The sequence below is a fragment of the Cryptomeria japonica genome, chromosome 2 (assembly GCF_030272615.1).
Source record: "Cryptomeria japonica chromosome 2, Sugi_1.0, whole genome shotgun sequence".
In the NCBI taxonomy this organism is placed as follows: domain Eukaryota; kingdom Viridiplantae; phylum Streptophyta; class Pinopsida; order Cupressales; family Cupressaceae; genus Cryptomeria; species Cryptomeria japonica.
The window spans coordinates 186,340,244-186,412,332 of NC_081406.1; the positions used below are offsets into that span (position 1 = coordinate 186,340,244).

The window sequence follows — 72,089 nt, forward strand, 5'->3', positions numbered from 1 at the left end:
AGTGTAATAGAATTTTTTGTAAAAATTAAATCTGTGGATACTTCATTGGAAGATGTAAGGGTTTCACCTTCAACAGATGATCATGGCTTTTGGGTACCTAAGAGTGCTCTTTCTTCTGAAGAAAAGTTACCTGTAGAGAAGACTATGTTATGGCACCAAAGACTTGACCACATTGGACAAAAGGGTCTAAGGGCCATGAAAAACAAAAACCTTGTTCAAGGTTTGAATGATTGTAATCTTGACTTTGATTTCTACGAGCATTGCATTTATGGAAAACAAAACCACATTCAATTTTACTTGAGTTCTCATAAATCTTGTGGTCTATTGGATCTTATTCATTCTGGTGTGTTTGGTCTTGTAGATGTTCCTTCCATTGAAAAATCTATATATTGTCTAATTTATTGATGATTTTAGTAGGACATGGGTATATTTTCTAAAGAGTAAATCTAAAGTTTTCAATCAATTTAAAGAATTTAAAGCAATTGTTGAGTTGCAAACTAGGAAGAAGATAAAATGTTTGAGGACTGATAGTGATTTTTCTCTAATTATTTTAATAGATTTTGTAAAGAATGTGGCACATATATGGAAGACAACTCTGTATTCTCTACAATGGAATGGAATTGCAAAAAGAATGAATAGGACACTAATGGAGAAGGCTAGGAGTATGTTGAGTGGTGTTGGTATAGAACAAATATTTTTAGCTAAAGTTGTTGCCACTATTTTCTACTTGATTAAGAGGTCTCCTACATCATCTCTTGTTGACAAAAACATGTGGAGGCATGGTAAGGTCATAAGCCTTCATTAAGACATATTAGAGTTTTTGGTTGCAACACCTATACACATGTGTCAAAGGAGAAGCAAACAAAATTAGAGAACAAAGTTGTGAAATCTATCTTCATTAGATACAATTATGGTGTGAAAGGCTACAAGCTTTGGGACCCCGCTCCACAAAATGTAATACATAGTAGAAGTGTTAAGACACCATTAGTGCCAGTTTGATGTTGTCAAAAATGGAAGAGTATGCATTCTAGGATTTTAGATTTTAGATAGTTTACACTCTTCCTTGATTAGCTTTCTCTTTCATAAGACCTTTAATATGTCTTCCTACCTTTTTATGCCTTAGCTACTACTTGCCCATTGCCTGGGCTGAATCAAGTGCAAGAATTTGATGATAACATTCAAATATATGATTATTATCCATAGTTTAAATTGGAAAGGAGCTACCAGAAATTCAAGAGGGTAAACGATGTGTTTACCATGAGAATGGTGAGGGAATTGCAGAGAGATATTGGTCAAAGAATCTCTTATGAGGCCAAGACTTTAGTTAACACATATGGCAGCTATTTTATTCAATATCAAAGATTCACATACATTCGAATAGTTGGCTATGATGGGTTACCTCCTAAATTGCCTAAGTACCTTGAGGATAAATTTATTTTAATGAAGTGTGTAGACATATAACTAAAGTGAATAAAATTTGTTCTCAGAGAAAGAAAGTAGGTTATTCTTTTCCTATTATGTGGGGATTATATTCTTTTGATTCATAGACTGATGCTCTAAATTTGGAGAGAGCAATTGTTAAGTATAATTGTTCAATGTATGAGAGGAGATTTCCCTTTGTCAATCAAGATTATATCAAGAACAACTTGTGTTTGAGCTCATCATTCCATCATGTTCCTCACCTAGAAGATTTATGGGCTGACTATACAAGTGAGTATGAAATAAGAATGGGGAATTGGATGAGACTCAGTGTTAAATAGATTGTATTGTATCGAGTCAATTGGGATGTCTCTTGACATTAATGATGATGAATCTGATCTAGTTGATCTAATTTATTACTCACAACTTTATAGTTCACCAATTGTTTTCTTAGATTCAAATTTAAGAGAACATAGTGATTCACAAACTAGGACTATTGTTGTCTCGAGGAGAACACAAGAATGGCTAGCTGAGAAAAAGGGAGAGAATGCAAAAACAAGCACTAAAGGAGCTGCATTGACAAGTACACTACCTTCCCAAATAATGTAACCTCAACAGCTAGTGCGAGTCCATCTTCATAACAAAAAGTAGTACTAGGAGACATTGGTGGAAGAAACAAAGAAGATCCAAATAAAAATAAAACACCTGAGAAAACATGTGCAAGTGGTCCTTTACCAGATTCGGGTGATTCATAGGATAAGGAACAAAATGTTGAAGTGGATATTCTAGATGCAAATCCTCTAGAAGAAGATGAGTTGTTGGTAGGAGCTCATGGAGACAAACCCTCCCAAGTTTCCCATTTAGTTAACAAAAGACTAATAAGGTTCCCCCCTTAAGAAGAGCTCTTTATTTTTCCACCCCTATTATGTCTTCTCAAACAGATTCCATAAGAAGTATGTCCTCATTAGAATCTTCATTAACAAAGAAGATAAAAATGGTACCATTCAGGTTGCCTAATAACAATATAGTGGGCAAATTACTTTAGAGAACTCCAAAAGCTAAAAAGTTGAAAACAACATCTAGACTAATGGAAGATGAGGATACTAGCAATGCCTATTTAGAAATTGCTCAATCCATAACGAATAAGGATCCTAATTAAGCTACTCCAAATAATTTTAATATTTCAAGAGTAGACTTAGGGCCACCGAGCATGGAAGGAGACAATCATAATTTCAAGGTGATTGCCAATAGAATATCGAAAAGATGTGAAAGAGATAAGATGGACAAAGAGGAGCTTAAGGGACATACATGTGTCTTGACAAACTACTTGAAGAATTTTATTGATCCTTTTATATTGTCAACCTCACAAACTCAATACAATCTAGATATTTTTTCTATGTGCTCAAGCAATGTTCAGCAAGGTACAAGAAAACAACTCTCTTGGCAAAATAACTAGAGAATGGATTGAAAAAAAATTATCAAGTGCCCTCCATTCCTAGAAAAGATCAAAAGAGTATATGATAATATCCTTCAATTGAAGAAATTTATTCATCTAATTTTTGTGGATTGAAGCAAGGTGAAGCTGCATGGGGTAAGGTACTTATTGACTTAAATGAAACACCCACAACGGATGCTCAAAGTGTTAATAAAGAAAATATTTTTACATATCTAAATGATGAAAGATGCACAATATGGTCTAAAGATCTAAAATGGAGAAGTCATCTTGTTAAGCAGTGTACTGATGGGTTAGATAAAGTGATGAAGCAATGCAACAAGGTTCATGCATAAATTGCCAATTTGACTAACAATGTTGCTTATAGGCTGAGGAAACAGACTGGCAATGAGGGGACATCAATAGAAAAAATCAAAGAAGAATTTCATAATGCCATTAACTCTCTCTGATAAACAAAAATTGGGAAGAGACAACTTTCAAAAAATTGTAAATATGAATGCTCGTCTTAATTGCAATGTTGACCAACCTACAAATATTCAAGACAGGATAGATAAGATCAAAATAGGAAAGGTAGTCTAGTACATTATATTGAAATCCATTGTCATTCACAGGCATGTAGAATTGGCCCTATTCTTGAAGACGTATAGAGATTTCAAGGAATGGCTTGCAACTTTACAGCTACCTCCACTTGTTTAGACAACTATCGCTCCACCAGCGCAATCGTGATTGGTCCTATTAATCTTTCAATGCTTTAATTTTTCTTGTGTTAAAAAAAGGCAATTTTAATAGTTTATTATTTAAAAGGTTTTTATGTTTAAGTGGATGTTAATTGTTCAAAGGACTCATTTTAGAAAAATGATTATTTTAAATAATCCATTACTCAAAGGACAGTAGTTACATTTTGTAGTCTATAAATGGGTTTTTTGTGGACAGTTGAAGGGTCCAAATTTTGGAGAAATTTAGTACTATGTTGTCATTTTTCAAAGTTCTTACAATTTAATGAAAAATATATATTGAGTTTGGTGTTTCTAAATTATCTTCTTTTCATTTTTGTACAGATAATGAGATACTTTCTCTTATGATAGTATATTATGTGCTAAATTTGTAAGGAGAATATCTTGATTTAGAAATTGTCAAATTTGTGATTTTATTCTTGTTATCAACTGTTAATTTGTTTTCATTAAGAAAGCAGCAAAAACAAGGGTGTTGACCCTTAATACAATAGCCCAAAGGTAGTAAGAGAGACAACTAAACAAGGGAGCAATCCCCAAAAAAACATGGTCAGACAGGCCAAAAGAAAAAAACCTGTCAAACCAACAACCCAAAACCCCACTCAAGGAAGGGGAGAGACACCTGAACCTTGACAAGGAGGGGTTTGGGGGAGGGGAGAAAACTTCCCCTTCTACCTGCGATAAACCACAGTCTAGGCAATATTGTCATTAAGACCATCATTTGAAAGAAAGATCAAGTGGGGAGGACCCCGTCAAGGCACCATTAGAGGCACCAACAAATTGTTGTTGCGGAATAGCAGCAGGTTGTTGTAGAGGAACAACATCAAGAGTAGAATCGGTAGGAGTAGAATGGAGCTACAAAACAGGAGCAATGGGAGTTGAATCCTCGGGGACAGTAATAGCGGCATCAACAGCAGTAAGAGGCACAACATCATCCCAGGAGGTCTCATCCTCTTGAGAGGAGTCAACATGGTCAAAAGCATAGAACATCAAATGATCAGTTGTAGCATTCTTACACCAAGTAACAGCACCTTTGTGATGCAGAAGTGAGCAATCTAAAGCTAAATGACCCATAGAGAAGCATTTCTGATAGCGAAAGGGGAGGCCCTCAAAATCCAACAGTTGAGTCCAAGGCCTATCCCCAACCATAAGAACCACATCCCTAAGGAGAGGCGAGGAGATGTCAATATCGATCAAGATCCAGGCAAAGGTGGAGTGGCCCATGGAAGACGTGGCATCACCAACCTTCAAGAATCGGCAAATAGAGTTGATGATGGCCTCATAACAAGAATGCTCCTCAAAATGAAGATAAAGGTTCGAAAGGCGAACCCAAACCAAATGCACATTAAGTGGTTCAATAAGAGAGTTAAAGGAAGTTGTCTAGAGCTTAACAAAGAGGGAGTGAACTCCCCAATCCCACAACTTGTCCAAAATCAAGTCACAATTAGACGAAGAAGCAAAGGCAGCAATGAAAAATCATTTAGCACAGGGGAAAAGCTCAATACTATGAACAATCAGAGGCTTCCATAAATCACTCACCTAGCAATGAAGGTCCGATAACAAAGGCCAAAGCCCAGAGAATTTGTACACCAATGCACAACATTGGTAGAAGCCAATGTTGTCCACAAACCACCACAGGGGAGGACTTGGCACAGGGAAGAGGATGAAACCCCTTAAGGGGTTGGGAAACAGATCTAGCCACATGAGCAAAACTACGCTTACTAGCGAAAGAAGGTCTAGGCAAGACATTAGCACCCACAACAGGGTCACCATCAGGAGCAAGGTAAAAGAACAATGTTGTGACATACTTTATTAAAGGAAGTGGCCAACACAACTAAAACTGTTTAACTTTGACCGCATAAAAGTGACATTTCTAAATTGAATTTCAAAATGATGTAAACTAATCAAATATAGAAATATTAATAAAATTTATGTGTTATTTTTTTTTAAATTGGTGTTTGTTTTAAATATTTAAAGACAGATTTTTTATTGCTGAAAATCAGAGGTTATACTCGGCATCACCAAACAAAATGAAAACGAACTTATTTTTTGTTGATTTTAATTTTCCAAATAGAGGACATATTTATGTAGTGTTTAAAAAAAAAAAAAATTGATGCATATTTTCTCATAATAATATTTTTAAGTCCAACATAGCTGAATTTGGTAGTTTTCATTCAGCATCACCTTTTGTCTACTAAATTTATTATTATCAAAAAATATATATATCCTTTTGGAGAATATTCTCTCATCTAGTGAAAATTATTTTTTTTTAATTTTTTTAATATCATTTAATATTTGTTTAAATTTCTAATCAGCTTCTTTTTTAACTTCAAAAACCTACTCGTAATGTTTAATTAATAAAAAATATTAAAATTAATCAAAATACTAAAAAAAATTATATGTCTAGATTCATGACTTCAAGCTCTACAAAAGGGTGTTTTCTTATTTTTGTAAAAAAATATCCTACCTGAAAAAAAAATTGAACAGAAGTGAAAAGTTTCAGAAACACAAACAAAATAGGTGATTTGGCTACCACATCACCTGCCACATAGGTGAGTCCGGCCGAACTCAATCCGACCAAACTTAATCTAGCCGAACTAATTTCAGCCGAACTATTTTGAATTTTTTTGAAAAATTCTAAGCTCAAACGCTCACAAAAAGCACCTAAATGGTGCCAAGAGTCCAGTCGAACTGAGTTCGGCCGAACTCTTGGCACCATTTAAGCGCCACATGGTAGGGTGGTAGTTTGGCAGGACTACCCCCAATTAGCCCCAAGTGCGACACAGCTTCATGCTTTTTCCCAATAGCATCACGAGACAGCGGAGCAACACCATTAGCTCGAGCATCCATAGCAGCAACAATCCTAGGAAGGGCATCCATGGGGGGGCAAGGGCATGAACCACCCACAGTCAGGGCAGAAGCACAGACGACAGCCACTATGGCACCAACACAAGAGGGAGGGGGGCATCCACCCAACGCAGAGGGCATGGATGCAGGAGGAATGGCGAACAGGGCCTGAGAAGTGGGAGCAGTGTCCAAAATTGAGCCAGCAGGAAAAGCACTCGAGCGAGGAGGGGGGGTGGGGGGTGAACCCCCCAATGCGGAGGCTAAGGCTCCAACGGGAGTTGCAAACAAAGCAACGGCGTTCAAAATCTTTTGGGTGAGAATCATTAGCCATGCTCCAGCGGGAGTTCTTCGTTGTTCAACAAATGAAGTCTTGACTATTAATCTGTTGATTAAAAATTGATGAGTCTTTTGTTTAAAGGTTTCAAGTTTTCTGAGTCTATGTTAAGATAAAATTAAAAGACTTGTTCAAGACAGATTTTCCATATTTTGTGTTTTCCTCGTTTTTAATTTCTTGTGTGCTTGTTCATGGTGATGAACAAGCAATAGATGCCTTTTCTCTGCTTTTAGGTTAAAAGCATACCAAAATCTTTACATTTAAAATAAAAAAATGAATTTAGTTTAGTCCTAAGTGGGAGCTATACCACATTAAAAATTTAGAGGGAAGCTAGTATAAGAAAGATATATAGTTTACCCAACAATTGGTTTATATGGGTTTCTCTGTTGGGCAGTAGGAGTCATTTACTTGTGTTATTTGGAGAACACCAACAAATTTTTGGCAACTCTACTGAAGAGTGCAACAAACAATTTAAGGTTGGTAGTCTAATGAATTAAAATGATTCTTCCACATGAAAATGTGTTAGAAGGTACATTGTTGAATATATGATAGTGAATTTGGTATTAGAAGAAGAACAACAAAGAAAAACACAAAATCCAGTAATAATCTTTGAAAGAGTAATTAAAATGTTCCATGTAGTTATTGTAGAAATGAACCCAATTCTCCAAGAAAGAAATTCAAGACAACAGCCAAAAAACTAAATTTAAAATAAACTAGTCCTAAAGAGACACAAGAAGTGAAAGAACCAAGTGAGTAAAATACCCATTTTTTGAAGCACTTCAAAGAGATAATTTTTTTGTCACTTTATTACTAGCCAAAAGGTCAAAAAGTAGACCTCCTCAACCATTGAGAAGTACATTTCAAATCTCTGTTTTTCAAGCCCTTACTTTACACGGCACAGTCCCTCCTCCTGTCATAAATTTAACTCCCCTAGTATTACAAATGGCTCTTGGGAAGTAAATATAATGTCCCCTTTGGAATTTACGGTAATTTAGTCCTGAGATAAAAATTCCAATTTAATATGAGAGATGTACTACATTAATAAATATAATTTTATCTAAATTGGATATATTTCATTATAACATTTAACTTGAAGTTCTAAGAATAGATTAGAGGGTAGAACTTATCTTGATAACATTCTCTGTTTTGACATTGGAAGGAATGCTATAACTGATAGGATCCACAATGTCTGCGATCTGAAAGTGCTGCTCCTGATTTATGATTCTAAAATCCTACAATATAATTAAATATATGCAAACTACTTTTAAGAAGCCATATCTGATGTAGTATCAACTTCCCTATGATCGTATTCATAAGCAAGCGCTATGTGCCACAGGCAACTGCTCCATATGAACCATCCAAATTCCGTCAAAAAGACTTATATCCCCTGATACTAACCCACGTATTCATACGATCAAGGTCACTGATTCTGCTCATGTAGAACCGTCTAAACTGGGCAAAGATGGTGCTGTACTTCCGGATTACTATCCATAAGTATATACAACCGCCCTAATGTCCAAGGTGAATGATCAACTAATCGATCCTAAGGTCCAATGGGAAGTTCAATAATCGATGATGATTAGAATGATGTTTTCAATCTCCTTGTTTATATCTCCTTAGAGATATTTCCTTTCAAATAGTCACACCCTTTCAAGTAGTACTTCTCTTTGCTTTAGATATAATCACCTAATTTTAAATGATGACTGGTCGGTCAACATAAATCCTTCAAAAATGATTTACTTATTAGTTCTATATTTATCTTTTAGTGAATTCTCGATCATATTGAGCACTATTGGTTATCTGTATCTCCTTTAGTTGCTGATTGTTCTTTAATAACCAAAGACGTTGTCTTCATTGGTCAAACTTAACTTCATGCGCTGCCTTTACAAATACAGTTGCAATCTTTTGTTTCTTAGATCGCTGCTTAATAAACAAACTGTAGAGTCGGCAGCATCATTAGGGACATCGTTGTATGACAAACTTAATTTAGGGATCGATGCATATTTAATTTATTCTTTTCTTTTTAATATCGTTCATTTACTAAAGAGAGTGTAGCATATATGTTTCATGTTTGGAAGGATTTTATATTGTTGCAAGGGAGACCACTCTGACATGTGTCAGATCTGATCTGCCACCAAGTTTACCATTTGATATGCTGGCAGCAGCAATCGTTCATTTACTAAAGAGAGCGTAGCATATATGTTTCATGTTTGGAAGGATTTTATATTGTTGCAAGGCAGACCATTCTGACATGTGTCAGATTTGATCTGCCACCAAGTTTACCATTTATATGCTAGCAGCAGCAATCAAGCTCAAAGAACTGTTGAGTTGAGAACTTTTTTATTTGTGTTTTGTCTAATAATATTGTAAAATTTATATTATTATTTGATAAATATGAAATTAATATTAATATTTAATAAATAAAAATTATATATTAAATCTTGTTTATTATTATTATTAAGATTTAGTTCATTCTATTCATTTGTTTGGTTATATATTTATATTTTATATTTTAATTGTATTATTATTTATTATTAAATTCTATTTTAGAACAGGTATTATCATGTTTTGATTGTTTAGATGGGGACATCACAGTAAAATACCCAGTTTTTGAAGCACTTCAGAGAGTTAATTTTTCTGTTGCTTTATTACCTGCCAGAAGGTCAAAAAGTAGGCCTCCTCAACCATTGAGAAGTACGTTTCAAACCCCTGTTTTTCAAGCCCTTACTTCCCTCCTGTCATAAATTTAACTCCCCTTGTAAGGTGCCACAATATCCACCATAACATAATTTGACTTCTGTGTTCCCTTGTGATACCAACTTGTAGCAATTCTCAGGGTGATTGCTTCATGGCCCACTTAGAACTTCCAGTCTATTCATTAGGCATACCTCCTAAAACCCAGCATATTTGGGGTACGTTGTGATCTTTATTGCATGGAGATTTCTTAAATTTGTTTGAATATAATATATGATCCACTGGGCACAATAATTCATTCTCTATAGTCTTCGACAACTTCAAATTCAGTTTACCCTCATTGAGTGGTTTTAATTTGTTTGGTGAGAACTGATTTTATTTTCATGGTTGTTTCGTTCATGAATCATAGTCCTTCTTGCTACTACTGCAATTGCGGACATGAATTTGACATCTATAATATTCAAAAAAACATATAAAGAACTTCCCCAGCATAGATTTCAAACCCATAAAATTGTCATCAAGTGAGCATAATAGAAAAAACCAGGAGCTATTACATTATTAAGCTACATGGCTTCAACTAAGGAACTAAATTAAACACGCAGAGCATTAAGATATGTTAATTTTTTATTCACAATCAAGTTTCCAAATATTAAAAGTATGTAGCCTTGAATCTATTATGACCGGTTTATTCCACTTCCACAATTACAAAAAGTGCATCTATCCATTTCAAGAAATAGGGATAAGAATATTTCATTAAAGTCAAGAAATCAAGTCTCTGTAATAAAGATGGAACAGAAATCAAAGAAAATTATGACATCAAAACCCAAAGAGTAGTATTTTTCTTTCCTTTGGCCTCATAAGAAATTTCTGACTCGTGTACATATTACTGGGATCAGTTATTCTTATAGTATACAAGGTTAATTAATGTGAACATATTTCAGGAAGGAGTCTGTCTCCAGAAGAATAAAGATTTAATATTTGTTTGGTTATATTTTCCAATATAATTTATTATTTAATGAGGAAATTTTCCATATTTATGTCTTCATAACCAACATTCACTAGGCACAGCCCAGCAGGAGGAGCGGGAGGAGCAGAGGCCCTTCTACATGTTGCTTCCATGAGTTTCAAAAGAATATCAGGAGCTGCACCAGCAGCTGCCTCTCTCACAGCAGTTGCAACAAGAACACGAACCATCTGCAAAACCACATTCATTCAATGCAATTTTCAAGTTCTTGAACCAAGAGTTGATGATACACAAAAGCCAAATAGGAATCTTTTAGCAGCTACAATATACTGTCTTTTGACATTTGAGATACCTTACGCAAAAACCTATTGGCAACCAGTTCTACACACATGACGTTCCTTCCTCTACTTGATTTATCCTAGAAACACACAAATGGAATCCATCAATCACGGATGTCAGCATTATTTTTCAACAGGTGAGATTAATTGATTTAATATTCACTTCTTATTTTCACCAGAAGACAAATTAAGGCACTAAAAGCACATTTGTGAAATGGAAAACCAACTTTAAGATTGTTCCAAAATCAAACCTGTTCCAATTGAGGCAAAGTAGCAGTTGCAGCCCGAGCATGATACATAAAGCAATCTGTTGCCGGGCCACTAGAAATAATTTGGCATTCAGAATAAAATAAATAAACCTACAATATCCTTCAATATAACTCAAGTCATGAAATCAAAATAAGTAAAATTTGCAATAGGTACCTGCTTCTTGATGCTTTTGTGTCACGTGCAAATATAGCATAAGATAAGGATTTGCCTTCTAGCTGTTGCAAAAGCTGATTGACATTATCAACATTGAAGTTACAGGGCTTCTTAAAAGCCTGAAGTTTTCTATCACTGGCATCCGATAACCCCAGATTTATACCTTCTGTATCCATCCTCTGATTATCACTTCTATAAGCCAAGTTGTCCTCACCATTATCCCCAAGATTAACATCACTCTGAAACATTTTATCTCCTTCCCCATCATTAAGAGGCAACACATACAGATAACGCCTCCATTTGGCTGAGAAATTAGGGTGGAATTCACGTGAGACCTACAATATTCTGGATAAATTAGGTGTTATTTTTAGTGACTATGATCACATACAGGCAATCAATCTTGGAAGACATACCAAAAATACAAAAGGTGTTTATTCTGAATTTGAGTTGGAAGCCCTTATCAGGAGCCAATATAGCTAATCAACAGGCTGTAAGCACTAATTCAAAATATTATAATATGATCAGCAGGATTTGTCCTTGTGAACCATCTGCAAAAACATATGAAAACTTGCCTAGGCCCTAATAAACTAGCAACTAGCAAAGCAGATGTTCTCACCTCAGAGACACTCACAACTCTAAGTTGTCCGGGTGCTGCAGCACATATCTTTCTTTCCACTTCTTCTGGACTGATATCTGTCCTCCACGTATCTTGGATACAAAATTTCAAGAAAAAAGAGTGTCAAATATACAAGAAGATGCTGAGATATATGAATGCTCACAGTTTGATGGGTAGCTGCAACATATATGAAAGACGAGTCCTTTGATAATTGGAGAATGATAATTATTCTATAGAAAAGTATTCAAAGAAATAGTAAGGAGAACTCCACAAAACCTACTGAGCATGTTTGTGTCACGTCGGGTTAAATACACAACCAAAACCATAGTTACAGTTTACAGAAAGTGCACAAAACAATGATGAAAACTGAAAAGTAAATAACTTTAAGTATTCAGCCGAGTACATGAAATGAAGCATGTCCATAGAAATCTCTTAACAGCTCAAGCCAACCTAAAGTGATGTTTTACATGAAGCAATCTTTCTGAAGGGGAAAATGATAAACAAGGACTCTAAAGAGCATATAAAATATACGAAGAGTCAAACATGGTTACATAATTATGATAGAAGTTATAAAGACTGAAGAAATATAAAGTAATATTATCACCACCCATAAAGAACCACAGAAAGCATGGTGAAAATGGTCATTCCACACAAGTAAATACTGCTGAAAGAGTGAAGATAGTATCTCCTCTAAATTTATACTAAATGGAATTTATGATCTTCAACAAAGCAACATCCATGGGACTGAAAATAAGATTCCAAATATGCCTTCAGACCAATTGTTCAACAATTTCACAGTATAACTTGCAGGAAAAAATAAAAAATCATACTTTAGGGTACTCAATAAATCAATAGAAAGATGCAGGTATTAACTCAGCAACTCATAGCGGAAACAAGTTAGAGAAAGCAAAAAATGAAATAAGCCAGGGGAGAAGACCCAGTAGCTGTACCTACTAGCTTCAAACCGCTCAGGCTCCTAGACAGTAAGTTGGATTTCTATGCAAATTTTAGCACACCTCCATAGGCGAGTTAAGAGCTTAAAGGTATTGTTTGGGGTTCTAGGTATCAATGATGTAGCCACATCAGCTACATCTTCACTGAATTGTCCACAAACACCCCAAAGAAACTTTGGACTGAAACATAGGCATCAAAGCATGTATTACCAATCACCTTATATGTCACCATATGATTGATTGTTTATTTGATGTGAATTGTGAAAAAGGATACTTTTTGTCCAATTTTTAGGTACAAACATAACTGCTACTGGTGCTTAACTTTACAAGTAATGGATAAAAGTCAAAACAAAGGCCATTGCTGTGCACAGCAATATGGCTATTGGAGCCTTCTCATCTACTGGATCCTCTCCTACGCACATGTTTACAAAACTAACAACCAGTTTCTTAAAGTATTTTTGAGAGAATCAATAAAGTAAACAAAAATAGCTGCTCTGATCCTGTTGCAAGGTTTTTCTATTTATCACTAGGTATTTTGTACACAATAAAATTGATTGAGCAACTAATTTTGTAGGCCCGTTCTAATTGAATTAAAAAAGAACTGCAATTATCACTGCTGGGCAAGGGTATTCATGCTTGTACTGCCTCATCAATAGTGCCAAGCAGCACTTGATGATCATTGATCATTAATTATTGCTCTCCTTGCCATAAAAGCAAATGATAGTGGATGTGGAGTGTATGGATTGACAGATTCTTGTCATTCCTCCCAAGCCACTTCACCCCTTTCTATCTCTAATCCTCCTCCATGAATAATGAAAAAAAATTCAAAATCTCTGCATTTCATTTTCAAATGTATTAAAGCTGTATGGATTTTTATTTTATAAGCTTCAATACCATCGTCTAAGAAAACACTGAGGGACTCCCCAATGCAGGCACTGTCACAGATAGAAGGCTAATGAGATGTAATGACCCATTTTAGAACAGAATACCATTCAATACTCCTATACCCAGCAATTCTCATCTGCATCATAATCAATGCATTCAAGGAGGCTATGTTGCAATCCTTGTGGTAGCTTTGGGATGGTTTGGATGACTGAGCAGCAATAAATCCCATTCTCTAATGTTTGAAAGCAGCAGCTGTACGGCTCGGAATTACAATATGAAGCACACTTCACAAGGACAAAGACTGCTGGTGTCAGAGATTGCTTCCCCAGCGATAGACAATGATAATCCACCTAAATTAACAAATAAGGAAATCGCTTGAAGTGGCACCAATATCATTTAAGTCTATGGAGATACTACTTAAGGAAAAAGTGATGCTAGTTTCATACTTATTACTAGCGATTGGGAACAAAGAAGAATTAAATTAAAATTAAACTATAAGTTACCAAAGGTCAGCGGTTGTGTAAGATAGGTTGTGACTCTTTCAAAAATAAGATACATATGGGAGATCATTCAATAAGAAGAAGAAATCAATCAAATTGGAAGAAATTATAATGTGGCTTTGCAAGTAAATATTACAGCCAAAGAGGATACAAACCCTCCAAAGAAAAATTAAGAGATTTAAGGACGAAAACCCTTAATTTCTCCTATCAAATTATTGGACGAATACCCATTATTTTCTAGATACCAAGGAAAAACATTTAAGGAAAAATAGCTGCAAATTGGAAGAAGAAACATAACAGAAAATCAAGATAAGATTATTTTCAGAATAATGTCAAAGTGAAAAATTTGAATGTTATAATAAAATTCATCATTTTGATGTAAGTTACATTTAAAAATGTAAATATAATTACCATTTTAGAATTAGAAATATAATATCCATGCTCCTCAGGGATGCATCCCCTATGATTTTTGCCTCATCCCCTATAGGGGACGTTTCGGGGACTCCAAGACACCTCGGAAATGCCCTTTTTCTTGCATGCCTATACACCCATCAGCTCCCTTTTCTTGCCTATGGCTCCTCACCAGCTCTTCCATATGCCTATACACCCAGCACGTCCTCTATTGCACTACCCAACAAAATCTCCCTTGCATCTTTCCAAGGTATCTCATTTAATTAGTTTACACCTTGCGATGAATGTCTCCTTCCACCTATGTTGGTCATTCCTATAGCATAGAGAGAATAATATCTCCCAAAAAGACCACCCTTGCAGCAAAGGACAAAAGAAAAATTCAAATGCTCTTATCTAGAAACTCACTCCTCTTCCTCCAAAATGTTCTTTCCTGTCTCGTTATTGAGTGGCTCATTTCTCTTTTCCTTGTGCCTACTTGTAGCACCTTCTATCCTGGCATACAAAATGAATAATTCTTCTCAAATCTGCTCCATATTATTCTAAGCACCAAATTTTGTACTCCAAACTATTTAACTGCCAAAATGGGCTTCTTAAATGCCAATGCCATCCCCTTCAAAACTTGCCCAAAATACTGCCTAGTTTCTGTTTTAGCACCAAAATGAAATGCATTTGCTTAAGGAAAAAACTTAGTCTGAATTTGAACTCACCAACCTGTGTACTCTCTCTTTGGTTGATCAAAATTATGGCTGGTAATAGATTGAATGGCCCCAAAATAAGACTAGTGGCAAGTTTCAAATTTGAAAATTGTTGGTAGGAAGCTTTAATGTGATTGGGTAGTGTAATGGTTGGAAAATGATTAGTGATAGATCAAGAGGAAAACTAACCGTTTCCCTCAAAGAGAGATGAGAGTTTCACTATTGGTTATCCTTCAAGCACTTTTCACCATTACATTAGGAAGATAAGGGATGATTCACTAGATTCAATCTGCACACAAAGATGATAGATTGAATTCTGAATGAATTAAGAATGTTAGGATGATCCCTTCTTCCTTTGTTTGATTTGGAAAGAAATTGATTGAATTATGTAGTGCGAAAGTGACAAAGAATCGATTATAACTTGAGATCTGAATATGGGATGAAGTTGTGGACTTGGATTTGGCAGTAAAATGTCAAGACGAAGTCACCCTGCAAATTTGACGAAAAGTTGTCCAGACCATGGCGGGAATGTACACGGTCCTCCGAAAAAATCCACGAAACTACTTTCTTCTGCTTCCGGCCTAGGAACATCCCAAAAGAAAAAATTTCCTTGCGTTGCCGGTTCTATCCTTGATAAGCATTTCAAGCAATGCATTTCATCATGTTCATTTGTCTCATGGACTTGACACTGCCCTAGCCTTGCAAACTCGGACAATCTGTGTGGATAAAGTTGTATGTCTAATCTCCACCAAAGTTGAGGAAAATCAACTTGTTGCTCGTCATGAAATTGTTGTCGCTCCATTGAGAAATCTTTCTTTTTTTATTTTTTGATTTTTTTGATTTTTTTGATTTTCTGTTTTTTCACTTTTTTTGGATTTTTTGTTTTTTTACTTTTTTGGATTTTCTGGAATAAGAGAGATCTTGAAATCTCAAATTTAGCTTCGAAAGCTCAACTGGTTCCAACTGCAAAAAGAGCTTCCTTTCTTCGCAAGTCCAATTGACAACTCAGCGATCTCATTCCTTCTACGAAACCCGAGGACGCGTCCCCTACATGAAAACCCCCGTCGCAGTCCCAAGGATGTTTCGGGGACTTGTGGACGGCCAGGGGACGTCCCCCCCCCCCGCCCCCAAATTGTCAGAATTTTGAGGGGACGTCCCCGAAATGGGGGGACAGCTTCCCTAGCTGTGGGGGACGTCCGTACGTCCCGGGGATGACTAGGGACGTATTGGGGACATCCCAGGGACGGCTAGACGTCCCCCACATCGAGGGCTAGGGAAAAATCTTAAAATAAAAAAAAGTCGTATTTTCAAATTTTTTTTAATGATGTTTTTTGCGTAATTGAGGGAGTGAAATATCTTATGAAGGGTTTTTGGCCAATAGAAAAATAACACCCGACGCCTATATAAAATAATAAAAGTATTTTTGGGTCGTAAATTGCTAGGGTCGCAATTTTATGACACTACAGGTAGGTCATGGACTTGATGCCTATTGATGGTGTTTTTACGTACTATGCAACACAGAATAAAATACAAAACATTCTATCCTCTCTTGAACAAAGACTCCCCAAATGTTAAGTTGTGAGATCAAATGGGACGACTCCAAGGTTCCAGATGTCAGGTCTTGACGTGCTCTTGGATAGACTCAGTTGTTTGATGCGATATTGCTAGAATTTCACTTAATTGAAAAGAAAAGGAAAAAGGATGAGGGTTTAGGAAGCTAATCTAACTCTAAGAATGCAAGAGCAAAGGACAATCTTTGATGAAATTCAACTAAGCTTTGCTTTGACATGCAGCGAACATCTCCACAAGGCTAGTGCGATCTTCTAGGGATAACTTTATGATTTTCAAATCACCACTACAAGCATACATACCAGTTAAACATTATTATGGCCAGTTGAACAGCCACAAAATAAGACTGGCAGAAAGTTTCAAATGTGAAAATTGTTGGTAGAAAGCTTTAATTGAGTTGGGCAGGATGTAGACTCAATGCCCCTACATCATCTCTCTCCATTGTTGTTGTCTTCACTATCCTTGACCACTCTCTTGACTTGATTTCAAGCTCAAAAGTCACTAAACTTCATCTCCCACTTGATTTCATGGATGGCATACACTTGCACCCTCTACAATCAAGCAAATAAGCAAAAACCCAAAGGATTTGACTGCTCTTATACGAACTGATGTGTAAATAGATAAATAAGCAAAGAATTTCCTACAAAACCATTAATATGCACCAAACCCTTAACAATGGATGTCATAGCCAATTCAAGAAATGTGCAAATCAACTAAACAAAGATACTCATACACAAATGTGGAAAACAAATAAGAGACAACCACAAACTAAACCAACTCAAATTGCCTGGGAGAAAACCTACTGAGGGTGAAAAACTCCAACCTGGAGAGCAATTACTCTCCATTCCACTATGTACAAGATCGTTCCAGCTGTTTTATAATGCTAACAAACCATCAACGGGCTCTAACTAAACCTTCACTAAACACTCAATTACCTCAAATGTGCATTTCCACTTGGATAGTCCTCTATAATGGCTTTCTCACCACCAAACATGAGAGCTAACCCTCTACCAGATGTGGAGAAGCAACTTAACAACTTCCAACTGCTCCCCAAAGGCAAGAAGATGAAAGATCAAACATCCAACTGAAGATGAAATGCCAAATGTTCCCAATTCCAACTTACTTCCTGCACAAAGATATGTTTGCCACTTTACTGATATATTGCTCATCACTTCAAAACAAGTTCATGGCCTACTGCAACCAGCAAAGTCATCAAACTTGGTTTTCCAGGTCTTTTCTGGGTCTACAACTTTGAACAGATGCTTCTCAAAAGGTGCTCCATAGCATTCCTAATCAACACCATTTTTTCCACATCCCCATTACATCGGTTTGACAATTACTTCTTCCTTTAGGCTTCTTAGCATCAATCCAATCAGCTAGGACAACAAAGACCCCAATGGTCTTCTTGTGACCCAGTTTTTTGGATCATTTTTTTAGGATATAAACATAATCTAGATTTGGCACACAACACTCTGACCCACAGAATGCATTCCCTTAAAATTTCACAAGAAAACATAACACAACTTCTATAATGCATAAAAACATAAACAGATTATCTTTATGATATTGCAATCACCCTTGTACTTTATGATATTTATTATCTTTGCTTGGTTGGCTCAAGGGATATGGGGAGCTTAAAATGAGAAGCATGCCACCAAAAGGACTAACATCAAAAACAAAATAGTTACCAGGAGATCAAAATGGCATATCTCCACATATTAGGAGACTTAAGATGAAGTTTCTTTGCATCCCTACATGTCTCCTAGAAGCATCCCTTGAAAACTGCAAAACTTTCCATAGAGATTTCTTAGATATATGATATAATTATATTAGGTTTTTCCTAGAGTGCTGATAGTCTTGTAATTTTTTACTTTTTCACAATAATTTATTAAGTTTTTTAACTTAATAAATAGAAGCAGATTTTTTTATCAAATCCCAACGAGGTAACAGTACATAGAGAAACAATAATAAGGTTTAAGATGTGTACATGCATTGAATGTTAAGCAACTGATTGAAAATGTGGTCATCTGCAACAACTACCTGCCATATTTTAAAATGATGGCATCTCCTCCCAGCCTCTGTCTACCATCTCCAAGTGATTATGTTTTAAAGCAACTTGTTATATCATTCTTTAAAGTTGCATATCTATTGTATGATCCAGTCCCTGTCTCTTGGTAACTATGTTAAACTATTAATTAATCAATCATGTTATACACGATGACCATTTTGTCTTACAATTTTGTGGTTGGTTGCCAAAGGGCATGCAATACAAACTTAAAGAATATAACATAGTTGTTTCAAGATAAAGGTACAAACACTTACAGAATGAACAAACTTGTTGGAAGGCACTCACTCCCTTATCTGTACGGCCAGCAACAGACACAGTTGCTTCAACTGAGCCATTTTTTGCTTCCATTTCTTGAGCCTTTCTTTCATCAACAAATTCTCCAAGAGTTTTCTCAACCAATCTAAATGAATAAATAGACATCAGAGATGTGTTAGCTGTTGAATTATTGTGATATATGTGTTGCATTCACTTACATACAAATGGTATGCATCATGGCCTTAAAATTCTTTTTAAAAACTCTCTAATTCATATAGCTTGAATTGAAATTATTAAGTTAAAACTTTAAAACTGATTGGCAGCATCAGGTATAAGACATGTTTTGATTTGCTCAATCACCCTTGTACTGTATTCAAGCCCGGTTGCTTTTGCCAGCCATCAAATGAACTTCCATCATAAGACAAATGTATCTTGAAAGTTCTCCTTGCCCACTTTCCTATTTTAGCATCCTCTTTGTTGTTTTCCAAGTGAACATGTACTCGTAATGAATCAAGGGTTGTCTGTCTTGAGGATTCAACAGAAAGTTCCTAGAAACAAGAACACCATCCAGAGTTAAATTTGGAATAAAACGGAGAAAAGCAGGTACTCACTTCTTCATGATTAATAGATAATTTAAAAAGTTAAAAGAAACTTCAAAAACTTCTATTCTGCATAAGCACACATTATATTTCTTTCTATTCCCCCACCATCCCCCTCAAAGCCTCAAGGAAACACACTCACAAGGTCATTTAATTTTTTTGCATGGGAAGCTAATGACAAATACACTTTGGATATCTTGCAACGTTTCATTAATCTTCTTGATCACAGTTGTTGCTTTAATCTAATAAACTAATAATATAAACTTATAAAGCTAGTACTAAGGAGTTCATTTTCTAGACGAAAATTTATGGCTACACTTCTACAAAATGAGATTCCAACAAATCTTAAAGAGTTTCGCAAAGGTCTTTCCTATGGGTGTTGACACATCCTGCTACTTACTACAATTCCACGCTCATTCAAGGTAGACAGTCAAGTATATAGACTTCTCCACTCCTATTAATCTTCAAACAGGAATCCACACCATCCAATTTATCTCGGTATTTTATTTCTTTGCCTAAGTCCTTCCAAAGATTAAATAATCCAAAATAAATAAATAAAATTAACAACAAAAATTAAACATTCCTGCATAGACTCTTCCTTGCCGATATGGAAATCTGACCCAATAACTTAGTTGTGAGACAAATTTCCAACTAGGTTGTGCAGCCAAATCCCATGCATCCTCATGTTCCCAGTGTAATCACAAAAGAATCAGCTACCACATTTGTATTCCTCTAAGAACAGCTAAAGTTCCTAACCTGAACAACTCATATTCCAACTAATATCACACAAATTGAAGGAGGCTTAACCCATTATGTCTGAGCTTGCATTGATATAATTCCTAATGATATATCTTCTGAGTGATTTACCCCTTTGCTACTCAAACAAACTATTTGCTTGCTACGACTGCTCTCTGAGCTTTGGTATTGTTACCAAATCGCCAAATTCTCCTTTTCCTCTGGGCAAAGTGCACCTTATTTTTTTATATAATTTTTCAATAAGAAATTTCTCGGCATGACTTTGAACATGACAAACCTTTCCATGGAGGAGGCCAAACAGGCTAAGTTCAAAGACATCCCATGCTGCAATGATCCTGCCAACCTGATGTAATCTCCAACTTTGAACCTCCTTCTCAAACCTGTTGAATCCCAAATATTATTGATAGTTATGTGAGAGACCAAGCACATGGTACCAGGTAAGCACCTATTGCCATTGATCATCAAAGATTAAAATCCAAAGGGTATATTCATAATATCAATAATCTGAACCAGAGTGATATTCTAATGACTACTTAATCAATCATGCATAATGTCCTGACTCCTGACCAATAATGACATATTCTGTTTTTTCTTCAATAACCCTTCAACTGGCTGCTTCAGCAATATGTCTAAGCACAGTATTGTCCACTTGACAAATTCTTGAGTAGATTCTGAAATCTGTGCAAAGTTGTCAGCAAAATGCACATTGAGAAGCCAACTTCTTTCTAGAAAGGGATTCCTCTAATTTTTCAATTGTCCCCAAATCCATGTAGCTTCTGACATATATTCTAAAGCACCCAGTGCAAAGACATATACTACAATAACAAGGAACAGCATTGTCTATTATATCTCTGCAATTAGAATGCATCTGAAAATATAGTCTGGACAAAGCCAGACTTCTATGGAGTGCTCTCTCAAACACAAACAAATGAGCATATCCAGAATGAAGCCCTATTCTGTACTGTTATATGCTTTATCAAGTATGATATTTTAAAGATAAGGCCTTGTTATCTGTTTCATGTGCCCTGGGACCATCCAATGCCTTTCCAAGATAAGAAGGTTATGATAAATCTTTTTTAAATAAAGTATATCTACTCAGGCACTATAAACTTAATTACCATCAACTTTATCCTTGTAGCAATTACTTTGGTTTGCCATTTTAACGTCTTTTCTGTTTGAAATAAAGTATTCAATAAATCATCAGCCATAAAAAAACACATTGCAAATAAAGCATTAACCATACAAAAAAAAATCATTGCCAAAAAATGGGTGGTATAAAAGCAAACTGCTGCCAAGCCTGAAAGGACACCACAACCAAAAGGCAGCAGAAACATTATATCCCACAACCCAAAATTGTTGATACGAAAAGCAGATATATAGCAAAATCAAAAAAATGGAGCAGTCACTGTGGCATGCTATCCAAAATCCCTAGATAAATTAATGACACCAATTCCAAGTATGCTCATTCTGTGAAAGCAGTCAAGACAACTCTATAACATAAGAAGCCACATGGTCCACAAAGCTCCAAACACTACAGGTCCATGATGAGCAAATCATGAGCATGTTTTAATTCTAATCCAAACATTAGCTTGAGTTTCAAGATCCGGGGATTTGTTTGCCCTCTCGGGTGAATAACTTAAGGCATAAAGAACATAATGCAGAATGATGCCATAAATATCAGACAAAGTATATCAGATGTTCTATTCATAATAAGTGTATGTTACAAGTTACATTCCGAAGTATAAAAGGGTACCGAGGGGGTGCGAGCTCCAACCGTCGCACCGCAACTACCACCCCTCGATTGCCAACTAACCAAAACAATTACACATAATTAACTAATCTTATTCCCGTGTACAATAATGCCGCCAACATCATCCCCCCAAAAAAGAAAAGTCGTCTCCAGGCGACTTACAAAAATGGAGATAATGCAACCTATACAATATACATATCTGAAAAACTAGGGAGGGGGCTGAGGAAGCGTCCCTGAAGCAAAAGGGTGAGATGTCGGTGTCTGGGCCGCCAAGCAGGCGCGGAGCTCATACACCTGCTGAGTGCGTGCAGTCACATCCCGCTCTGCCACCAATACTTTCTCCAAAGCTGTCTTCACCATGTGTGCGGCTTCTAGCAACTCCTTCTCTTTTGTATCCACTGCCTCCGTCACGCAGACCAACCGAGTCTGCTCGGTCGCCAGACGAGTCTCTACCTTGGCCTTAGCTGCCCGAGTCTCAGCCGTCTCTATGCGGGCCATCTCTAGCTGTGCCAACAACTGCGCCCTCTCGGCTGCCCATGAGGCCTGCTGGCTAGCCACATCTCTCTCCAACGCAACGCGTGCAGCCTCGCGGGGCAGAGACTCCTGCTGTGTATGCCTCAATGTATAATAGGCATCCCGGTAAACCTGCTCGATCTCGCGAACAACTGCCGTCACCCGACTCTCTACAACGGACTGACGCAGCCTCCAAGCCTGGAGCATCCCCTCTATCTTAGCAATCGGCCACCCCTGAGACTCAAAGCAAGTAGCAAAGGCTGTCAGGAAACCCACCCGCATAAACTGTAAGACCTACTCTAGCTCCACCACCACCTGCTGCAATGCTTGCGTCTGGGCAGCGGCCACCACCCGCCTACCCCTCGTCACCATATCAGCCATGTCAGCTAGATAGGTCTCAATATCCTCCCCCGCCTGCGCCGAAGGTTGTGAAGTCCCTGGTGGAACGGGCACAACTGTATCCTGCTGTGAAGGTACCTCCTCCGCCACCGAAGGTGTATCATCTCTTGGTGCTTGCCCAGCAAAGGCGACCTCCCCTGCCTCGTTCCCAACCGTGAGTCCATGTGCCTCCCCTGATGAGTCATCCAAGTCGACTACCTCTGCTGTAGTCTCTCGACACGGTGAGAATACAACAACTCCCTCCAGTTGTGCCAATGTCATCTGAAACCGCTGTGTGAGCCAGCTCTGCATAGCCTCGAGGTCGGCACGCATCTCCGTGACTGGGGGATGGTTCGCTGTCGTCGGCTCCTCCAACAAGGAAGCAGAAACAGTCACTACTGCGTCGCTACCCACGACGTCCAACCGCACCTGAGGCTCGGTATCCACCACCTCCACCTCCGTCAGCCCCTGCTCCTTAGCGACCACTACCCGATGCAGCGACTCCTCCATCCCTGACTCTGCCATGTCCTCGGTAAGTGCCGCCATGGTTGGGCCTGGTGATGCTCCCTGGTGCTCGTGCTGGAGGGGACCAAGTGTAACAGGCGTATGGCTCTGCCCGAAGGCCGGAATACAGGTGCCGCCCACTCCAGATGATGGCACAGGCGTGCCCATCGGTAACAGGGGTGGGGCAAACAAGACTCGTACAGGCTCCTCCATCACCTGGCTGCTATCGTCCTCTTCATCTTCCGCCTCTGAATCCTCTGCGCTGCTGGAACCCCTCCCGCTGTCTGGCTCCCCTGAGGCCGAGGCCATCTCTACCGCCCGTTTCCGCTTCGCGAAAGAGTGCCCAATGTCCAAGTGCCTCCAATAATGTATTGGAGGCTCTCCTGCTGCCAACGGTCCCTGCGGCCGTACCTCCAACTCGTCCTCCGGCACTGCTTCCCGCGTGGCCTCCAAGAACAACCCTATAGCGCAGTGAGGCATATAGAATGTGCGATGCTGGAGCATCAAAAACTCATACATGCGCTCTACCAGTAACGCGGCCCAATCATACACGATGCTATTCATCAACCCATTCATCAGCATAATCTGAGGGAGGGCAATGTCCGACGCCCTACCCGACCCTGTCAATCTGCTCTTGATGACATCCATAATGCATCTCCAGTGGCCCTCCGCAACAAAAGTCTTACAGATTCCGCGACCCTTCGTGGCACTAGCCACGCTATCCAACTCTGTTGTCGTCAAGTTCCGGGAGATTAATTTAATCCACCGCTGCTCCTCCCCCCGCGTCATCTTTTTGGCCTTCAAGTCTATTTTCTTGCCCTGGCTGCCTGGAATGCCGAATACCCTCAAGAAATCCCCTGCTTTGAAGGATATAGTAACATCCCTCTCGAGGTATTCAAACGTGTTGGTGCATGTGTGCTTGTCGAAGGTGTCCACCATGAAGCGTAGGGCACCCTCATACTCCCGGATAGGGAACACGGGCATCCGAACAGCCCACTCTACTTGTGCCTTACGGAGGTTTTGCTTCACCAGGTCATTGTCGGGGGTGTCCTGCCACCATTTCCGGCATTCCGATCCATTCAGGCCTTCAAAAGTGATATTCTGTGGTGTCACTATGTTTTTCGCACTTATGGCAGCCTGTGGTGCCTTCTGTTTTTGCTTTTGTCGGTCGCTAGCATCCATGGTGCCGCCTGCAACACGTACGCCTGACGCTAAAACCCTGATATTGCTATCCCTATCCCTTTGGCTGCTACTGGAAGAAGCGTGCCGCTGTTTTTTCCAACTTCTTTTCCCTGCTGAATCCATTAATCGCTATATAACTGATTGCCTGTTAAAATAAAAATCATACACCTTTGTAACGGCCTTCTTCTTTTGTGTATGGTTGTTGCTGTGCGGCTGGGCTGTCTTCGTGCGTGACTGCTATGGCTTTCTTTTCCCTTGCCTTCCTTCGCCTTGTTTTTTTTTTTTTTTTTTTTTTTTTCGTTTGCTCCTCTTGCGTGGCTGCGTGGTGTTTGCGGGGGTTTTATTTTTTTCCCGTTCGCCTCTTTTTCCCTTTTGCGTGTTGCGTGGTGGTCGGGTTGTGCGGCGTGTGCGGCTGTGCTTCTTCTTCCCTTGCGTGTCGCGTGGTGCTCGGCTGTGCAGCGTGTGCGGACTGTGCTGCTTTTTATTTTGCTAGTGCACGGGGGTTTTAATGTTGTGCGGAGCGGTGTGCGGGCGACCACCTTCGGTGGCATCCACCGCCGATGGCCCCACTGTTGGTGTGACCACCACACGGTGGTGCCACCTTCGGTGGTCCCACCGTACGGTGGCCACTTTCTTCTTCTTTTTTTCTTTTTTTTTTAATCCAATTTTTAGCGGACTGACTGATTGGAGGGTCCCGGTTCCCTCCGTTCCTGATAGACCTTTAATTTTGACCCATTGACGGCGTCTGGTATCTCCTTCCCGTCCAGCGTCCACAACTTAATCGCCCCATTCGTATTGACCTCGCATATCCGGAAGGGCCCTAACCATCGGACTTTGAATTTCCTAGGTTTAATTTCATTCTTCCCGTTGAATTTCAACACTAGCTATCCGGGAGTAAACTTCAATCGCCGGAGATGCTTGTCGTGCCAAACCTTCCGTCTTTGCTAGACTGTCTCTGTTGCCCACTAAGCCATCATCCTTCGTTTGTCCAATTTGTTCAAAGCGTACAGTCTCTCCCTCAGGCTTTCCATGTCGCCAAGTCGATTATCGATGGCGATCCAGAGACTTGGCACCATGAATTCAACTGGCACCACGGCTTTTTGTCCATACATTAGCTGGAAGGGAGTCTGTCCAGTAGTTACCTTGTAAGTTGTTCGGTATGCCCAGAGTACTGACGATAGGCACTCCTCCCAGTCATCCTTCTCCACTCCGCAAGACTTATATATCACCGACATTATTATTTTATTGGTCGCCTCGGCCTGCCTATTCGCCCGTGGATAGTAGGGGCTTGATAAGGAGTGGAAGATTTTAAACTCCGTTGTCAACAATCGGATTATGTGATTTACAAAATGGCCTCCTCTGTCACTCGTCAGTTGGATTGGAATCCCGTACCGTGTAATGATGTGTTCATAGATGAATTTTGCTGTATTGACCGCCGAATTGTCGGGTAAGGCCAGTGCCTCCACCCACTTGGTCAAGTATTCTATTGCCACTACAATGTATCTGCATCGTGGGGCTCTACTTGGTTTTAATGATCCGACGAAATCCAATCCCCATCTCTCAAACAGTTCCTGGGCATTCAATGGGTTGAGGGGCATAAAATCCCTTTTTAATGGTCGTCTGGCCCATTGGCATGTATCACAGCTTGTTACCCACTCCCTGGCGTCATTATGTAGTGTCGGCCACCACAGTCTTGCCAACAGAACTTTCCTCGCCGTGGTGTCGGGCCCCATGTGTCCACCTGCGGGCCCTTCATGTGCTTCCCTTAGGACGCCCAGAATTTTCCTCTTCTAGGACGCATCGCCGTAGGATCTGATCGGGCCCCATTTTATACAATAGGCCATTAATGAGTTGGAATGACCTGCTCCTCAGTACCAGTTTCCTTCTTTCTCCTGGTGGCATCTCCCTCGGGAACCGTGATGTCAACAAATATTCCCCCACGCTTGCGTACCAGGCGGGGAGAACCGCAATGCGAAATAAGTGAGCGTCTGGAAAATCTTCATTCACTCTTTCGGTTGGTTCTCCTGACTGGATTCTCGACAACTGGTCAGCTATCACATGGCTCTTCCCAAGTCTTACTATAATGTTGAATGTAAATTCCTACAGCAATAGCAGCCATCAGCTGATTCGTCCTAGGATAATTGGCTTGTTTACCAGATACATTAAAGCCTGGTGGTCCACATAAAATGTGAACGGGGTGGCAAGCAAGTAATGTCGAAATTTCTGGACGGAGTACACCATCCCGAGGGCTTCCCTTTCTGTGGTGCTATAATTTTTCTCTGCCTTCGACAGGAGTCTGCTTGCAAAGTAGACCGGGTGATCTAGCCAGTGGTCGCCAACCTGCGCCAATGTGGCCCCTATGGCAAAGTTGGATGCGTCAACGTGTACGTGGAACTCTTTGTCCCAGTCAGGATATGTTAGGATTGGTGCACCCACCAACCGTGGCTTCAGTTCTTGGAAGGCCTCCTCTTGAGCCATCCCCCATATATACCGTTCACCTTTCCTTGTCAGCGTGTCCAAAGGGCAGGATACTCGAGCAAAATTTTTGATAAATCGTCTGTAATACCCTATGTGTCCTAGGAAGGATTTGACTCCCGTGACATCTGTGGGTGCCTCCATTTCCACTATCACCCGAATCTTGTCTGGGTCAATCTTGAGTCCAGCCTTTACACACACTGTGTCCTAACAGCTTCCCTTGAGGCACCATGAATCTGCATTTTGGGGGGTTGAGTGCTAGGCGAGCTCGCCCGCATCTCTCCATGCATTCGCCAAGTGCGGCCAAATGTGTATCTTGGTTACTGTAGATGGACCAATCGTCCAGGAATGCCCTGAAGTTCCCTACTGACATCTTTTCAAATATGTGAAGGATTATCCGTTGAAAGGTCGCTGGTGCGTTGCATAATCCGAACGGCATTCGATTATACACGTACACGCCATCCTCCACTATGAAGGTGGTTTTTAATTTGTCTTCTTCGGCGATGGATATCTGGTTATACCCAGAAACTCCATCCATGAATGAATAAATTTCATGACCGGCCACTTCCTCCAAGATGCTATCCGTAAATGGTATTGGAAACGGGTCTTTTATGGTGACCGCGTTAAGGCATCTGAAATCCACGCAGATTCGTATCTAGTTCGCCTCCTTTTTAAGGGATATCACTATGGGTGATACCCACTCGTTGGTCTGCACTTTAAAAATAATCCCGGCTTCGAGCATACGTTCAATTTCATCATTCACTCTTGCTGCATAGTTTTTATTCATTCTGTATGGCCTCTTCCGTACAGGTACGACCCCAGGTACGAGTGAAATTTGGTGTACGCACAATTCTAGCGGCACCTCTTTGAGGTCCTTATACGTCCAAGCGAATACATCCTTGTATTCCATGAACATTTTAAACGTGGCGGCTTTCAGGACTGGGTTCCAGTCGTCGCCAACCAGGATGTTTCTTGGCTCTGCTTCCGTGTCGAGGTTTGTCGGTTTTACGGACTCTTCGTACCGGATTGGTTTTGTCATGTCAAACCTGTGTGCTGGTACTTCGTTGACCGGGGCATCCCCTTCGGTGTATTCCCCATACGCTGGTGGAAATTCGTTCTCGTCCCAATCCTCGTCAACCTGCAACATGTTACACCCATACAGCAGCTCGTAGTCCTCCATTTGCCAGTGGAAGAGCCCATTAAGGGAATCGGTCTCATCCTCAGAACATCCTTGGATTCCGAGAACGCCTTCCTCGTTCGGTTCCCTTCCATACTTTCCTCCGTCAACTCCACCTTCGCCGTCTAATTCCGACTCTGACGTGAGTTCTTCACTCACAAGTTGTGTTTTCAGGTCGATAATAAATTTTCTCCCGGCTTTCTCCATTGACAACGTGTTACGCTTCCAGTTGTGATTCACTCTAGCTGCCACCAACCACCCTCTGCCCAGAATGGCGTCCTATCCTTTCTTGGCTAGCGGAATCACCACGAAGTTGAGGACAAATGGTTGTGTCCCGATGGTCACTTGTTGCGCCATGAGCATTCCAAGGGGTTTGATACCATGTTGATCCGCTCCTAGTAAGTTGAAGGTTGACGGCCATAGTGTCGGTTTGCCAAGCTGCTTCCAAGTTTCTTCCGGAAGCACATTCACTCCGGACCCACCGTCGACGATAGTGTCAGTCAGAATGGTGCCCAGTATTCCCTACCACCGCCGGGTGCCGGCCACTGTATAGTGTCAGGACCAATGGGTCTGTAGGTGTTCTGTCGGAACCATCCGTATTCCGGGTAGCCTGACTGTGCGGGGTTACTTGGACCGTACGTAGGAGTGTTGTACATAATTGCGGCATCATTTCTAGGAGGTCCTTCATTTTCACCGGCACTTCAATATGTAGCATTTGCTTCAAGATATTTTCCTCCGCCTCAGATCAAGAAGTACTTACCGCTTCCTAGGTGCTCCTTTGTGCCAACATTTCCTTCGCCACTTCAGCCTTGGCCTCCAGCGCCCACTGCTTCTCCGTGCGAGGGTCCGAGTATGTGGCCTTCTTTGCCTGTGACCGTGTGATTGCCAATACCCGTTCCTTCGTCATGTCGATGTTGAGCAGGTTCACTCCAGACTTTGGGCAAGTTCCATCATCGTTTTCTCCAGGCCCACACCATTTGCATAGTTTTTGTGGAGTTTCTTCTGAGGTGCATTCTCTCGCAAAGTGGCCCCATTGATTGTAGGCTCGACACTGGATCATTGGCCGTCCCTTTGCATCATATTGGATTCGGCTCCTATTATTATTATTGGTCCTCCCCCCTCCCCGGTTGTTCCGGTATCCGCCAGATGATGCATTATTGTTGGCGGTTTGCGAAGTTCCGACGACCGGCTGCTCTTGTGTGAAGAGAACTTGTTGGTTCCTAGTTTTCATATTGTAGGGACATTCCTTTGTCAAATGTCCCGCAATCTGAAAAATGTCTCAGAAAGCCTTCTTGGGGCAGGACCCCTTGGTGTGTCCGTCACTCGTACAGTCGGTACACCACACGTCATTTTCTTCCGTCTTACTTGTACTCCCTTTCATGGCTTTGAATTCTTTCAACATTCGTTCCATGTCCTTTTGGAGAGCGTGCACCTTTTTACTCGATTCGCCACCACTGCTGCTTTCCCCGTCAGAATCTTCATCATCGTCAGATGAATATTTATTACTTTTCTTCTTCCTTGATGTTTTGTATTCGCTCTCTAGGTCCATCGCCCTATTATAGGCGTCGTCATATGACGTCGGGGGTACAATTTTCATTTTTTTCCGTAGGGAGGATTTCAATCCTTCAACAAACCATCGTTTTTTCAAGCCCTTAGCCGGTTGGCTTTCCATTTTACCCAACAATTCCTTCAGTCTCCTACTGTATGCCCGTACTGTCTCCTTGGTACCTTGTTTGGTACTGTATATCTCTGTTACAATTTCGTTGTCATCACGGAGCAACCGAAACTCCTCCATGAATTCCTTCTGTAGGTTGGCCCACGTGGCCACTTTTTGCTTATCTACATCGGAGTACCAATCTATGGCAACTCCACGTAACGTGGCTGGGAACTGTTGTACCCAGTCATTCTGGTCTGTCACTCCGTTGGCAAACCAAATGGTTTCACATGTACGGCAGTGTCGTAAGGGGTCTTCCTTGCCGTCCCCTGTGAACTTTGGCAATTTTTGTTTACTCGCCATCCCTGGTCGTCTTCCTGGGGGCGGTTGTGTCTGTGTCTGTGGCCCTGCGCTGCTTCCTCCGGTGGTGTTGGTGGTGTGTCCTGCGTGGACAACTGGAGGTATGGTGTTTTGCCTGTCGTGTGTGGCACCTACACCCGTACGGTTGCCCTCCCCTTCGCTCTCACACGCGCCCACTCCTGCTTCTCGTTGGTGATCTTCACTTCGTGGCGTAAGGGATAAGTTTCTAAACTGATCCCGAGTCTCCTCGACTAGATTTCGCCGTAACCTTGTTTCTTCCATAAACTCTTCGTGGCTCCGCGTCCTACGATGATCTGGCGACGCATAGAAATTTCCGTCGGCCTCTGCACCCTCCGTGACACCTCCTTGGTTCCCCTTGGGCCCCCCTTCGACAGGTTGTCCTTCGGCAAGTTGCCTCAGCCTCCGTCTATGTTCTACTTGCTGCTCCAGAATCAAGGCCCTCTGCACAGCCTCCCACTCGTTCGTTTCTGGTTTTTTATTTCTATCTTTATTCAATAGGTTTGGCATTAATTGTCGCACATTCCCATAACTCACAATACATAAATCAAAACATGTCTTTATTAATTCATCTGCTCAAATACAACTCGTGTCAATGACACTTTTATTTGAAAATAAGAAGTTCAAGGTTCAATTCCCTCCTGGCCTGGTGCCATCTCGTTTTGTTTCCCGTCGGCTGTTCTCTTCGTAGCGTTGTAGGATTTGTTGTCGTCGCTCTTCCTGGGCAATCTCCTCCAGGCGGGCCTGTTGTGCCAGCAATGCCTGTGCAAGCAACCGAGGGAGGTGGTTCATCAACCGGTTTACTGTCGGGCTAACCTCCAGCGCTGTCCACACGGCACTTGGTGGGATTTTTGCCCCCGCTGCCTCTCGTCGGACGTAGGTCTGAATGGCTACCTGGAGCAAAATTGAAAATTCTCGCGTTGCCGTGTCTTCTCCTGTGTAAAGTTCTGTTCGCGCGTCGTCGGCCTCTGGGTTTATTTCACCAACGGGTAGGCCCATTGTGTCTATGCACCATCTGTGTCTTTCGTTCCCGAGTACGTCTAGGCAACGGCACCAAATGTTTGCCCTCTCGGGTGAATAACTTAAGGCATAAAGAACATAATGCAGAATAATGTCGTAAATATCAGACAAAGTATATCAGATGTTTTATTTATAATAAGTGTATGTTACAAGTTACATTCCGAAGTATAAAAGGGTACCGAGGGGGTGCGAGCGCCAACCGTCGCACCGCAACTACCACCCCTCGGTTGCCAACTAACCAAAACAATTACACATAATTAACTAATCTTATTCCCGTGTACAATAATGCCGCCAACAGGATTTTCGTTTCCATCTATCCATCCTATAACTCGAACACATGGACAGATGTTGTAACCATGTCCAACCTTGAAAGTTTGAAGGCTCAATTCAGAAGTCTTTTGTAATGGAAGCTTTATGGCAGCAAGATTGGCCATCTCAAGGTCTGAGTCTTTGAGAACCACTACAGCCAAGAAGATTTGGAGATCTAGCAAGCCAATTCTGCTGCCAGCAAGTCCTCTACAATTACTAGAAGCCCAACAAGGAATATTCTAGTGAGGCACCAGTTGGAGATGCTTGAGCATCATGACCACTTTTAAAATCTAGGATTTGTCAAGACAAATTGGCAACCAATGTGATTGTCACCCCAAAAAAAGTAGAAAATACAGCGGATTGACAATTTATGAGAGGAGCTACCAGAAGCAATTTAACAAGCCAATCACCAATTCCCTTGATCTACAAACATAGTCCAGACTCCAATCCAACTATTGTGGAATTCCCATATTGTTGACAAAAATAACACCAAATGCCCCAGACATTGGGAAGATCCTTTTTGCAAACATAATTAGGATCACTTGCTAGCACACCTCCACAATGCATGCAGCTCTTCCTTGTCACCCAGCTTATCTATATGGAAGTCTCATAAAACAAACTGATGAACTTCATTTAACTTTATGCATAAATGAAAGGGCTTTGTATTATTTATGGACTTTTCAAATTTAGGCAGATCAGCACACAGCCCATGATGCCCGAGGCTAATGTCCTTTTTTTCAAAATCAAGCCAAGTTGAAATCCAAAACGCCCATCATACATTTTCAGTGATTTTCGGAATTTTGCACTAAGTAAATGGAATTAAAATTATAATAAAGCGAGCCCCAATGTAAAAAAATATAAAATAAGGTCTTATAATAAAACTTTATTTTGAAATAATTCCTCCCAAATATTAATCAAGGGTCCTTAAAGAAATTTGAAGAGTTAACTTTTGGAGGAAAATTTTGTTTTAGAGAGGCCAAGCAAAGAGAGGAGGCATATTGATAGACCATTCTATTTTCTGGTTTCTACTCCTTAGAGCATTGAACTTTAGTTCAATCAAACTGAGGATAAAACCCTCTAGGTCTGGAATTGGAGGATGAAAATCCACAATTCCTTGGAGTGATTTCATATAAGAATCACCATTGGGATAAACCGTTGAAATTTCAAATTGATATTAATATTACACTTGTGCTGAATGGGCAATGTGACTGGCAGAGTAGTTCTGCATTCTTTTTGGGCAGAAATTTATCAAGTCTATGGCTGTGATCTGCATAAAAGTTTACAACAAGTGCGCTAACAGCTGAATACCATCCGCCATATAAATCACTACCATTAGAACATGATAATGGTTTCCATGTGATCCTTGGTTGCTACTGATACATTATATCATAGGTGCTGCAGTGAAAAAGGTTTCATACAAATAGTCACTAGGTTCCACATAAATAAATTACATCATTATTTCCAGGGTAGCACTTGTACTTGGAGCATAATTCAGATGGACACGGGATCCATATGGTATATGCAGCTTTTGTACCGCAATCATAATAACAATCTGAGTCTGGATTATACTGTGCAGCCCTTTGAAATCGCTGTCACAGCCAGGGCATTGATCATTAACATTGATCCTTGTGGCAATTTTATTATTGGTCCAGACTTGCACTTCCAATATGAGCAAGAGTTATGAGGGATATTTATATTCAGGTGCAACGTTGCATCACCTTCCTAGAGCTTCCAGTTGTGGCACCTATAAAATCACTGTCACAGCCAGGACATAGATCATTGTGGCGATTCCATCATTGGTCCAGACTTGTGCCTTCTAATATGGGCAAGGGTTACAAGGGATATTTATATTCAGATGCAACATTTCATCACCTACTTAGTGCTTCCAATTGTGGGAGAGTTATAATTCAAATCTGCATTTCACAATTTGTTTAAGAATCTAAACAAGTTGAAGGTTTCATGGTGGACCTCATAATTGTCTCATAATATTCCAAAGATATTTTCAGTGACTGGCGCAAATTTATTTCAGAATCTAGTAATTTAGAGACGTAGATTCAACCCCAACAGAATGGTATAATCAGTAATTTTGTGTTGATAATTATATGTAAATCAAATAATATAAATTTAAAATATTCCATCCAAGATATTACACTGAGATTCTTGAAATCTGTCTTAGGATGTTTACAACTTATCTGAAATAGTGGCAATGTAACTTGTAAAAGGATAAGCACCATGTCGTTGAAGCATTGCACTAACAAGGATACATAATAGGACCAAAAGCCGTTATAGAAAACAGATTGTTAGTATTTGCCAACCATTATGATAAAACAAACCAAACTGAGGATAAATGCCTCAATACACAATCAGAGAATAAAAAATGGAAGCTGAAAGTCGCACCCATATGTTAAGCGACAAACACAGTTATGAAAAGTCCCTGTAGAAGATCACTGCAAATCAGGAAGTGATTAATTAGTAATGACGAATGCTAGTGTATGAGTTTCCCACACTGGAAATCTCTTGGTACTTTCACAACTGAATTAAAAACTGTTTGATGGAAATTCCAAAGGCATTCCAGCACCAGACACAAGGGTAATCACCCAGTCAAAGAGTTTCATAGAAGTAGCTTAAGCTGTAGATGTAAGCATTACATATGGTTGCAGAAGCCTCCTACTTTGCCCAAGGAATGATTATTTGATGAAGGATAAAAATTTTAAGTGACTTTATAAGTTTATTCCAGTCAGAAATTAGAATAGACTATAGCCACCATCTTCCAAATTATCCAGTCTAAATAGAAGGTTCTTATCAAAGGCCTTTCAGTTCATTCCCCATACTGGGCTATATTCTACTATTTTGCAAGGTTTACTTAAGTTGCTGCATATATGTCCTTCTGCCCACGCTTGTGCAAAGCTGGCTCACAAAGGTAAAATTTTCATCTTTTCTAGCCATTTGCAGCTCCTTTACATGCAGTACTTTGGAAATAATAGTTCATTTAAAACTTTATACCCTCTCACATTCGGTTGCTTCCTGGCACAACCCATAAACCTAAATGTTACTCAAAAATGTTATTGAAATAGTATGCTAATTTGATCATTATATTCTGTTAAAGGGTCATTGTCTATGGTAATTATATTTTATTCCAATCCAGATTTTTTCTCTAAATACCAGAGAATTAATCATAAAGTTGTTTCCAACTTTCATCCAGATAATCCTTAGTCCTCATTTCTCCAACCTCGCACTCATCCAATTTTCAAGTTGGGGGTCTAAGTTGTCCGCTTACTGTTGTTTTTTAGTTTAACTTGATCAGTCCTTAAGTCCATTTTCCTGGTTAAATAACCCTTCAACTGTGTGTATGTTCATGTGAAAGTGTGCGTTTGTGTATGTGTGTGTGTGTGTGTGTGTGGGTGTGTGTGTGTGAGAGAGGGAGAGAGAGAGTGTATGTGTGTACAAATAAGGTTTCCTTGGAAAGATCACAAATACAAGACAGTATACTCATCATGGTATCCTTGCAACAACTCAAATGATACAAACCTACCAAGAAATAAAAAAATTCAAAAGCTACTTACAACACAGTTACTGCTATCATTATCACCTATAACATCAACTTTTAATTTATAATATCTCTGAACTGCACCCGGCATGCATGTAAGCTTTGACAAAAAAGCAGAAAACAAAGATTCAAAAGCTATGCCCACAGCTGCTGCTTAACTTGATTAGAAGTTAAAAAGCGAACAGCCAGAACAAGTTCCAACTTGTTGATGTGTTTTTTATGACTACGTCGAACACAGAATAAAGTTATTAACGGTCGCCTTACCCTCTCTTGATCAAAATTAGTCCGTATGCTAAGATTGCACAAAAGTCCAAACGGCTAATTCCAAGGTTCCTCCAGTGCGTGGACGTGACTCAGTTGATTGATGGGTTTGCTGTTAACCCAAGGGGCCTTACGTGTGTTCAATTGAAGAAGATAATAAACTCATGTAAGCTCGAGGATTTCTATATGGATGATTTGCAATGAAAGCCCTAATTTTGGATTTTTTGATTTTCGAACTATGCAAAAAGTAAATGAGAGTAGGGTAGAGAGAACAATGCTAAAGCTAATCTAATCCTAAGAACAGGAGACGGGATCACTCATGTACAATCAAACCATGCTTCGCTTCACCAGCAGAGCACAACTACGCAAAGGTGGTGCAATCTTCAAAGGGTGTGTAGAGGTTTTTCAGATCACCAATGTGGACCATTGAAGCGAACAATCTTTACTGATGATCAAAGTTAAGTGTACACACATAACAAAAAGGCTCAGGCTAACTTTGCACGGTATGCAACAATCAGCTGCACACCAAAAGTATGAGCTCAAATTTTGCAACAAGTAATCCTATCAAATCCGGTTCTCCTAACAACATGTAAGCAAATCTAATCTAACTAAAAAGAGCAAGACCATGCAGATTGCTAAAATAGAACAAGAATACACCATCAAAATCGAACAATGTATTAAGTTGGCTACTTCAACAGTCCTGATGCAACAATCTCAAATAATAATCTCTCCTCCCTTACAAATGAGGGGGGGTCACCCCTTTATATAGGCCTCAGGCCATGATTACACATGCAAACCTGTTGACGTGTATTTTGTACACTATCAAACACAGAATAAAATACCTAAGGGTACCTTATCCTCTCTTGAGTAAAGCCTCTAAATGCTGAAGATGTCGCGAAAAGGATCAATCGGGATGACTTCAAGGTTCTTGTATGTAGGGTCTCTACGTGTGGATAAGCTCTCTGTGGTATGATGTGATTTGCTGGAATCACAAGGGGACTTACATTTGATGATTGAACGTCTGATCTACTTTGAATATTGCTGGAACACAGGCTCTTACTAGCTTAGATTTGAAAAAAGGAAAAAAGATGAGGGCGAGGAAAGGATCTAATCCTAACAGTAAGAATGTAAGAGCAATGAATGATCTTTGATGGAATTCTAACTAAGTCTTGTTTTGACATCCCAGGACCATCTCCACAAGGTTAGTGCGATCTTCGAAGGAAAGCTTTATGATATTCAAATCATCACTGCAGACATAGACACCATCAAGTTTGATGCATATCAATGAAGAAGCGATAATTGAAATTAGGCTTAAGCTGAACGATTCTAGTTGACTACGCAAGGCAAGTCTGCAATCAACAAACTGCTAGTAGTATGGATGTACGAATTCCACCATCAATCAAGCACATTTCTTCCACTCATCTAATAACATGAAATCAAATATGAGAAGTATAAAGACCATGCAAATTGTCGAATCGACCCATAAATTTCACCATTTCTTCAATGAAGTTACAAGTCTTTTACAACAACATCTTGGCATCAATCTTTGCCTTCTCTCTCTACTCTACTCTAATTGCTATTCTCTCTCTATCTTCTAACTGCTTCCAACTATTCCTAACTATTGCCTTTACAAAATGAAATGCCAGGGCTTATATAGTGCCCTCAATACAATTCGATGGCTTAGATCAATTCGAGATCAATGGCCAAGATTCAACAATGAAAACCCTAATTAGGGTTTGTTACAACCATTACATAACATTTAATGCTTGACCAATGATAAAATTGTATTGCTTGGACGCATGTCTTCTCTGGAAAATTCCACCAATGGATAGCTAGGGTAGGTACATCGAAGTTTGTGCCACCTTCCATGAGTTAGGTACATTGAATCTAGAAATGCTAAGGTTGACCACACTGACTGGAGAAGTGATGACTAGGATGCCACCTCGTCTGACACTTGTAACTTGGTAAATATTCAACTTGATGTTGTTGAGAAGCTAGCTTTAATTAATTCATCTGGAACTATCTACTTCTTCAACGAACCCTTGTTCTAACTTCTTGTGTCCCTGATGTGTAAGATGATTGATGTACCTCGCCTTGGAATACTGGATTGGAGAAGTCGCCCTTGATGATGTTAGTCCAAAGAAGGCCGTCCTTGTCGATGCTAGGCTGGAGGAGGTCGCCCTTGTCCTTGCTTGATCGTCCTTGGAGGAGACCGTCCTTGATCTGGCTTGATTTTACAACTCCGAGATCTCCATTTGATGCCTACACAAAATATTAAAGTTAGTCTTTTGAGCATCAAACCTCAAAGCATGAAATTTAAGGCCTTACAACGGTAAAACTTAAGATATTAATTTGAAAAAGTCATGATAAATCAAGAACTACACATTTTCAAATTAATAATGAATGGAATTTGGATCTTCAAGACTTAGACTTTACAAAATTGCAATGGGATCATAATAAGTCTTGAATAAGAACTTCAAAAAATGATTCTTCATACCTTCCCTTTGAGTATTTTAGTACAAAACCTTGAAAAATGAAGGAAGAGGACCGGATTTTGTTGGGCAAGATTTATAGTCCTTCCTTGGATGAAGTACGCCTCCTCTAGTTTGAAAAAGAATAAACTCCACTAGCCTCTTCAAAAATCTGGAAATTCGCCTTCAAATGTCTTCACAAGCATCAACTCCACCACCTTAAGTCTTCAACACTTAAGGAAAATTCGCTCCAAATAGGCCAGCTTTCGCACTTCTTTGCTCTCCAAATCGCACTTTGAAATAATGAGTGAATGATTTGGATAATGAAAAAACACACCCCAAATATATAGAGCGCTCACCATTTCATTTCCCATAGGCCGACTTGACAAAATAAGCCAAAAAATAAAATATAAAAAACACTAAGAAGAAGGCCGACTTGATAAATAAAGATAAAATAATGCCTTGTGCGCTCAACTTTTAATTTTTTATTTCGCAAAAATTAATTTTAAATGCCTTTATAATAGAAATTCGATTTTTTGAGGCCCAAAATTAATTTATTAAATGCCAATTTAATTAATTTTTTCAAATATTTCGAAGTTGATGATTTTGGCATTTTATGCGATTTGGAGGATATTAACGCCCAAGTAGAAAATAGTGAATGCCAATAACTTCGCTCTGGTCCCTTGGAGAGGGACAGGAGCGCCTTTTCACTTTTGTCCTCAATCCTTCGTTTTTTAATTGCCAATTCACGTTGTGGGGCTAGCAATGATCCCTTTCGTCCCTTCAGTGCATGTTCAACTCGTTTTTTGCAAGGCAAAATTGATGTTCTAGAGATTTTCGCTCTGGTCCCTTGGTGAGGGACAGGAGCGCCCTACCATTTATCTTTGGACTTCATTTTCCAAATCGCCAAATTCATGATGTGAGGTAGGCAATGATCATCATCTCTCGTTCTATGCATGTTTTGCTTGCTTTCTCAAGGCAAAATGAGTTCCTCTCAAGGTTTTCGCCCTGGTCCTCCAGTGAAGGACAGGAGCGAATTTTGCATTTGTGCTTAAGATAGTCGATTTTTAGGGTTGGTTCCTTGTTCATCGTCCTTCGAAAGACATTTTTGACTTTTGCATATCCTTGCCTTGACGTGGTTTTGGAAGGGAATGGTTGATTCTATGAAAATCGCCTTGGTCCTTGAGTGAAGGACAAGAGCGCCTTAGCCATTTTTATCAAGTCTTGTGGTCTTTGCAACTTCGTCCTTCCTTGTAGCGCTTTAAATATCATCGCCATCTTGTGCCTTGGCCTGGGTTCATCCAAATTTGGAGGTAAAGACTTGATAATGTGTTTTTCGCCCTGGTCCCTGGGTGAGGGACAGGAGCGCCTTGGCCATCATGAGCTCACTTGTGTTTTGCAATCTTTCAAAATTATCTTCAATGGAGTGATTATGCCTTTCTTTACTCATCTCAAATGAAACACTTGCTTTTCCTTGGCCAGAAACTTGTCTTGAGGGAAAATCGCTCTAGTCCCTTGGAGAGGGACAGGAGCTTCCTTTGAAAATAGCTCTGGTCCCTGGGTGAGGGACAGGAGCGCCTACTGCAATTCGAGTTGATTTTCTCCATTGTGACTCATTCAAGTTATATTCAACGAGCAAAACATACTACCCTTGTCCTCCTCAAATCGCGAAATCACTTAAATCTTGTGAGGATAATGCAAATTTGGAGTTCAAGCTCCGGTCCTTCAATGAGGGACAGGAGCAAATTTGGTCTTCTAGGCCAAAATGCCTCACTTTTCACCATGAAATGTCTTGGCTAAGGAAGATATCATCTTGCTTCATGCTATGAATAAAAGTTAATGTCCAAAAAAGGTCTAAAATTGTGCATATAAAGAAAAGCGCTCTGGTCCTTCAGTGAGGGACAGGAGCGAATTTGACCTTCTAGGCAAAAAACTTCATCATTTCATTGTCAAGTCTGGATGCTCTATCATGCTCATTTCGTCCTTCACCATGCCTTTGATGTTCCAATTTGACCAAACAAGGTCAGGAATGACTCAAATAAGCCTTTTCGCCCTGGACCCTTGGTGAGGGACAGGAGCGCTTTGCCTTGGTCCCTTGGAGAGGGACAGGAGCGAAATTCGCTCTGGATCCTCAGTGAAGGACAAGAGCGAAATTTGACTTTTTGAACTCTCTATCAGGATAATTTTTATGGAATATAACATTTAAGTATAAGTGACATTTATACTTTAAGTTATATTCCATATATACTTTCAGGATGTTTGAGAGTGGTTTCAGACCTCCAGGAGTTATATTGCAAAATCTAGTTTTTGGAGGTTTTTCAGTTTCCAGACTTAGTCAAATTTCAGGATCAGGACTTTCCAGACTTAGCCAAATTTCAGGATCAGGACTTTCAGACTTAGCCAAATTTCAGGATCAGGACATCACTCAAGCCGGACTTGCTATCCTATTGATCTCCCCAACAACACTCAAAATGCAAAGGCTAACTAACAAAACCCTAAAAGACCCAAAAACAAACCCTAAAAAGCAAAAAAAAAGCAAGGGTCCCCATTTGCAATGGGGCGATGTGTGAAAACGTCACAACAAAACCCTAATTAGGGTTTCACCCAAGAAGATTCCCCACTCAAGATACAACAAGGTGGGAATCAGCAATAAATACCCCATAAAGCCCATATACAATTAATTACAATCCTGCCAAAAATGGCACCTATAAAGCATTAAATAACCATTACATTCAAAAAGTGCTCACTATGCAATGAATGTACCCTCATGCAAAAATCGCCCATGATGTCATAAATGCACCATCATCTATTGAACGTGACGGTTGCATGCAGAAGGAATCTGCCATAATGCCATAAATGTGACGGCTGCATGCGAAAGATGCTCCATTAATTCTTCATGCAATGACCGGGTTGCCATTGTTGGTATTTTGGTATGGTTTTGTCATTGATGTCAACACCTACTAAACGCTTATCAACTTTGGCACTTTGAAGAATCAGCAACATTCACCGGCAAGCAAGTGACTCATGCACAGTCACCGGTATCTGGTACACCGGCAAGATATAATGATCACCGGCACTTGGAATGATATGGAAAACACTTGGTAATGACGAAGACATCATTTGGACATCTTGTCCTAGAGTTTTGTTTATTGGTATAATCATATTTGCATATTTGCTGTTACCGGCAAATAGGTCCAGGGTTACACCGGTAGGTTTATCTTTTCCAAATCAGCACAGCACGCTATGGAGATGATTAATTATTGTTGTAAATGCATTAAGCCGACATGTTCAATCGGATATTGAAGGAGGGTTTTTTGTGAAGACAAACAGAACTACACCGGTACTGAATCCACCATATGAAGATGCTATTTTGTGCAGTACATTCTTATTGGATTTAACCATCCAACTGTAGTCAGTGTGACTCCCATTTGTGATTGAGCAGTGAGCTCTAGGCGCTTGGCCTTTCTGAATGTGCAAACCCATTTATGTACACTTACTATCTGCAGTAGTATCATCTGATTGTGGGTAAGGTTTCCCACCGTGGTTTTTCCCCTTACAGGGTTTCCACGTACAAATATTGGTGTTGTGTTGTGGATGACTTTGTCTTTATGTTTCATGCACTAATCCTTACCGGTATAGCAATTAACTGTTAAAACTGTCTACCAGCATATTAAACTGGTTTACCGATATTAAGCATTAAATTGGTTAAGTTGTTTTTGGTTTGAATTTATTTGATATGACCAAGTTTGTTAACTTCTAAGGCGTAATGGGAAGACTTTGATGCATATTTGCCTTTGAGAGGAGGTTTGAGGCGATGAAGTGGTGAAAATCAACCTAGAAGGAGAATTTCGCTCCTGACCCTTCCAAAGGGTCCAGAGCGAAATCCTCAATTTGACCTTCTTTTTTGCCTTAAGCACTAGGAGGACCTTGTTTTGAGCTAATTTGATGGTGGATTCACTTAAATATGGCGAAAGGAGCTTGAATTTGATCAAGCTTGAAGGAGGATTAGATGAAGGAAATGTGAAACCAACCAAGGAATGGATTTCGCTCCTAACCCTTCCAAAGGGTCCAGAGCGAAAATCCCCATAGACCTCATTTTCTTCCTTGTTTAGACCAAGTTCTTAGTTTCTAAGGCATGGTGGAAAGTGGATTGACATGTTTTTGCCTTAATGAGTGACTAAAAGTGAAGGAATGAAGGATTTTAGCCTAAAATAGAAATTTCGCTCCTGACCCTTCCAAAGGGTCCAGAGCGAAATTCCTCAAATCACCTATTTTCTCCTTGTGTGAAGCCAAAACATTGATTCCTATGGCGTGGATGCAAGTGGAGTGGTGTATTTTTGCCTTGCAAGGAAGATTATAGTTGAATAAATGAAGAGTCAAGCCTAGAATGTGGATTTCGCTCCTAACCCTTCCAAAAGGTCCAGAGCGAAATTCCCCAAAACCTCCCTTTTCTTTCAATTTTGTGCCAAGCCAAGTGTGGGTCAGGGTGAATTAAGATTGGAGATGTCCTCAAGCATGGCTTTGAGTTGCTAATGATCACCAAATGTGAAGGAATTGAGCAAAAACTAGAATTTCGCTCCTGACCCTTACAAAGGGTCCAGAGCGAAATTCTTAAGAACACTTATTTCCCCTTCAAAACAAGTCAAGTTCTTGGTTTTTATGGCCTAGGTAGGAATGGAGTAATATGTCCTTGCCCTTTTGAGGTGAATTAATGTGGAAAAATGAAGAAATGAGCTCAAGAACATGGATTTCGCTCATGACCCTTCCAAAGGGTCCAGAGCGAAAATCCCAAAACCTATTCTTTCTTCCAACTTTTGTGTCAAGACAAACCTTGATCAAGGTGAAATAAATTTGAAGATACCCCTAGGCATGCCCTTGAATGGATTATGGCCACCAAAAATGAAGATTTTGAGCTAGGACAAAGATTTCGCTCCTGACCCTTCCAAAGGGTCCAAAGGGAAATCCTAAATAGGTCCTGTCTCTGGCCATGATTTTTAGCGAAATTCTCCTTTCAAGTCATTTTAAGGTCAAGTAAGTGTTGTCTTTGTAAGAGAGGGATCCAAAAGGTAAGAGTCAAGGTAGAACAAAGTGAGAAGAATGGAGCTAAGTAAGAGAAAACAAGAAAAGAATGAATTTCGCTCCTGACCCTTCCAAAGGGTCTAGAGCGAAATTCCTCAAATCACCTATTTTTTCCTTGTGTGAAGCCAAAACATTGATTCCTATGGCATGATTGAAGGTGGAGTGATGTACTTTTGCCTTGCAAGATGAATTGAAGTGCAGGAAATGAAAGATCAAGTCTAAAACTTGAATTTCGCTCCTGACCCTTCCAAAGGGTCCAAAACGAAATTCTCAAAATATCCTTTTTTTTTTCAAATTTGTGTTAAGCCAAACGTTGATGAAGGTGAATTGGACTTAAAGATTGCCATAGGCATGTATTTGAATAGGTTATGAGTTCAAGAAGTAAGGATTTTGAGCTAAGGAATGAATTTCACTCCTGACCCTTCCAAAGGGTCCAGAGCAAAATTCTCAAGATCACATAATTCACTCATAAAGGAGGCTAAAAAATGAATCCCTAGGCTTTGGAAGAACTAAGACTAGCACATGCTTACCTTGGGGAGCAATTTGGAGTGAAGAAGTGATGCAATTTGGGCCTAATCATAGAAATCGCTCCTGACCCTTCCAAAGGGTCCAGGGCGAAGTCCTTAGAAATCCCCATTTTCACCTTGATTGAAGGCAAAGCTCATAATGGCAAGAACATTAGAGGTCAAGGATCAAGATGGTGAAATAATAAAAAATGGAGAAAAGTGGCAAACATTAAAGAAACATCAATATCTCCTAAGCTTGCCTATGCCTCTTAAAGAGATTCACAAATAAAGCCACATTCAAGACACATTTTCCCTCTCATAAATTGCTAATCAGACCTCATTTGGATAAATAATGCAAATCTGCCTTAATTAAACACTTGTCAAATGTGTTAAATTGATTTTTTTAGGCCTTAAAATTCAAAAATTCACTCTTTGCCGCCCAATTATATTTGTTTTTAAGCCTTATTGCTAGGTCGGCCACCTTAAGGATGAATTTTTAATTTTATTTGTTTATCTAAGAGGTCGGCCTCTTGAGAAAATAAGGAAATCGCCATATAAAGGTAAGTAAGTTTGGCAAACATTAATCATTCATTTGTATTTCTTCCTAAGCGAATTTGAGGAGCAGAAGTGGAAGAGCAGATTGCAATAAGAAGGTGAATTTCTGATCCATAAATGCTGGTTAAGGACTGAATCTACAAAGGCGAACCTGAAGTGCAGATCAAAGACTTTTGAAACCCTCTGAATACCACTTGGAAGAAAGGCGAATCCAGCAGCAATCTCCATTTTTTATCCAACTTCTCAAGTTGATAATTAAAAATCAAAGGTAAGGTGCACAATCTGATTTTTTTTGACAAGGTATTGAAGATCTGATTCAAGTTTCTGCATCCATCTTCTTAAGGTTAGGTCTTCAATATCTAGTTAAATTTCTAGGTGATGACAAGTTTGAAAATTCTTAATTTTTAAGGTTTTATCATTTCAATTTTTAAGGAATCTCAAGTCACCTAGCTAAAGTTCTACACTTAAACCTAACTTAAGCCTCTTTTTTGTAGGTAGCAAATGGCGACCCCCAAGGCGAGTGGATCCGCTACCCGACAGGCTCTCATTAAAGAAGATCAAAAGAATGACAATTTGGAGACAAGGATCGTGTCCAAATGGACCAGTATTGGCGACACCGACTTAGGGAGCTTCAATGTGAAGAAGTTTCGAGAAGCACCCTACATCGGCAAGCCATCACCCATAGCCAAGAAGATAATTGAGAGTGGCATCATCAAGGCCACAGGCTTCCCTCCCATAGTCAAATCTCATGAGCTGATGATCGAATGTGCCAGGCACTATGATTCACATTCAACGACAATCATAGCCGAGGATGGAACTGTCTCAACCTATCTTTTAGAAGAAGCTATAAAGTGAAGCTTTTCATCTCCCAGAACCGAGAGATATGATCTACAAGAGCTTAGAAGGAGCTAGGTCTATCTACGAAGATGATCCTGATACCTGTCCAAACTTCATCAATAAGAATTGGTTACTCAAGAGTAGGCTTCGCTTGAACAAGATACCTAATACGCCACACAGAATTGATTTCTAAGAGGAATTCAGAGATTTGATAACCATGCTCACTCGGGTTATAGGTGCCTCTCAGGCCTTCTTCTTCGACAAATGGATGTTCTTCTTTATTCAAGTGATCGTCCAAGTAAAAGGAATGTTCAATTGGGCCCGAATTATTAGCAACAACCTAGATGTTAAGTTGAGGAGGCTAGTCCCTACTAAGTCATTCCACATGAGTTCATATGATATATATTCTTTAGTCGGAAGTTTTGAGTATGCAGGGCTACCACAGAGGAGTTGTTGGGAGAGGGACAAGAGAGATAAGAGCATGTGACTCTTATGCTCAATTGCATCATCCGGCTAAGAATTACTACAAGCTAGTCAATGACACCTTCACAATGTATATCACTGGGACGTTGCAAGGAGGGATTCACCAACAACTATCTCCAGAAGCACAGGAGTTTGTGAAGAAACATGGTGCATGGTTCATTCAATTTCCTAAATTCACCTACATTAGGGTCCATGGATGTCCTTCACCTCCCTATATGTTGCCAAGGTATCCTACAGATAGAATAATACTACTTGAAGTGACTAGACAATTGGCAGCTTGTGCTAAAGCATCAAGACATAAGCATGGAAATGGTATCCCCGTACCTATTTTACTGGGAAATTCAATTGAAGTGTGTCCTAATTCTCAAGCAGCTGAAGATGCAGAAAAGGAACTATCTTTGTATTCATTCACATCCTTTGCCTCAAGAGAGAATTTTGATCCTCATGGTCATATGGAAGAGACAGTTGGGAAGAAGTACAGACATGAGTTTCAAGTAGAGGACTTCTGGATGAATGTTCAGGATGATGTGGAGGTGAAAAGAAAGATGCATTCTAGATTACCCTTGGATCTTATCAGGAAATGTAAAGTTTATAGAGTAGCCGATCAAGCACAAGATAGTGGTAGATATCTCCAATCATCCTATGAGAAGGAAGATAAAGAAGTGAAGATAGATTGGAATGAGCAAGAAGTTGTAGACTTGAGAGCATTGATGGACCCAGTTTTGAATTGCACTTGCAGATAGGTGGACGTCCAGCATCAAAAATTGAAGGAGCAAAATATAGCCATGACATTCACCCTAGAAGCAAGAACAGAAGAAGGAGAAGCAAGTGTGAGTGAGAATACTTCTCATTCCAAGGGGTTGAAGAGAAAGGAAGGACCTGAGAAGAAAGAACCATCCAAGAAAAAACAAAAGGTGAATCCTGATTGTCCATCGAGTACTTCTTCTAGACATGAAAAGGAGATAAGTCAAGGAGAGGATCAAAGAGAGAAAGTGTATGAAGTTGATGAGTCTATGGAATCCACAGTGCAAAATGATAAAAAAGGCAAAGGACGAACACCTCAGCACTCGTCAAGTCAGTCTCTTCCTCTCCAAGTTGGTGCTAATGAGCAACAAGAAGAAAAGAATGATGATGAAGCAACATCTCGTTTCAGAGTTGAGGGGCCTTTGCCTGAGGAAATACAAGTAAGAGATAGAAAATCTTCCATTCCAGATTGGCTAAAAGAAAGACTTACGAGGGTAGTTGTGGTTGAAGATGAAGATCAAGTATTTGATTTGGAAAGTCTGCTAGGAAACTCTCAGGAAGAAATCGAAAGGAAGAAAGCTACAAAGATGTCAAAGGTAATTAGAGATGATGCAGGACTCGGGAAGATACAGGTAGCTACACCAACAGTGGACAAGTATGAGGATGAGATTATGGCAGAAGAATATGATTTAGAGACATTTGATCTTGGTCCACTTACATCCGAGCAAGCCATGGAAGAAGCAACTGATTCAGTGAGAGTAGTTAATGATAAACTCAAGGAAGAAATGGAAAAGAGTAAGAGGTTAGAAAAGGAGGTTAACGCTTGGAGGAATTATTTTAGCTACCTCAACCAGCCATTAAGGCACAAGATCCAACAGTTTCACCTTTGCAGGCACTCCCTCCTGAGTCAATAAATGAGGCAGGAAAGATGAAGAACTTAGCCCAACTCATGAGTACATGGATTGATGAATCCTACAAGGTAGCCATGGAATTTGTAACAAGAATGATGAAAACAGTCCATAGAGCTATCCAAGTCCTTGAGATCATTCATAATCTAGTAGTGACTATGGATGCCTTCACTCACACTAGAGATATTGTCATCCCTGTATTACAAGTAGTAAGAAGGACATCTAGACAGGTTTTAGCACAAGAGAAGATAATTAATGGAGGAACCCATAATCTTCTACAATGGTCAACTTTGCTCCAAATGAAGGAAGTTCTATTTGAAGACATCAATAGTAGATGCAGCCGAGTTGAGGGCACTATCCATCCTATTCAGGATAAGGTGTTTGATGTATTATGTACAATCCTTGACAGAAGGATAGAGATCGAAACAGATGTGGATGTCCAAGAATTGGAAGACAGGATCAAGATTATTTTTTGCAAAAAGAAGAACATGATCACAGAAAAGCAGCGAGATCAGATGTATGCTACTATGTTCCTGATCGAGAAAACAAAAGAACTAGAGCATGGATGGGAGATGACCCTTCTTGCAGCCTTTGATCAGGTCCTTCACTTGGAAGAGCAGATGAAGAACCTGCATGAGATTCCCATTGCTGAGATCGAAGGAATTACGTCCAGATTCATTGAATATGCCAGAAAAAAAACATAGAAAAGGGAACAAAATTCTAGATGAAAAGTTGTTATGAAATGATGTGGCAATTCAATTCCTATTGGGCTATGTTTCCTCGTTATTTGTGCCAATTTCTATTGGCTATGGAATGATAATGCTTATTTGATTAGGGTGATTTTTGTAACAAACCCTTATTAGGGTTTAGGTGTCAAAATCTCAGCCTTTGATCTTCTTTAGATCCAGGCCGTTCATTGTATTTGAGAGTGCTATATAAGCCCTCACTCATTTCATTTTAAAGAGTTAGTTAGAGAGAAAAGAGGGAAGAATATTAAGATTGTTAGCAGCAAAGATAAAAGTAGTGAAGAGAGAAAGTTGAACAATTGTTGTTATATTTTGCTATGAGATCAATAAAATATAGAAGTTATGGTGTTTTACTGCAATCTTTGTGGCTTTTTACATGGTTGTTTATCTTCTTGAATCACTCTTAGTGGAGATAAGTTCTTAGATTTTAGAATTAGATTGAGTGACAAATGTTAAGTTTGATCTTTTGGTAAAGCTCATAGTCCAAAACACTAGCCACTTACTGATTGTAAGTGTGCCCCATGTGGTCAGCTGGAGATATTGAAATTGTTTAGAGTTCAATCATTATTGAATACCGATATGTATCTAATTGATAGTATCTATGTTCATTAATGATTCAAAAATCTTTGAATTCCCTTAGAAGATCGCACCGATTCCAGTAGAGTTGTTGCTTTATGGCAATACTGAGATTGGTAGAGTTTTACCAAGACCAATCCTTCATTAGTCATTCCTAGGCCTAGTTTAGCATCGCCTTCTTAAACCCCTTATCTTATCTTTTGTCTTTTTTTGAAACATCAGTTAATATTAGGAGAATTCAGTTTCCTCATTGAAAAGTAGTTGCAAGAACAAGCTTTCTTGGAAAGTATGTAAGGCCCCTTGTAAAACAGAAAACACAACGACCACTGGTGCTTATCCACAAGTAGAGAACCTACATACAGAACCTTGGAGTTGCTCCGATTGATCCTTCTGCGAAATCTTCAGCATTCAGGGAGCTTTATTCAAGAGAGGATAAGATACCTCCAGGTATTTTATTATGTGTTTGGTTGTGTACAAAAGACACATCAACACAAGGGAATGGATATAAATAGGCAACTCAAAAGATGATGAATTATTTTTTTATTGAATCATTTATATAGAACTTCCATTCTGTAACTGTTGAGGAGACCCATTTCAAATCAAGCATGCTTTCAACACTTATTATTAATTCATTTTAGGGAGCTTCTATCAAATTTTACTTTGTATAGAGGCATTTTAATTGCTTAAGGCCAATGTTCTTACATTTTCCATACCTAGGTTCTATAGATATTTTTCAGAACATTGTATGCACTATGCATCACACACTAGTTGTTGTCACTGAAAATGCCCCTGATATCCAACTAGCTAGATGAAGCTAATGAAAATGTTTGAAATTGTATCTATCATAAGTACCCATAAATTAGTTGAAATGCAGCCTGAGCAACTCTAGTCCATCAACCATATCTCCCAACAGTTTGTTTTAGTCTTATGGATATTTGAATCTTCAATAAAACTAGTCACAAGGTTTAATAAGATTTCTTTTGGTCCAACTGAAAATTCATTTGCACCTTAACGTTATAAGGTGCTGAATCAAGTTTCTATGAAGTGATGTGTGGAGAAAAGAGGACTGTTTTTATCATTTATGATCCCTTTATTACAGGCTCTTAAGTGTATCTCAGGTTACAAAGAGATCAACAATTCCCTTCATAAGATCTGGGGATTAGACTTATTCAGCTCTATCTATTAGATTCTTTACTCTTCATAAGTTTTAAACTCCTTGCTAAAAAGATGCAATCTCGTCCCAAACTCTCTGATACCTTGACATTGGTATTACCTTTCAACCATTACCATTTAGTATTTGGCATTGACCTCCTCTCACAAAGAAGCATATTTGGAGGACTAACAGGGTCGTAGGCCAATGAGACCTTGTTCAAGCTGCATCACCAATGAGACCTTGTTCAAGATGCATCATCTTTTTCTCCTGGATGGAGAGGACGTCTGACTAGAAAGGATCTTCTTGTCATGCTTCTTCAAAAAGTGTGTTACAAGGCTCAAACAAAAATTGTGAAGAAGAGCTCTAATAGCAGTGGATTCTTCAACATTTCAAATCCATTGAACCAGAGGATTTCACAGAAGTTTTATCAATATAATACTTGTCTATGACAAGTTGTTTCAAAATTCCAAGCTACTATATTTTATATTGATTGCTTTTGCATCATATTTTGTTGTGCGTCTGTTATTACTATTTAATAATTTATAAATTGGAGTTGAGATATGTGGGATATTTCTACGATGTAATATCCAGTCCTCTTGAAGGCTTCTAGACATCCACAGATGTATTTTCTTTTGTTTTTCACTTCCACATACATGCCAACATAAACGTAACAGCAAAAGCTTGCAAGAGGGGTTGAGATAAATTTGATGGGGCCTCTAAGAGCAACTCTTGCTTAGCAGGGGCAAGTTTTATTCTAAGAGATGTGAAAGGAGGCTTTATATTAGGAGGCTCACAATTTCCAGTGAATAAAACCAGTAACTATGTGGAGCGGAAAGCCCTTTCTTGTGTGTATTCAAGCTTCTTATTGAGCTGGCTATAAAGAGATTGAAATAGAAGGTGAATGCTGTTAATAAAAGTTGTTGTCAAAATTGGAATCTTAAGGCAATCTTAGAAGAAATATCAATCTAGAGAGCTATGTTTTTCTCTTTTCAAATTTTCCATTGTGTGATTTATGATTGGGATAATCTGCAAGCTATAATAGAAGTGTGTAACCCATAGCATGCATTTACTTTGTAGCTAAGTGAAGATGGTGTTTGAGGTGGGATAACAGTGGCTAGATAACATGACTGACCTTTCACATGCTCTAGAAATACTTCATTAATTATAAGGATGCATAGGAGATCTCCAACAACAATGTGGATTTTTTTCTTTTCTGTATTTTTGCATACCTGTAGGTGGTGCTATTTAGCATGTGACAGGGCCTTAAGGATTTCTTTGGCTAGTGTTTAGCTGGGTATTTTATAGTCATGGCAGATAGCTACTCAGATAATAGATTGAAACATATTTTCAATTGCAATTCAGTGGCCAACCTCAAGATAGTTAAAGCCATAATGGGAAAAGATGGCTTGGCAATTTGGTTTTATTCATAGTGGTTCTCGGCAAGGTGGTCGGCAAGATGGTATTTAACTGTGATATTTCTAGTGGCAGTATTCTTGTAATGAATTTTGTTATCAGCTATAAGTAGATCTTATATGCATATGGTTGTCTCTTTGGCGCTGCTATGCCTGTTAAAGGTTGTTCGTGCAGGTTGCCCTTTTTATATGTTGTCTTTCTTATGTTGTGGGGATAAGAAGCCATTAATAGAACCCCAATATCTACATTTAAAAGATAAATGTACACCCAATGTAAAAATGAAACACAAGTGCAATAACAGTACATAAGACCTGTGAAAACAAAAGAATGTCATGTACCAGAAAGATTTACAAGCTGTAGATCCATACCATGTACAGTTGTAGATCTTTCCTTGATTTTAATCTGGTAAGCCCCAAGGCTTAAGGCTCAAATTCTACCCATGTATATTAAGAGGACAAAGATCAAACCCTATTTATACAAGAGCTCCCAGACACCAGGCATTCCTGATGACACAGGGATTATACCTAATTACAGGGGGAATCACCTCAGCGTTGCTAAAGGTAAAAGCTTTAACACTTGCACTTGCAGCTCTCAATACCCAGCGAGAGGATTTCTCCACCCATTAGTAAAGTAATATGCCAACCACTTTTTTAAAACCCTTAACCTGTCACCTTCTTTTAAGCATTTACCATTTAATAGAGCATAACAAGTATATGATATATGCAATGGAAGTCTGGTAGTGATAATAAATTACAATACAGATAGATAAAGTCCAGGACATTTTTATCGGCTAATGTTCACCATTTGACTAATTTTTGACAAACTTTTCAAGAATAAGATTAACTAATTAGCAAATTTTCCAAGGGGAAGCGTACCAGTACTGGTTATAGCTAACTTCGTGCACCCACAGATCCTAAATGGTACATCGGATTTCGACCATTTTTTTTTTGTTGTCTCCATTTGCGACTTAACTGCTTATAGCTAAGGTTCTGGCTTCTGGGTAGTAACAACACACGCAGTGGGATCAGTTATGCGCACAAGGGTCAAAAAGTACACATTTCAAAGTGTCACCCGATACCTACTTAAAGATGTTCCAATTACCGTCCACTTAAAATTGCCAGTACTTGTGAAAAAATGTCCCAATAGTTGTGCACAAATGTCCTAGTAGTGGTGCACAAATGGGCCAATTATGGATCAAAAAAGCTAAAAAGTGATTGGCCATTGGTACATGTGAAACTCATTAATGAGCTGTTCATTATCACTTTTTTGGCTCCTTTAAAATTAGTGATTGGGGGGTTGGGTGCACAAGGAGTGATTGGTTATTAGAACACAATCCACTACTGGTACTCTTCCCCTAATATACCTAGAGATTTTATACCAAAATTTAAAAATGCTTTTCAATTCGCCAAATCTGCAACGATGAATAGTAAACTATGTTCCACAGCATTTTGGGGATGGGGATGGGTAGATGGCAGGATGACAGGGACACATTTCGAGGACAGCAGTCTGAGGACCAATTTTTTGGGACAGCAATACATGTATATGAATATACATATACATATACATATATATACAGCATATATACATATATATATGTATATGTACATGTATACATGTACATATGCATATATATGTATATACATATACATATATAGTGTGACAGAATGAGAGAGAGATTCAAATTTCTACAAGTTAATGGACAACAGTATAACATCAGCAATATAACATGACACCGTTAAAATGATGATGTCTAATGTCTGCAAAAGCCCGCATGCCAACCACATTTTAGAAAAAAATGTTTATCTGCACTTCTCATGCAATACCACACCATGGCCAATGCAGCTTTAATCTCTTTTGCAACGGACTCTAATACCATATCGAAAATGTTAAAATTTGACACTTTTTTGAACAATGAGATTAAAAATCCAAATTATTGCTGTTACTGTTAACTATTATATAACTTATATCATTAGCTATGAATCTGAATCAAGATATATTTATTTCTGGTGTTATAATGCTGTTATAATGCTGTCATGATATATTTAACAGTTTTTTTAATGTTATGAATGATTTGTCCTTTTAAACATTATATAATTTGACTTGCCATCAGGGACGTCTGGCCATCCCTGGGAGGGTCGTGGGATGTATTACACATCTCCAACCGTCGCAGGCATTTCCTATTTCTGCAACACATTTCAGAAGCATTTTGAAGATTTGAAGATTTTTGAGGATGACTAGGGGATGTCCCCTCCCACCCCCCATACCCAAAACGCCATTGGGGACGGGAATGGGATTTGAGGGCTGGGGAAATGTCTCAGTGGAACACAGTTAGTAAATCTTATGTTTTTCCTTCGAATTAATCTTAAATATTTCTCTTAGTTCCTGAGATTAACATAATCACTTATCATTCTAAATTTGTAAGAAAATTGTCCAAGTCCTAAAATTTTCTGTGTATATCCCATTCCCAGTCAATCAAAAACAAGTGAGCCAGCATCAGCAACAAGTAGAACACCCATCTTCAGCAATATCACAGTTTCTGCTAGCCAAATAGGTGGGTTTGGTCGAGCAGTTAGAGATTAGGCAACTGTCCACCTCTCGTCGCAATCAGGCAATTGCCCAAACTAGAAAGGGAACTGAAAGCTTTTTCTAAGTGAATGCAGAGTCATTTGCAGTTGAACAGCCCCATGTTGTATGATGTTTTAACCACTGCCAGCATTTTTATAGAATTATGTATAGGAACTATCATTTCATTCTTTGAGAATAAAGTTTTCAGAAAAGATCACCCAGTGAAAGACTACCATTTGACAAAGAAAGCATTCCTTCTGTAAATGCTGCCAATTAACAAGCCCCTCAGCCAAAGACCTTTTACAGTTTCCTGTGGAAAAACTCATTGCTATGATTTTTCAGGTGAAGATTCCAGATTTCTAATTCTTGGGTTACATAGACCTTCTTGCCCAGTAAAAATAGCAGTAGCCCCCTCCATGGAACTTCTTTTCCAGTAAAAAATAGCAGTGGCCCCCTCTATGGAACTGCATCCATAGTTAATTTCCCATAGGGCTAATTGATCACAAAGTACAAGTGACCATGATTACAGATCTTATAGAATATTCACTCACCAAATCCCAGTACCAAATATCAGTATATATATTTTTTCTTCTTTTGCAAGTGCAAGAAGTGTGGAGAGTCAGAAATCAAGTGCTAATCCACCCATATTAATATGCCCAAGTTCAAAGCTTATTTAGGGAAAAATATTGCAGTGAACCTAGTTCATGTCTTATACTACAACTTATTTGTGGATTCATATTCTGTTTTGGTTATTACTCATTTTAGTTTTCTATTTTTAATATTTCTAAATGTCTAATTTCTTACATATTATAGTATCTGCCAGTTCAGTAGACAACAGATTTTTCAACTTAAGATATGCACCAGGGATAAAGGCCTATAGGTAGAGGCATGGCGATCCTAGTGGGGATTGCACCAAGTGCCCCACAGTGTAATGCTTGAGATTTTGCGTTGTTCGGTGAAATCCAATTAAGGCTTAAATACCATTGTTGATGGATATTCTCCCCTCTTCATCACCTGAGCCTTGCACCTGACCTTGTCGATTGAGGTCCACCTTTGGCGTTCCCTGCATTCGGCAACTTGGATGTAGTAACCAACCCAATTCTTACACTTACAATGTCTGCTGAGGATTTTAACCTAATTCTCTGTTTTGGAAGCCCTATTGTTTTTACCACTTGAACTCATTTCATTGAATTACCGAGTATGTGATCTGAACCCCTAGAGATAGCTTTCGTTTAGAACTCACACCCACGAGTTCCTTTTGAAATTTTATACCCAAGTTTATGTCAATTCATCACTTTTGGAACCCACAAACGAACTGAATATATAGCAGTAACAAATTTTACCTTTTTATCCTCATTGAAGACTAGACTGGATAGAGATAAACGCCCAGTAGTCAAATAAGAGTAAAACTTCAGCACTTCCTCCCAAGGCCGGTCGTACAAATATTCATAGGACTCCCTGCCATGGCCATTATTCATTAAAAACAAACCCACCGAAAACATCTTCTCCAATACTTTTACAGAGTAAATGGAAACTGCTCTGTGAAAAAAAATATATCAATGATACATACCTGGCTGTCCATCTGAATGCTCTGCATTCGTCCTGGTGATCATAATGAGCGTAGACTTTCTCTGTTTGATCTTTCATATCTGTTGCTCCTTTAATGGCCTTCGCGTTTCGAAGAGCTTTAAAGCATTGCTTTAGCAGCTTCATGAAAAGTGCGACATGTTCAGTGGGAAATCTTCTTCTTGGTCTACCTGAACTATTTTTTCCTCCTCTTTTAGGTAACTTCATAAACATAGAATAGCCAAAGACATTAATCTTAGGTTGAAATAAACTAGCACTTGCATCAAAAGGTGCAATGGTTATGCCGGTAGAAAATATATATACTTTGTATAATGTATTGAAGTGTTCAAAATTCTAAAATATTAAATATGAAAAAATGTAAATTAATTTGAAAAAATAAATTGTATAAAAAGTAATTTGCGGATTTTTATAATAATTGTGATCATGAAAGAAATTAAGGATGTATTTTTTTGCAAATTATATAAGATTAATTGAAGTAGATAGAAATTTATGATTGCAATAAATGAATATTTGAAAATTAAATATGGGGATAAGACATTTAGCTTGCAAAATAAAGATGTTGTACATAATCATTTTACAACAAAGAACAACAAAAAATTGGTGCTAACATTTGCCACAGGGGTCTCACTTAGTGAACTTGGGTTATAGCAAGTGTTCATGGCATACTAAAGAATCCCCCTATTTTCAAAAAATATTGCCCTAAACTCATTTTTTTTCACCCTCTCCTAATACACAACCTAAATTGAAAGCCCCTCTATTTTCACCAGATATTGTATTTTTTCATAGCCCGAATTAAAAAGCTCCCTATTTTCACCGATAGGTAATATATTGTACCCTCATTTTTGGGATATTAAACCCCCCAATGTGAATGCACGTGATATAATATTGCCTAGTGACGCCCCCGTGACATTTGCACATCTCTTGAGAATACTCACTTTAATCTAAAATGTAAATTCTCTTTTTAGTTCCTTCCTAGAGGCCATGTTAGAATTTTTTTTAAAAGACTAAACTTTCTAACTCATGGCATGGCTTATAAATTTAAAGTAAATGTTTTTCAAAAAAAAAAAATTGAATTGATTAATATCTTTGAATAATACTAAAATATAGGTATTTTATTTATCAAGATTTCATTTTTAGTTGTAAAGTAATTTATTATTCTATATTTTAGTTTTATAAAAATAAATTAATCAATCCATTTTCGTATACACATACACATACACATACACATACACATACACATACACATACACATACACATACAATTACATATACACATGCATATACATGTATGTATGTATGTATATGTATGTATAATATACATACATACATACATGTGTGTGTGTGTGTGTGTGTGTGTGTGTGTGATGTGGCTAAAGAGTAGATAATACAAAAGAACCACAAAATTTCTCACCTTTGATTCCTCTCATCAAAGGAAGCCAACTACATTAGCCATTGAAACAAATAAATCTTTCAAAATATTTAATTTGCATGTTTTCCAAAGCATGTAGGGCATTTGCTTTAGTGATTTCTAGTTAGCTCCATAAATTTTTGAAATACTTATTTGTAATATTGTTGTTGCTATTTATAGGGGAAAAATAGATACTAGTTAATATTTTTAAATAAGTCTTGTTGATCCTATAAAATTTAAAGAAACCTGTGTAGAATCATAAATTACCACTTTAGACACAAAAGGAAAAACTCTCTTTGAATGCTTGCTTAAAGTGTGATAAATTAATCAGGTAAGAATACTTCCTTATGTGTGTTTGTAATCTGTCTGTCAACAGACACCAACTTGGAAGGAGGGAAGTACTTGAGGAATCGTACTTCATTGGAGCTACGTTCTCTTTAGACATAATTTCCTCTAGATAAAATAGACCGAGTTAAGAACATATTTGATGTAAGCTAACATTTATTAATATCAGTGCTACTATTCTATTGTGACATATTACATTATTGAACCAATAACCCTTATTGTGCACTTCAAAAATTGCCTACAATAAACTCAAGTTTGGATCGGGGATCGGGGATAGGCCATCCTTGATAGCCTTTAGCAACTAAAAATAAAGACCCTTGAAGATGGATGTCTAATAGTTAACTCAGTGTAGATTAGGGGTCAAGGATCAAGAAGGTCATCAAGACCTTTAACGTTTAAGACATAAGCAGACCTGAAGCTTGATCTGCGAAGGGTTGAGAAGTAGATTGCTAGTGAAGATCAGGGGTTAGGGGAATTGGAGGATTAGGATTAAAAATAAATAAATGCCACTCTCCATCCCCAATGCATGATATCTAATTGGGGATCAAGGACTAGGGGTGAAGGGACAACTCAATTTCAAGAATTGGCCAAGCCCAATCACCAAAGCTCAATGGACTTAATTTATTTTTTCATGTTGGGGGTCGAGGTCTTTCATTTCTTATCAAAATAGTTTCACTTGTCCATTTTTCAATTGGAAACAGAGGTTTAATGTGATTGGTATGAGTCAGAGATCGATGATTCCCGATCATAATTAATGTGATACTATCAAATGTAGAGAGTTGTGAGGCTCAATTCTCAATCTATTCACACACTAATTTAGCATTTGGTATTTCAAAGGTTTAGTTTCGTGATTTGTTTTGAGTTTCATAGTTAGTTTTTCACTTTCATTTAAAGCCTAAATTCTAAGTTCACTGACATGAAATATTTGACCAGCAAACCCTTGGGTAAATGTCGCAAGGATCTAGGGGCATACGTGGGGGTCATGGTGAGTTAGGGCAAGCATAGAGAGCCCAAACAACCTAGTTCTAACTCCCAAGAAAGAACATGGAAGCATTATAAAGGGTTTGTGTGGAAAGAAGACCAAAAAGAATGAAAGAAAAGGAAGAATTATGCATAGAAGAACCCTAGGAGACACTCCTAAACACAATAGTCCAAAAAATAAAGAAACCCACAACAAAAACAAAAAACTCTTGCTCTGTATAAATGAACAAGATACCCTTGACATCTGAAAGATGACACTTACTCACCAATCACCAAATCTCCACTTGCAATTGATTATTTGTGCCACTCACATGTAAAAAAGAATTCTCCAAGGTCTTCAAAATGCCAAGGTAGAGGTGAGAAAATGAGTCGATGAAGAATTATTTTATAGACAATCAAGTGACATCATGGGGGGTGACCTACTGCATTAAATGCAGTCGATGATCAAGGGTAAAAAGAGAGTACACCCAAAGAAAAGGACCTATGGGGGTTAGGGTTAGGGAATCAGGGATCACCCATCACTAGGTAATCCTCGAACCCCTAACATCCAATCCCAAGAGGGAAAAGGAAGTTGGGTATCATGGTTCCAACTTGAAGCCAGTGACCTTCAAAATAACGAGGCCCAAAATCAAGGAGAGGAAAGGGAGACCAAGCACAAATTTGGGGTTGAGGATGAAGAGTTCCCAAGATCATTAGGGAGCTTTCCAAGCTTGAAGCCTAAAGCCCAAAAGATAACAAAACAAGAAGGCAAGGAAAAGCAAGAAAACCACTAAGGGGCAACACTCTTAGGGAAAAACAAGAAAAAGTAATTGGGGGTCCCTACTTTTCCAAGTGACTAAGTGGGGGTGAGTTGTGAAGTATAACAAGTATTTTAGTCTTTGTCTACTCGATAGTTGAATGATCTAATAGGTGTTGCCCTCCTAATTATTATATGCATTCTTTAATATATATATATATTATCTTCTCTCATGAATTAGTCTTGAATGTTGAAGTTTTGAGAGCTTGTTAAGAAGTAGATGCATGATTTTATGGATTTGTATTGTTCTCCTTATTTTTTGGTCTTAATATATGAAATTATTTCTAAGGACTTATTTGGAGAGGTGTTGGAAATGGTTAGTGGCTTTGGGCATATTCCCTTATTTTGTGGGAATGCTTGGTTAAGTTTGGTCTATTTTATGTGAGAGGTTTGCATCTATTACTGTCAATTTTTATCATGATTTGATTGTTAGATATTAACATCCTTTTAGTTTGGGAGTGTTGAAGGAGATATCTCACACTGTCTGAAAAATGTTAGTATGGTACAACCTGCATGGTTTGATTTACATTTTCTCTTTTTCTTGATATAATTATCTTCTTCCTAAAGTTTCTTATGTTTATGGAGTTAGTTTATTTCTTAGCAAGTTTGGAGGACTTGGAAGAGTTATTTGGATTGGTGATAAGATATATATTTTGTATATCACTGGATATTTCTTTGACACTATGTGATAGAGAAGTTAACTACATCCTCTATGAGAAGTGTTATAGGACCTATTAATGCTTTGATCTTATTTTTCAGATTTGTTCCATTACCTATGTAGTGGGAGTTCTTGGATATACTGGTTTTTAACTATCAATTTATCCTTTTAGTCTATAGGTTACTAATAAGATGATAAGTTTGTATGTTTCACTATTTGGGATCTAAGAGTTATGTAGTTTAGTGGGTTCTCTTTACCCATTAGGTATATTGAAGGCTTATATGCGGATTGTCTATATCCACATATCAGTTTAGTGTTGATGTAAAAAAAATTATTTGGCGTTGTTTGTGGTCACTTTTGCATTAATTTTTTTCATTCAGAAAAGGGTATGTATGATTAAAGGTGGTGAATATACAAGGACTTGTTTGCAATTTTGAGTTGTGATGTTGATAGCATGAAGTTCTACCTATGTTGCTTGGTTGAACCTAGTTTAAGATATGGATAGTTTCAATGAGCTAGCAACCTACCATGGTTGCTAAAATTGGTATGAGTGTGACAGACACTTAGAGTCATTTGTTAACTTTTAAATTTGATGCTTGTGTTCATGTATAGATTGGTGCAAGTTATAGTGACAATTGATTCACCTTAGCACATGTTCCTTATTTTTTCATGGGTGACATGTTTTAGGGATTTTTTTGCTTGAGATGGTGTTTATCATGGCTACTTTTGTACATATCTTGTTGGACCACAAAGGCATGTGGAAGAATTTATGATACACGGTTGGCTAAGGGACATTCTTCGTTGTTGGTTTCTCCTTGTAGAGGTGCAAGAATGGGGTTGACTAATCTAATCATACAAACCAAGAATCAAACCCATTCACATCAACATACATTGGGGAAACAACTAACAAGCCCAACTTCAAACCTAATTGTAGAGCTAGGCATAATGCTTGATTATTTCCTTTTGTTGTATGTAGATGTAATTTGATAAGAGAATGATTAAATGCAAGAACTAGGGCTAATGATGCAAAATTTAGAGCAAACAACATAAATAGTAAGCTACATATTAGATATGGGGACTCTAAGTACAGATCTTGAAATAAGAGTCACATAGGAACCTGTGTCTGGAATTTGAGCCTAAAAGTGAAGGACTATGTGGCTAGGCAACCTAGTCCTACAAGTGTCTGGTGCAGATATCACAAATAGATATGAGATAAGGATGTTACTATAAATATCTCCCTAAACTTTTGTTGGAAAAGCATTAGACTATGTGGCTAAACCACAATGTCAGAAAAGGACCACGCTCTAATGATGAATCACTATGGGTGTTACTGGGAGCTAGAGTTAAAGCTTTTGAAAATGTTGAAGATAACTCATGATTGATCTCAACAACTTCATACATATCATTAGAACCATTAATATCCATATTATTATTATCATCAACATCATCATCCAAATTAATTACAATAGGATACCTCATGCATAGAGGATATGAAGAAGAAGAATCATTTTGCATAAATAATTTTAATTTTTAATGAGGATGATTAAGATAAACCTTCTCCCTAGGATTGGGTGAGGGTTGGCAAAATGGGACCAAGTCAATATTCAATGGCTTGGGGGGGGGGGAGACTCTTTGGGAAGCAAGCTCATGAGCCTTAACACGATGTCTTCTCTTCTTATGACTCAAACCTTGTGGAGGTTGTGGATCACTCAATAGAGGCTTCTTTTCTTCCTTTGTAGAAGGGGGAATGGAAGAAACCTCACTAGGTTGAGAGATACAAGATTTTGGGAATTTTTCTCTTTGACCTCCATAGGATTTAGGAGGTGGAACCACAATATATATAAGACGAATGGGAGAGGTAGGAAGAAGTCCAGGTCTAGTATGCCGAAGCAGAATATCCATATCCATAGGCAAAGAATCATTAGGTTTACTCAAGGTTGATATCCTTTCAGATTGTAACTTTTGATAAGATTGGAAAATGACATCTTGATGAGGTTGCAAAGGTTGAAGTTTTAGAGGCCAAGCAATCAAGGTTAAAGTTTCCACAATTGGCTAAGGGCTTCTAAAGACTATGATCTTGATCTTTATAACACACCCATTATGAGGGAATTTCAAACAATTTATAAAGGTAGAAAGTATAGATTTCATGGAGTCAAGATAAGGGTGTCCCAACTTCACACAAAATTGGTCTGGGGTAGGGAAAATGACAAAGGTAACATTTGGGCACTTACTAACAACTTCTATAGGAAGGGTAATGGAACCTATAGAGGGATAAGTGAAACCATCATGCACCTTAAACATATCATCATATTTAAATCATATGTATCTTGATATAATTGTTGTGTACAGAGATGTTCTTTCATGATAATATTCACCATACATATTGGATCTATGAGCACTCCTCATGAGAGCTTTCCTTTAATCTTCATAGTAATGTATAATGGTCCATCAAGTAATTTAATGATATCTCTTGAGTCAAAGGTGATACAAATGTCACACTTAGGGTTAGGTTGCTCAATAAAGCTGTAAAGCGGAAAAATCGAACCCTAGTCATTCTCCCCTCCCCAGCTCCAAGGAGAGAGAAGGGAGAGTCACTAGGGTTGATGGTTTTCACTTAGGAGAGGCTTTACATTCAAAAGAGGGGTTGAAACCCACAAGATCCAATCCCACGCAATGCAAGATTGGATTCTAAATGAGTTTCAAGGGTTGTGACATCAAGGATACCCTCTTTTGTAAAGAATGTAGAAAGATTAAACTAGGAATGCATGTAAAGTAGGAAAGATTCGCTTATAAACAGAGATAGGGATATGGGATGAATATGTGGACCTGGAATTAGCAGTAAAATGTTGAGACGGTGTTGTTCTGCAAATTTGAGCAAAAGTTGACGGGACGATGGCGCCCGGCGTGCACACGGTCCTCCAAAAAATCCGCGAAACGAAGGGGGATTTGTTCGTCTCTGCACAAGGAATCCAGATCTTCAATTACAGTCGTGTACCTGCAACCTACACACAGAAAAGAGAGGACGATTGGGGGGTTAGGGATGAGGGGTTTGCCTTTAGGTCAAACCCTGGTTTTGGAATTAACCAAGAAATGAGAATGCTGTAAATGTAAATGTTTGTAATGTAAACAAGTACTGATACCTTGTTGTAAGAATGTTTGTATTCTTACATGCGAAGGTGTAATGTATGTAGTATGTTGTATGTTGTATGTGATCTCCTCTTCAATGGTTGAATCCTTGTCTTGAATGCAACACTTAGCCTTGAATGGAGACTTAGGATGATCAATTGCTTGAAGGAATACTTGAATGCTTGAATGCTTGAATGCTTGAATGTTTGAATATTGCTTTCGCCTCCTCTTTTCCATCTACCAAAATGGGAGAGGAAATGTAGTTTATATACTTGTCAATTAGGGCTGATAGACTAATTTTCCCGACCTTAGGCCGACCAGGAAACATTATTTTCCAATTTGCAAACTTAAAGACCCGAAGCCCCATAAGAGACCGGGCCCAAAATAGGGCCAGGGACCAGGGCGCTGGGCGCCATGGTCCCACCTCCAGGGACAGCGAGGTGCAAGGAGGATCAGGCCAGGGTGCTGAAAAATGCAGTTTTTGGTGTCGTGAACAAGTTTCGGGGTCTCCATTCAGGTTCCGTGTTGCATCGCCATCGTGAAGACCCAAATGCAGTCGAAATTGCAAGTGTCGCAATTTTAGGACGCTACATTTAGCCCCCACTTTAGCGGGAGTATAAGCGTACACTCATACTTCCGGTAAAGTACAAGGAAACAACATCGAAAAACTTTCACCACGTCAAGGAGGCAAGATACACCAAGCCCCCAGTGGACTAAGGATCTTACGACTTCGATTGACAAAGTAAAAGGGAAGATCACGAGGGAGAACCATGACTATCAGTAGTAAGGTTCCCTCACTATGAGTCATGCAAGAAAGATATCAAAAATTTTCAAGGCAAAGCTAAATTTGTCAAGAAATTTTCAAGTATCTTGAAAAGATATGAACGGGATGTATGCCCCCCTACATTAAAGCGATCGCACACGCCTCACCGGGGGTGATTGCTTTAAGGTAGTGATACATATAAGAAATGAGAAGGGAAAGGAGCACGTTATCACAAGGATTTAGCCCCCAAGTGTGAGATAAGCCCAAGGATAATAGACACAAAACACAAAGCACAAGGTGACTTCGCTTTCCTCGGGGTCAGTATGCTGTATGATAATTCATGTATATCCTATGTATGTATGCATAATTGTTCTTCATTCCCCAATCAAGGAAGGTCACCTAGAAGAAGGGAACACATGTGTCTTTTGAGTCAACATGAGAGAGACCAAAAGAGATCTCAATGCTTTGCATCGTCCTCAAGTAGACAACACTAAGGACAACAAATAGAAGAATAAGAGTAACACATAGAAGAAGTAGCAAAAAATCAAGAGAGGAGGAGAGAATCTGCTATGCTAATGAACTAGTCTAGCACGTCATCCACCCCCTGATCTTGCTGATCAATATTTCAGGAAGGCAGGAAACATGCTAGAGGAGGAACATTCAACACAGTAGATGGAGCTATCACAAGATCTAAACAAGGGCTACGTTCATGTTCCGAGCCACGTTGTTCTTGTCTAGGAGCTAGGATAAGTGCTTTAGAAAATTCGTTAGATAAATGGTTATCAACATCAACATATTCATATTCACTATCAGAATGAACAGGAGTAACATTTTCATCATGAATAACATTTTCATCTATATCATCATCAAGATTTATAAAAATAGGATCTTTAACCCGCACAGGATCAAGACCATCATGCATCTTATGTTTAGGAGATTTCGGCTCAATCATCGGCTGAGGAGAAAATGGAATAATACTAGCTGAAGGTGTTTTTGGGGATTGAGAAGCAGCTGCCTGAGCTCTAAGACGACGCTTTCGTCGGCGTTCACGTGTAGAACAATTTCATCTAGTCTTAGTAGGAAGTTGAGAAGATTGAGGATGAGGAATGTTCTCATCCTTATCACTTGGGTGTTTAGGTTGTGGTCTCTTAGGTTGAATAATAGGAGAAGAGGAAGGTCTCTTCTCTCCATAAGAGGAAGGAGGAGGAACTGCTCCATATAAGGGAGGAATATTTGGTTTAGGAAGGAGACCAAGTCCATCATGACGAGGAGGGATAGGTCTACTTTTAGGAAGTTTATTAGATATAGACATAGTCACATCCATAGGGATGGGTTGGGAATATTTTTGAGGAAAGACATTAGTTTTATCTTTCAAAGGAAGAACTTCCTTCTCAAGAACGATAGGAATGTCAAGTTTGGGTGTTCTAGGTTCACTTAGAGATAGGATCATATCTTTTTTCCACTTTTGATAAGATTTGAAAAGATGATCACTTTGCGGTGGAAGAGATTGGAATTGTTTAGGCCAAAAATAATCAATAGGAATGCTAGAAGTTCTTTCAGCTGGTTTAAAGAGACTATGATTGACAGTAACAACTTCACCATTATGGGGAAATTTCAAACACTTGTGAATAGGAGAAGCAATAGCTTTCATGGAAGATAGCCAAGGATAGCCTAGCTTCACACGAAATTGTTCGGACGATGGAATAATAGCAAAGTCCACATCAAGGGATTTGTTATGAACTTCAATAGGTAATGTAATAGAACCAATTGCAGGAGAAGAAAATGCATCAAATAGTTTCACAACCACATTTGTTTCTTCATAGATCACTTGATTCAATTGCAAAGTAAAAAGAAATTCTTCCATAATGATATTAACCATACAAGAAGGATCAATAAGCACTCCACGACAAGGTGTATTCTTGACTTTTGCAACTATATATAAAGGACCATCAGATGCCCTGATAGTTTCACTAGAATCAAAGGTGATGGAAGGTTCTTTAGGGATTTTCTGCTGCTCCACAAAGTTAATCACATTAGGAGTCATAGACACAAGATCATCAGGTGAGACAGAGGAATCATTAGTATCAATCGCATTAGAGGTATGAGAAGGTAATGGATCAGTAAAAATCTTAAGATTTTGGTTAGGAGGAGCTACAGATGTGTTGCCTTTATCATTCACACCAGAAATAGAGATAGTATTATTATCAATCAGATCTTGAATTTTACCCTTTAAAGCAAAACATTTTTCAGTATCATGCCCAGGATGACGATGAAATTGACAAAAAGATTTGTTATCAAAATAGGGTGAATTAATCTTTGCAGGATCTATTTGCCTTATAGGAGGGAGAGTAAACACATTTTGTTCCAATAACTTATTCATAATACTATGCAATGATTCATTCAAAGGAGTGAACTTTCTTTCTTTCTTGAAAAACTTAGAAATAGGAGGCACACCTGATGCTGCATTCACATTGTTGTTGATGATGTTTTCATTGAATTTAATGGACTCTCTGTTCGGTTTAAACTTCCCAAATGGTTGTTGACTACTATCACCCTTATCACTCAGAGCCACAGGATTTGCTTGTTCCATTTGACTCACAGTCAGTTGATAATTGTGAAGAGTTGCGCACAACTGTTGGAAAGAAGTAAACTCAGAAAATATGAGTTTTTCTCTAATATCTTTTTGTAAATTAGAAATAAAGATTCTTTGAATATCATTGTCAGGCACTGGAAAATAAATTTGAGCATACAAATGCTTATATCTACCAATGAAATCAGTCAATTTTTCTTTAACACCTTGTTTACAATGCATTAAATCAATCAAAGTAACTTTAGGACTTATATTGTTTTGAAATTGTTGAATAAAAGCATTTGCAAGTTGTTCGAAAGAAGTAATAGAATAAGAAGGCAACGAGCAATACCATTGTAGGGCTTTATCTCTTAATGTTCTAGTAAACAGTTTTGCAAGCAACTTTTGGTCATAAGCAAAATCAGTACATATTGTTTGAAAGGTCTTAACATGTGTTAGAGGGTCACCCTTACCATTATAAAGCTCCAAATGCGGAATTTCAACATGTTTAGGGGGAATAGCTCGAACAATGTCAAGAGAAAGTGGGCTCGCAACATCAAATGTAGGCACACTAAACTTAGATTGATTCATAGAGGCAATTTGTTGCTGTAAAGAAGAGACAGTTTGTGCAAGATTGTTAATGGTCGCTTCAGTCGAAGAGTTCATATTAGACGTGTTAGATTGTGATGGAGGTGTTATGTTATTGAAAGAAGGTAGAGAGTAAGGTGGTGGGACACTATGATAGTTAGTCATAGGAGATGATTGAAAAGGAGGAACACTACAAGGAGGAATGGAAGGGTTAAATGAATTGCCCCCTTGCGTCATGTTCATTTGTGGAGATATAATAGGGACACTCATTGAAGGAATGAATGAAGAAGTCGGATTGAATGAAGGAAGAGGGTTGATTGAAGAAGAAGGATTGTCCCCATGACTAGTGATCATAGGAGGAATGTCTTGTATTGAAGTAGTCATTATGTTTGATGTAAAAGTAGGTATACTAGCAATAGAAGTCGTCAAAGGAATAGAATGATTAACTTGAGTAGGAGGTTGCGTATAACCTAAGGTTTCAGCACAACTCTTCATAGGCATCACATTCGAATCCACAATGTGTGCAATACCACGCAAAATATCAATTCCATTCTTATCACTTTGAACCATACGTTTTAGACCCTCAATTAATGAAAGAGCTTCACTATCGGGGTATTCTTGAGACATCCATTGTCGAAAATCATCAAATTGGTTATCCAATTTTGAAAGTTGTTCTACAGAAACCTCATGGAGAGCTTCTTCATCATTAAGAGGATTAGAGGAATTACCCATGTCCTCGTTAAAAAGTCCATTCAAATTAGGTTCCATCTCCTCGGTAATTAAACCTTGGAAGGACTTAATTCTAAGGCTTCGTCTAACGGGAATAGTGTAAGTAGGGCTTATTGTTGTAAAACTCATGCACTAAAGAGAGAGAGAAGAATTAGCAAATTTCAATAAAATCAACCAATCTCCTAGATTTAAGCTATTAAATGCAATCAGGACAATCTCCCGAAATTTCAGAAAAAATGTAAGGGACCGTGGCGAATGGAGTGCACACGGTCCTCGCAACTTTTTTCGAAATTTTTCAGGGATGAAAGTTATGATGATTTTAAAGCTAATCTGAAAAAATTGAGTGATTTTACGATCTGTAGATAGGCCAAATTAAAGTTGCAATCTCAAAATTGAACCCTACCAAGATTGTTGAAAAATGCAAAATTTGAATTTTGAAAAAGAGAGGGAAACTGAAATTTTGAATTTTATGATTTTAGAGGGAATACTGAAAGCAATGCAAGCTTTGAAATTTTAAAAGTTGACTCAATTTCATGCAAAATTCAAATTTTGAAAGTGGAAATCAAGGTTGCCGCAATTAAACACTTAATTTCAAAAGTCACAAACTGCAAAAATTTGAATAAAGCACTGAAATTTCGAATGAACGCCAACACACTTTTCAGATTTAGGACTGTAAGAAACACAATTTTGATAGGAATTTCAATTTCAACAATTTTTGAATGATTAGAAGCCTCAATCCAAGCAATCACTAGACCAACTTTGACTTTAATTTTGAAGGTGTTAAAATTGATAAAATCAGCCAAAATTCTGGATTTTAGCAGAAAAATACAGTAAGATCTAGCTCCCGAAATTTCAGAAAAAATGTCGAGGACGATGGCGCTCGGGGTGCACACGGTCCTCGCAACTTTTTTCCAAATTTTCAGGGATGAAAGATATTGTGATTTTATTGCGGAATCCAAAGTTACAGCCGATTTGGAGGTGTTTTGATTAGTGAAATTATCAGTCAAAGGTTGAATCAAGAAGGTCTTAAAAATTAGGGTTTTGACATTTAACCACTTAATTTTCAGAATTAAAGCACAAATATGAATTGACAATTTGCAATAGAAGGGTAGATCTGAAACAAGCATTAACAATTAAACATTTCACAAGTTTAATTACTAAAAAGAAAATTTTAGGGTTTTTATGCAATTAGCCTCTAAAATTTGCAAAAGATCAAACATGGAAATGTAATTAAGGAAGCAAATTTTTCAGATCTAACCATGAATAATCAGAATGAGGATGTTCATGCCGGGTTCACCAAAATGTAAAGCGGAAAAATCGAACCCTAGTCGTTCTCCCCTCCCCAGCTCCAAGGAGAGAGAAGGGAGAATCACTAGGGTTGATGGTTTTCACTTAGGAGAGGGTTTACATTCAAAAGAGGGGTTGAAACCCACAAGATCCAATCCCACGCAATGCAAGATTGGATTCTAAATGAGTTTCAAGGGTTGTGACATCAAGGATACCCTCTTTTGTAAAGAATGTAGAAAGATTGAACTAGGAATGCATGTAAAGTAGGAAAGATTCGCTTATAAACAGAGATAGGGATATGGGATGAAGCTGCAGACCTGGAATTAGCAGTAAAATGTCGAGATGGTGTTGTTTTGCAAATTTGAGTGAAAGTTGACGGGACAATGGCGCCCGGTGTGCACACGGTCCTTCGAAAAATCCGCGAAACGAAGGGGGATCTGTTCGTCTCTGCACAAGGATTCCAGATCTTCAATTACAGCTGCGTACCTGCAACCTACACACAGAAAAGAGAGGACGATTGGGGGGTTAGGGATGAGGGTTTTGCCTTTAGGTCAAACCCCGGTTTTGGAATTAACCAAGAAATGAGAATGCTGTAAATGTAAATGTTTGTAATGTAAACAAGTACTGATACCTTGTTGTAAGAATGTTTGTATTCTTACATGCGAAGGTGTAATGTATGTAGTATGTTGTATGTTGTATGTGATCTCCTCTTCAATGGTTGAATCCTTGTCTTGAATGCAACACTTAGCCTTGAATGGAGACTTAGGATGATCAATTGCTTGAAGGAATGCTTGAATGCTTGAATGCTTGAATGTTTGAATATTGCTTTCGCCTCCTCTTTTCCATCTACCAAAATGGGAGAGGAAATGTAGTTTATATACTTGTCAATTAGGGCTGATAGACTAATTTTCCCGACCTTAGGTCGACCAGGAAACATTATTTTCCAATTTGCAAACTTAAAGACCCGAAGCCCCATAAGAGACTGGGCCCAAAATAGGGCCAAGGACCAGGGCGCTGGGCGCCATGGTCCTGGGGGACCAGGGCGCTGGGCGCCCTAGTCCTGAAGGACCAGGGCGTTGGGCGCCATGGTCCCACCTCCAGGGACAGCGAGGTGTAAGGAGGATCAGGCCAGGGTGCTGAAAAATGCAGTTTTTGGTGTCGTGAACAAGTTTCGGGGTCTCCATTCAGGTTCCGTGTTGCATCGCCATCGTGAAGACCCAAATGCAGTCGAAATTGCAAGTGTCGCAATTTTAGGACGCTACAAAAGCTTACAACATTATTGTTTTCTTTACCACACATATCACTAGCAGTTATAAAGCTTGGGTTCTTAGGCTCAGAGATATTAGTAGAGTGACAAGCCAAAGGATTGGTAATTATTTACAAGTTTTGATTAGGAGGTGCCATAAATTTATTTCATTTATCATTCACACCATCCACTACTATAGTATTAGAATCAATAAGATGTTAAATTTATATGTTAATCTGTAGTGCTTCTCAGTATCATGGCTAGCTTGACGATGGTATTGACAATAAGCTTTAGGATTAAAATAAGGTGGTAAAGGCTTGGAAGTATCTATGGGACAGATAGGAGGAAGCTTTATCACATTATAATTAATCAATTTAAGCATGGTGTTATGCAATAACTTAGAAACGAGAGTGGTATTGCTATGTCTAAATTTTGATGATAAGGGAGCTATAATGGGTATTACAGTTGCCACTTGAGAATCAATATGATTGGAATAATTATTAGGATTGATTTTGATGAAGTTATTACTTTACTTTTCAAAATTTTGGAAATCTAGATGAGCATCTTCATTCTTATCAACCAAAGACAAGAAGGTTCAAATTGACTCACTTGAAGCTGATAATTATGAAGCACTATGCATAATTGTGTGAAAGATGCATAATAAAAAAATAGAATCCTATCTCTAATGTCTTTATGCAAATTATTAGTGAAAATTATTTGGACATCACAATCAGGCATATGATAAGCAATTTGTGAATGCAAATGTTTATACCTACCATTGATCTCAATCATTTTTTCTTTAACTCCTTGTTTGCAATTGTAATGGTGAAAAATCAGGGTTTCACCATAAGAATGTGTAAGGCCACTAATTTTTGCTTATAGGACCATTACATTAAGGAGAGAGGAATCTACTAGATCTAGGCTCTCTCGGATTAAGATTCTGACCACAATCTCGGTTCTTATGATAGGAATTTATCTTCCTTTGTGTTGAATTGATTCAAATTTGTTAAAGATGCTAAAATTAGGGTAAATGGGTGAATATTGAAGAGATAGAGCATAAAAAGTAAGCTACATTGATCGCACAAAGCCACAAACTTGGATCTAAGCAAAGTAATATGATTTGGATTTGCTCCCCAAAATTTGGCCTAAATTGTTGAGAACATGGTGGTGGTCAACATGGTCCTCCAAACTTTCTATCGTTGAAAAGGGAACATATTGTCTCTGCGAATACTGTCAATCCTCTTGAACGCAACTCTATACCTATTCTTGCACATAGTTTGGAGGGGAAAATAGCTAGGAATAGCGGTTTGCCTAAGTCAAATCCTAGTTTAGGAATTAACCTTGAATGAAATAATGAAAATATTGATATAAATAAGGGAAAGATATACCTCAGATTTGCAATTATTGATGACGATGCTTTATTCTTTGAAGGTAACCACATATGTTGTATGAAATGACATGAACACAACAAAACCCTAATCACACACACATGATTGCATATGAATGATGTAGTTTTTCTCCACAATGATTGAATGAAGAATATGTAGCCTTGAAGATCTCTAAAAATGCTTGATGATGAATGTTTCACAGATGCAAGAATGATTGAAATTGATTACTTGGAGTCTTAGAATGGATAGATAAAATTAGATTGATCAAATGTCTTTATGTAGGGGTGTCTAAGTAATTTACCAATTAGGCTGACCTCTGATGGTCACGTGGAGCCATGGAGATGGGTTCCCACTAGAAAGATAGGACCCCTTCCCTATTTCAAAATTGGGCTCTAGTATGAGGGACCATGGTGTTGGGCATCATGGTCCTTCTAAAAAAGGACCACAATAAAACCCTAGGGAGAAGGGTACCCCTCCTGGAAGTCCATCAATGGGTGTGCATGGAACCAAAACTAGAGTGAAGGCACAAAATGGACCTAGATAGGAAATAAGGATAGGACATGCTAAAGTAAGGGCACAAACATGAGGTGTAAATTGGCTCAATGACAATTTACGATGCTACATTTAGCCCTCACTTTAACTATGAGCATATGCAAATACTCATGCTAAAGTAGATGAAGGAGATGAAAGAGAGGAGCAATTAGGAGCACAATCACAAGGAGTATAAGGAATCACTAATTTCAAGAAATCAATCCCCCAGTATTAGGATCTTAACTCACTCAATCGCATGCAAGGGCACACAAAACAAAACAAAAAGGAAAATAAAGATAAACAAAGGCAAAATGGCAAAAGACACACCACACAAAGGCTAAAAACCAAAAACAAGACCTCAAGTCAACTAGCCGAAGATACCTCAATATCAAA

The 72,089-nt window shown here is 38.6% G+C and overlaps 1 protein-coding gene across 2 annotated transcripts; it reads right to left on the bottom strand.

Annotated features, from left to right (window-relative positions):
• Positions 1–10,137: 10,137 nt before the first annotated feature.
• On the bottom strand, positions 10,138–55,545 carry LOC131053710 (uncharacterized). 2 transcript variants are annotated; one of them, XM_057988320.2, is made up of 10 exons: positions 55,265–55,545; positions 55,038–55,152; positions 37,747–37,920; positions 19,516–19,703; positions 19,155–19,300; positions 11,820–11,911; positions 11,204–11,538; positions 11,032–11,101; positions 10,795–10,860; positions 10,138–10,672 (listed from the first exon to the last, which is right to left on the bottom strand). In XM_057988320.2, exons 1-10 carry the CDS (start codon positions 55,492–55,494, stop codon positions 10,487–10,489), a joined length of 1,602 nt encoding a protein of 533 aa, XP_057844303.1. In that variant the 5' UTR covers positions 55,495–55,545; the 3' UTR covers positions 10,138–10,486. The 2 variants fall into 2 exon arrangements, with proteins under 2 accessions (XP_057844303.1, XP_057844312.1); XM_057988329.2 differs by lacking the exon at positions 37,747–37,920.
• Between the last annotated feature and the right edge of the window lie 16,544 nt (positions 55,546–72,089).

What these genes read in the sequence shown, in the direction of transcription:
- LOC131053710 (XM_057988320.2), bottom strand. Translation starts at nt 55,494, where the DNA reads ATGTTTATGAAGTTACCTAAAAGAGGAGGAAAAAATAGTTCAGGTAGA. An exon ending in CCAACAAGTTTGTTCATTCT is followed by an intron (nt 11,912 to 19,154) that starts GTAAGTGTTTGT and finishes TTTGTATCCAAG; the next exon opens with ATACGTGGAGGACAGATATC. An exon ending in ACAAAAGCATCAAGAAGCAG is followed by an intron (nt 11,102 to 11,203) that starts GTACCTATTGCA and finishes AATTATTTCTAG; the next exon opens with TGGCCCGGCAACAGATTGCT.